At 40.5% G+C, this 70,348-nt stretch overlaps 4 protein-coding genes across 4 annotated transcripts; all 4 read left to right on the top strand.

Annotated features, from left to right (window-relative positions):
* The first annotated feature begins 11,741 nt into the window (after positions 1-11,741).
* On the top strand, positions 11,742-16,109 carry LOC123929449 (keratin, type I cytoskeletal 27). The gene is made up of 8 exons (XM_045985111.1): positions 11,742-12,155; positions 12,621-12,703; positions 13,086-13,242; positions 13,492-13,653; positions 13,746-13,871; positions 15,246-15,463; positions 15,686-15,735; positions 15,850-16,109. Exons 1-8 carry the CDS (start codon positions 11,742-11,744, stop codon positions 15,990-15,992), a joined length of 1,353 nt encoding a protein of 450 aa, XP_045841067.1. The 3' UTR covers positions 15,993-16,109.
* Positions 16,110-24,962: 8,853 nt separating this feature from the next.
* On the top strand, positions 24,963-30,824 carry KRT26 (keratin 26). Its single transcript, XM_045985456.1, has 8 exons — positions 24,963-25,391; positions 26,276-26,358; positions 26,756-26,912; positions 27,271-27,432; positions 27,518-27,643; positions 28,145-28,362; positions 29,806-29,873; positions 30,673-30,824. The coding sequence occupies exons 1-8, from the start codon at positions 24,963-24,965 to the stop codon at positions 30,822-30,824; spliced, it is 1,395 nt and encodes a 464-aa protein (XP_045841412.1).
* Positions 30,825-35,871: 5,047 nt separating this feature from the next.
* Positions 35,872-42,872, top strand: KRT25 (keratin 25). Its single transcript, XM_045985548.1, has 8 exons — positions 35,872-36,300; positions 37,271-37,353; positions 37,782-37,938; positions 39,977-40,138; positions 40,225-40,350; positions 40,702-40,919; positions 41,708-41,775; positions 42,763-42,872. Exons 1-8 carry the CDS (start codon positions 35,872-35,874, stop codon positions 42,870-42,872), a joined length of 1,353 nt encoding a protein of 450 aa, XP_045841504.1.
* Positions 42,873-61,771: 18,899 nt separating this feature from the next.
* KRT24 (keratin 24) lies at positions 61,772-65,954 on the top strand. The gene is made up of 8 exons (XM_045985571.1): positions 61,772-62,452; positions 63,248-63,330; positions 63,833-63,989; positions 64,248-64,409; positions 64,508-64,633; positions 64,953-65,170; positions 65,541-65,653; positions 65,851-65,954. The coding sequence occupies exons 1-8, from the start codon at positions 61,772-61,774 to the stop codon at positions 65,952-65,954; spliced, it is 1,644 nt and encodes a 547-aa protein (XP_045841527.1).
* The last annotated feature ends 4,394 nt before the right edge of the window (positions 65,955-70,348 follow it).

The following is a 70,348-nucleotide window of genomic DNA, read 5'->3' as shown; positions in this document are numbered from 1 at the left end:
GTGGAAAAACTCTCAGGGTTGTCAGAAACCCTACTTGGTCACAGACATACTTAACCTTAAACTTGCTTTCAGATTCAGCAAACTCCACAGGATGGATGCATCAGAAGGCTGTGCACCTCGGCATTTTTTATGCTACAGGCTGCTGAGGCAGGAAGGAAAAACTGCAGACCAGTATTATTAAGAATACCAAGAGGGCAACAGAAGATCATTAAACCAAGTGTGGGGTCCTCCTGAACAGGAGATCTTGTGTCGTGCACCAGTTTCACGCTGATGAAGCCAGCCCTGCTGATCAGGTATGCTCAGGACACATTGACTTTAAAAACACTGTCTTCTTGGTGATCGGCATTTCATAGTGTGATACTGTGATTTATAATAAGAAATATATTTTTGTCCCATTCCTGGCACAGAGCCCCTACAACCCTTGCAAATTCCAAGATGTCCAGAGCTAGCAAGGTTCTTTTGTGATGTTAATGAGGTAACTTTTGGAAAGCCTATAAGGAAACTAAAGATGGAGGCATGGCTGTCAGTTGAGCCAACCGTGTTTGTAGAGGGTTAGAACTTTCAGTCCCACCCCCAACCCCACCTCCTGGGAGGCGAGAAGGGTGTGGAGTTTGAGTTCAATCACTAGAGGCCAATGATTTCATCAACCAGACCAATGTAACGAAGCTTCCATAAAAGCCCAAGAGGACGGGGTTTGCTGGGCTTCCAAATTGATGAACATGTGGAGATTTGGGGATGATGGTACACCTGGAGAGGGCACAGAAGCTCCACACCCTTTCCCCATACCATGTCCTATGCATCTCTTTCCTATGACTGTTCCTTTGATAATAAACCAGTGATCTAGTGAATAAAATGTCTGAGTTCTGTGAACCACTCTAGCAAATTAATCAAACCAAGGAGGGGAGGGGATTGGGGGAAATCTTTGACCGACAGCCAGTGGGTTAGAAGCACAAATGACAACCTAGACTTGAGACTAGGGTCTGAACCAGTTGGAGGCAGAGTGAACAGTCTTATAGGACTAAATCCTTTGCCTATCTCCAGGTAGACAGTGTCAGAATGGAGTGTGGGAGAATTGTTGCTAGTGTCTAAGAACTGTTGGGTGTCGGGGATGGGGGGGGCACCCTCATCCTGGAATTGAAATCAGAGTTGTATCCTGTGGTAGAATGGGGAGCACACATTGTACTTTGTGGTAAGGCTGCTTTAATGTTACAAGCTCAGAAAGAAAAGCAACTATCTCTAAGTCATCATTTTGTTGAAAAAAAAAAAAAAAAAAGGAAAGAAAGAAACTACAAGCCTGTCATGAAGTCATATGTCCCCCACAACAGCAAACCAAGACTTAATTAGATTCAACCTTTTCTAGGAATGTGACCTTTTAACAGTCAATCTGAAATTTCCTGATCATTACTGGTGAGGTCATCTGCATGATAGAAACAACAACAACAAAAAACCCCCCTGCTCTCCTCTTTCCCCCAAAAAGAAGAAGTAACAATCCTTTTGTTTTTTTCTGTTGCTAAAAACCTCTTGCTTTTCTGTTGCTAAAAACCCTCCTTCCTATGCAAGCCTTTCATTTTGTACAAATCCTCAAAGCAGCTCGCTACTTGTAAACTGGGATGGTGTGCATCGCTTTGTAAAACCAATTAGATCTCCAAATTTACTCCACTGAATTTTGTTTTTTAACAATTTCTTGCCAAGGAAACAAACCAGAATTCCCTGTGTATCTATTTAGCTAAGGAACAGATGTAAAATTAAATTCTGGGTGTGTTTCCTTTACATTCTGTTGAGTTCATAGGATCAAAGCAAATACCCCATCCTCAGAACTTAGTCTTAAATCTGTTCTCCCTTTCTTTTTTTCTTCTTTTTCCTTCTTTTTCTTTTTTTTTTTTAAGAGAGAGAAGTCACAAGGAGGCAGAGAGGCAGGCAGAGAGAGAGGGGGAAGTAGGCTCCCTGCCAAGCAGAGAGCCCGATGCGGGGCTCGGCTCGATCCCAGGACCTTGAGATCATGACCTGAGCTGAAGGCAGAGGCTTAACCCACTGAGCCACCCAGGTGCCCCTGTTCTCCCTTTCAAGGTGAGTTATGAATTCACCATGGCCTTTAGACCTATGATTTTCCTTTGCTCTGCAGAATTCTAGGGCTCCTGAGTTCTTCAGGAGTTCTTTTAATAATTACATGTTTTTCTCCAATCTTTGAAGGGTACTTTTTGCTGTGGTGAGCTTCTAAGCAATTGGTTGCCGTCTAAAGGAGGACTTCAGATACATGCTGGGGAGGTTGTTAAAGCAGAAATCACAAACTTATATCGCTTCTTCTAACAGCCAAGGTCTGTGAATTATAAGACATTACAAGAGTGAATTACCATTTGTCGTTGAGTGTTGCAAATGGGTTGCTGTTTCTCTTTCTCTTTTAATATGTTTTTTCATCACATAGAATTTTATAATACATTATAATATATATAGGTCAATTTCCGTCATAGATTCAGAATTTCACATCTACAAAGAAAGGTCTTTGCCATTCCAACAAGATAGGTAAAATTGCCCATGTTTTTCTTTCAGTACTTTTGAGATGATCATGGGATTTTTGTCATAATGACATAATGACATTTTATGCATGTAGTATAACCATCCTCATTCCACTTCCTGGAATAGTAGATGCTATTTAATATACTACTGAATTGGCTAACATTTGACTGAAGAGTGTGTATTCCCAGAATACGTCTTTTCTCTGGGAACTGATTTCCCCTAAACTTCTCATTGCCTGTATTCGAATCTTACTCAGTATAATGATTTTGTTTGCTTTTATTTCTAATCCTTTCCTAGTAAGTTCTGTCTTCTCATTTCTAAGTGTCCTAATTATGGCTTGTGTTGATTGTTTTTTCAACCACCATTTTTTAATGCATTTAAAATCACTTTGAAGTGGTACATTGTATCTTTTTTTTTTTTTAAGATTTCATTTATTTATTTGACAGACAGAGATCACAAGTAGGCAGAGAGGCAGGCAGAGAGAGAGAGGAGGAAGCAGGCTCCCGGCTGAGCAGACAGCCCGATGCGGGGCTCAATTCCAGGACCCTGGGATCATGACCTGAGCCAAAGGCAGAGGCTTTAACCCACTGAGCCACCCAGGTGCCCTGGTACATTGTATCTTAATCTGTTTTGTCGACATGTCTTTCTGGGATATTCTCCTTTTCGATAGAGACGTAATTCAGCTCTACTTTTTTTTATGTGCTAATATTTTGTGGGATTTTACCTCAGTCCTTTTCTTCTGCTCATTTTTATAGGCATTTCACATTCCTTAACCTCTAGAATGAGTATAGTTCCACACGGCTTTTCTAACTGCATATAGATACCCTCTCTCATTTTTCACCTAGAGTTCAAAAGTATATTGGCTTGATTTCAAATTTCTTGTCTCTTTTTCTCTCCTCCACTGTATCCGGACCTTCTCTTCCCTACATCTCTACTGACCCTCTTCTGATCAGTTTCAATTCTTCTTCCTGGGGTTTCTTCTCATGGTGGGGCACTCTCCTGAAAAGGAAACACAGCTGGTCCGTTTTGAGAATTCACAAGGTCTAGACTGTTTCCGTCTGAGCTCATGCGAGACTCTTTTCACTCACCTACTTCTGAATGGGCAAAACTCTCCCAGTTTTGTAGGCAGATAGGGTTAGAGGTCCCCAGAAAAGGAAAGTCAAGTCATAGCTTTCTTAACATAAGAGAAGTCATTGTAGCCCCCAGCCATTCTGTGGTCTGTCCCTGACCAGCATTCCTTGCCCAAGCACACTTCCTGCAAAACTTCCTAGGACACACTGGAATCAAAAAATGCAAAAATCCCAGTAGTTTCGGATTTTAAAGGAATAACGGGAATGTAGAAACTAAGTCTGTACCAGGCCAGGAAATAGCCTAACCATATCAGAGACAACAAATTAATGATAATACTTCCACGACTGTTTCAAAAATAAAGATTGACCTAATGCATATCCTTGAGTCGTTTTTTACAGGATTTAAACCCTTTTGAGCACTCAAACACCAGACTCACTGGAACAGCGAATTGGTGATGCTGACCTCCCCCACCACCCCATTACGTCAGTCAACTAGAACCTGGACTCTGTCCAATTAGGATGATTTTGCCCCAACTCTTTACTGAATTCTCCCTTGCCAAACCCCACATGAATACACATGCACCTTAAAACTTCCCTAATTTTGTTGTTTGGAAATACCCACGGTGTTCTCCTGGCTTGTTACATGTAATTAACCCTTTCTTTTCCTCTTCTTTGGCTTGAATGTGTCCTGGCTCCCACCTACCAAGAGGCAAACCCAGTTTCAGGTTATAGTTTCTACCTGTTCTTCTCCAACACACCTGCAGTCCTTTTCAGTTGGCTTTCCATAATTCTCCAATAATCAGACCTTTCAAATACCTTTCAAATCCCTCTTCTTCCCACAAAAGTCTAGTGGCTAATGGTAATTTGTTCTACCAGCTTACATTTTGAGTTTCATGGTAATACCTTTTCACCTAGACTTATAACAAAAGTTGTATACAAGTCTCTGGTTTTGTGATATAATTGTTCTGTGTGAATTCTTTGTGAGGATTCAAAAATTCTGCAACCATTGCCATGATTTCCTAGAATCCATACCTTATTCTTGAAAGATAGCTTTGCTTGGTGTTCAGTTTTAATGTGGTAAATATTTTTCTTAATATTTTGTAGAGGGGCATCTGGGTGATGCCAGTTAGGCATCCAATTCTTGGTTTCAGCTCAGGTTGTGATATTATGGGATGTAAGATCCAGCCCTGCATCAGGCTCAAGTCTCAGCACAGAGTCAGCTGGAGTTTCTCTCTCCCTCTGCTCCTCCTACCCCGTCTCTAAAATAAATAAATAAATAAATCTTTAAAAAAATAATATATTTTGTAGTGCCGAGTAAGACACTATTGTTGCTAGTGGAAGCTGCTGACAGTCTAATTATGGTTCCTCTGTAGATGATCTCTATTTTCTCTGGCTGCTTTAAGATCTTCTCCTTGTCTTTGGTATTCTTCCACATCACTACAATGTGACTAGAAGTAGACTCTTAAATTCACTTTGCCTCTTGAACTGGAGGACTGTTTCTAATCTATTCTAGAAAATTCTTACCCTCTGCCCCATTCTAGAAAATTCTTACCTTCTACCCCATTAGGATTGTCTCTAGGGATACTCCAAAGAAAAGTATATCAGAGTTTCTCTCCAATCTCCCTCTTTCTCTCTCTCTTTCCCTCCTTCCTTCCTCTGTCCCTCCCTCTATCACATTCTCTTCCATTTAGAACAATAAACTTTTATTTTTCCTACAATTTACTTATTTCCTCCTTAGTTGTGTCTTATCTGTTGCTTAATCCTCAGTTAAAATTCTTTTTTTTTTTTAAGATTTTATTTATTTATTTGAAGGAGAGACACACAGCAAGAGCAGAAGCAGGGGGAATGGGAGAGGGAAAGCCCCCTGAGTGGGGAGCCTAATACGGGTCTCGATCCCAGGACTCTGGGATTATGACCTGAGCCAAAGGCAGACACTTAACAACTAAGCCACCGAGGCACCCCCTCAGTTAAAATTCTTAATTTTAGTTATTGTATTTCCCATTTCTTTTTCTTATTCAAGTATAATTAACACACAGTGTTATGTTAGTTGCAGGTGTACAATATAGTGATTTAACAGTTCCGGGGTGCTCAGTGTTCATCTAGATAAGGGCACGCCTAATCCTCTTCATCCATTTCCTTTCCATTGCCATTTCTATTTGAAATTTACTGAGTCATTTTTAATAGTTATTCATTTGGAACACTTCCAGTTCTCTCTTTCACTTCTCTAAACACAAAAAAACCCACACTTTCTTTGCATACACTTTCTTGCAACCTCATTATCGTTGGTCTTTGATGTTCTATTCTATAGACATAGTTATGTTGGCTCTTAGTCATATGTGTTTGTTTCCTCACATGTTTATTTTATTTTATTATGAGTGTAAATGTGGTTGGAATTTAACTTCGGGAGTCCTGCAGGGCCAGGAATAGGATGATTTCTCCAGGGCACCATGAAGCAGTACCAAACTGAAAATATCTTTTTAAAATAACTTTTAATTTATTTTTTATTTTTAAGTAAGCTCCACACTCAGTATGGAGCCCAACACAGGGCTTGAGCTCTTGAGATAAAAATCTGACCCAATATCAAGAGTTGGACACTTAACCAACTAAGCCACCCAGACACCCCAACCTAAATGTCTTAAACGAATTCTTAGATTGGAGTTCTCAGATTAAGTGGGCATAAATTCAAACTGCAAGACTGTATCGAGTAAGAGTGTAGTGATAAGTCATTATCAAATATCAGTAATAGTCATAGTATTGAATTTTTACTCAGTACCACTGGCAACAGAATGACATGCTTGTTTCTGTGCTTTGCCAGCATGGAAATTTCTCTAACTTCATCCTTTCCCCTGACAACATAGGCTTTGGGGTATATAGTTTTAAGTGGGGTCTCAAGTTTAGCTATGACACTTGGTCAGGTCCAAATCTTATCCCTCACTGGGTCTCTTAACCAGAAAAATCTGTTACTGTTCTGAGCATATTTCTGCGACAGCTCAAACTTCTGTGTCTGCTCACCACTCATGTTTTGACTCTATGTGTTTTCCTTTTTCTTTTTTTAACGACTTCCTTTATTTTCTTTTGAGCTTAGATATGAATTTAAAAGGCATTTTACAGTAATTTATCCAGCATTAGGGTATTTCATCTAGTCTTATTTAACTGCTAGACATGGAGATACCACAGTGTCTATTTTTTTAAACTGCATTCTGTATCAAGTTTATTTGTAAATTTTACAATGAAACTTGCAACATGTATTTGGGATTTTTTTCCTCTTGGTTAGTTTTAAATAATTTTTTACTTTTTATCTAAGTAATGAATGCACATTGTTTTAACAGTTAAATTGTGCTTAAAGTAAAAACAAGGGGTGCCTGGGTGACTCAGCCGTTATGCATTAAGCATCTATGTTTGGCTCAGGTCATGATCCCAGAGTCCTGGAATCTCGCTCCCAGCTCAGTGGGGAGCCTGCTTCTCCCCTGCAACTCCCCCTGCTTGTGTTCCCTCTCTCACTGTCTCTCTCTCTCTCTTTGTGTCAATTAAATAAATAAATAAAATATAAAATAAAATAAAAGTAAAAACAAAAAACAGTGGTATCTTTTTCTCTCTCTTCTTCTACCTCAAGCTCTGCCCTCTACAGGCAAAACCAGTTACAACTCTTTTAGCTTTTCCTTGTCATCTTTATCTCTAGATTTTTAAATAATATGCTTCATTCAATATTTCTTGACTTAAGTTTTACATATTATATATTGTGCTCTTAAAAGAAAGTTGAGAGTTTTGCCTTTACCCCCTTTCTCCTCTTCCTAACATAGCTATACCACAATATTTGGCTAAACCAGTGTTCAGTCTTCTCACCAGTATGACTAAGCGGATATTGTTCATCATTATGCTGGCAGTATATGCCATGTTTTCTTGTACAGCTTTTTGTTCTTCGATCAATATTTTTCTAACATTTTTACTAACTTGGCTTCCTGTATACCTTAATCTCTCATGTCTCTTTCTTACATGAACAAAACCATTTTCAGACAAACAAAATCCATCATTTCCATCTATCCCCACCTATTTTCATCCATCCTTTTCATCTATCATCTAGACATCCAACTCAAGAATCCTCTCCTCTCATATTGGTTTTTCCGACTTGCTACCCAGCTATCTTCAGGGTCATGCATTTGGTGTACTTGTACTGGGACCCCATTTCTCAGATTCTGAGCTTTCTCTTTTCTTGTTCACTTTTCCTTCTAGTGGTTTCCTGACAAAATGTGTGAAGGAAATCAATGTTTTGAGACCTTTCATGTCTGAAAATATTTTTCTCCCTCACTCATGACTAATTGTTGTAGTAGAGAATTTGGGGTTAGACCTCATTTTCAAGGAGAATTTTTTGAAGGCATTCTTCACTGGAATCATGGATTCCAGGGTTGCTGGGAAGTCCAGAGCCATTCTGATTTCCCCATAGCTAGATGGGTGTTGTTTCTTCTTCTGACACTTTGTATTCTCTTTTTCTCCACGGTTCTCTGAAATAAACTGAGCACGTGCTTTGCTGTGATTCTTTTTCCTTTATTACTCATAGTTCTTGGTGGTCTCTTCAATTTAGAAGCTCAGTCCTTTAGTTCTGAGTAGTAGTATAAAATATGCTTATAAAATAATTTCTTCATCATTTCTCCTTTCTCTCTGAAAGATTTACTTAAGGTTGCTCTTCTTGAACTAAGCCTCTAATTTTCTAATCTTTTATTTGTCTTTTTGACCTTTGTTCAACTGCTAGGGAGATTTTTTTAAAAGCTTATTTTTCACAACCCATCTATTGAAGTTATTTTGGAAATTATTTGGGGAGTTATTTTTTTCATTCTGAGAGCCCATTCTTGTGCTCTGCTGTTTAATTTTAATGATACTGTATTCATGTTTCAAATATGTAGTATTTTTGTTACTTCTAAGGGCATTAATGATAGGTAGTTTCATTTTTTTTTGTTTTTTTTTTTTTTAAGTTTTCTTCAGCTTCCTCTATTGTCTGTTTGTCAAAAGTGCCATTTTTTGCTTCTTTCTTTGAGTCTTTGTCTTTCATGCTGGAGTGTTTTTTCAACGGATAGTAATTTTTAAAATTCTGCTCATCTGTAAGAGTAAGGTCCTAAATATTTAGAGGCGATGTGTGTATTTCATTCCAGGGTGGATAGGTAGTAAGCATTCTCTTATGGGAAACACTCAAAGTATCTGCAGGTCTTTTCTCTAAAACTCTTTGGCTACCCCAGAGAAGGACCCAACAATCACAGATGGATACCTAATTTGTAGGGCCTCATGCAAAATGAAAGTATCAGGTCCCTTGTCCAAAAGTCAGGAAAAGATTCAGTTAGAGGCACTAACACATCAATTTCTTTCTTTAAAAATATCTTATTACTGGCCGCCTGTGTGGCTCAGTCGTTAAAGCCTCTGCCTTCAACTCGGGACATGATCCCGGGGTTCTGGGATTGAGCCCCACACCGGGCTCCCTGCTCAGTGAGAAGCCTGCTTCTGCCTCTCCCACTCCCCCTGCTTTTAGTCCCTCTCTCATTGTCTCTCTCTCTCTGTGTCAAATAAATAAAAATCTTTTTAAAAAAATCTTATTACTTAAAACATGAAGTAGAGTGGGGGTACATGGCTGGCTCAGACAGTAGAGCATGTGACTCTTGATCTCAGGGTTAGGAGTTCAGGCCCCACATTGGGCATGTAGCCTACTTAAAAAAAAAATCCTTGTTGGGTGCCTGGGTGGCTCAGTTGGTTAAGCCACTGCCTTTGGCTTGGTTCAGGTCATGATCCTGGAATCCCAGGATCTAGTCCTACATCAGGCTCCCAGCTCCACAGGGAGTCTGCTTCTCCCTCTGACCTTCTCCCCTCTCATGCTCTCTCTCTCTCTCTCAAATAAATAAATAAATAAATAAAATCTAAAAAAATTAAAAAACATGTAGTAGAGGTAGTAGTAATACATAATAATACAATCTTACAAATTGCTAAAAATAACATTTTTCATGTTATGATTTTATGCAATACAATAAATTCTAATGCTTTATTAATATGATTTCCTGATCAACAGATTTTTGTGGCTTGCTTTTCTGCAGATTCACTTATTAGGTCATGAAAATTTATATTTTTAGCAATTTCATTTTCAATCTGTATAATTGAGAGTGATGTCCGTTGTTCTTGGCAAATGCAAGATCTCAAATAGTCTCGACTGGAAAGAACAACAAGAGCAAAGACCAAAAGGAGGGAGGGGAGAAGAACAGTAAACTGAAAGAATGCACAAGCCAGGTAGGTCTGACCTACCTCAAGAAGAAACTACATGTCAGGCGAAACTACATTATCAAGCTTATAGTCCATTGATTTTTAAACTGTAGGAAAGTGGAAAAGGAAAGAAATACTTACTGACTACATATTATCGACAAGCACAATTGCTTTACAAATGTAACTACCATTTAATAGCTTCACAAAACACAAGTCATGTATCCATCCTAGAAACGGAGGCTCAGCAAGAAGGAACTTTGCATTGGTCACACAGCCAGAAAGTTACAGAACTAGGATATGAATGATGATATATTCGATCGAAGAACTTACGTTCTTTCAATGACATGAATGGTTGTGTATTATTATAGGAATGGTATCTTAACTTACTGCTCTGCCTACTGACCAGGGTGGAAAGGAAAAAGACTTGAACCAAAAATCCAATCATGAGCTAAAAAAAATGATAGTGAGAAAAAAAAAATAGAAAAGAGAAAAATGTTTCAAGAGGCACCACAGAAGTAGATTCAGTTGGACCTAGTGACTTACTAGATGTAGGCCTGTAGAAGATGATAGAAATTAAAGATTTCTTAGCAATCATGAGTGTGACTCAGGGTCATTTCACCAATAAGTAATGAAAAAAGAAAAGTTCGAAGTTTGATGACAAGGTGATTGAGTGTTGAGTTAGAATCATCCAGCAGAAATGTCTGGTGGGCATAGTGAGGCATAGGTCTAGAATGGGACACAGGCCAGTGTTAAAGATGTATATTTAGAAACCATTCACTACAGTCAAAGTGACAAGAAGGGATGAAAGCACCAAAGAATAAAGTGTAGAAAACAAGAGTGCCAGGCACAAAATTATAAGGAATGACAAGATATAAAGCACAGATACACCAAATGGAAGAAAGAAGAGGAACAAACATTCCAATAGAAGTATTTTCAGAGGGCATTTGTTCAGAATTCAGTAAGCCTGGTCAGTATCAAATGTGTCCCAGAGGGTCTAGGAGAATAAACATGAGAAACAATGACTGGACTGGATGTGGCATAATTAGCAATCCGAGGTTATTTTCAGTAAAATGCTGGGACCAAAATTCAGGAGTGAAAAGAAGGGAAAGCATGGAGAAAGTAAAAGCAGAAAATCTTTCTAGAAATAACGAAAGGGAAGAAATGTAAAAATACAAGAAATCTAGAAATAGAAAGGGAACATACAGGCCATAGACTGGTCCCTTTGTTTTGCAGATAAGAAAACTGGACCCAGAGAAATTAGTTAATACCTTTATACCTTAGACAGAAAACCAGTAAAGATGAAATGGTAATTCCAGAGGGATAAAGATCAAGGAAGACTTTCTGTCTCCAAAGAAGAGTCCATTTAAATCCTCATTTCTCATTTAAGACCTGGCCTCCTTCCTCTGGTGCCATGAGCCCTTGGTCTTGAAATTATTTTCAAAGAAAGACCATATTATCCACTGAAACCCATGACTGTGACAGCTCACTTGCTGAAGAAAATGTAATGTTATCAGTTTGAGCAAGGAAAGAGAAATCTGTCTAGACACTTTTTTATTCTTAGAGGAATTTTGTAGTCCTGAAACCTGGAAGACAGGAAGGATTGCTCATACTAAATTTGAAATGCATCACTATAATAATCTTGATAACACTCCTCCCTGTCCCATTTTGGAGATAACAAATAACCCCAAGGTAACTATCCACCTACAGAAATGGACACAGTAGGGTAAAGGCACTCATTAAAAAAAAAAATCACCCAATTATGAATAATTCATGATGAGCTGGCAGACACCAGTTTGCTATGGGTAGCTAGGTTCATCGAGAAACACCCTGATAATGTGTATATAAAGACAAACTCAGCTGTTCGAACCGGACATTTGCCATCAGAGCTTCACTCCTGGAACAAGCTCTGCGGGTCTGGACATCATGTCTATGCGCTTTTCTTCTGCATCCAGACGGCTTGGCTCCAGCGGAGGAGCAGGTTTTGGGGCTGGAAATGCATGTGGTGTGCCGGGCATTGGAAGTGGCTTCTCTTGCGCTTTTGGGGGCAGCTCATCTGCAGGAGGCTATGGCGGGGGGCTGGGTGGGGGAAGTGCTTCTTGCGCTGCCTTCACTGGGAATGAACATGGCCTCCTGTCGGGCAACGAGAAGGTGACCATGCAGAACCTCAACGACCGCTTGGCCTCCTACCTGGAAAATGTGCGAGCACTAGAGGAGGCCAATGCTGACCTGGAGCAGAAGATCAAGGGCTGGTATGAGAAATTCGGGCCTGGTTCTTGCCGTGGCCTTGATCATGATTACAGCAGATACTTCCCAATAATTGATGACCTTAGGAACCAGGTAAGAAGCACAATGTTGTGAAGATTAATAACGCTAAGAATATTTAGCCACACAAGCACACACGAATGTGTGAGCTCTCTCACATGCAGCAGGGCTTTGCTCGCAGCTTCTGATTTTCCATAACTCATTATGAATATTAAAAATAATTTCCATTCAAATTCTAATCTTTGAACATGGCTCACCTATACCTGCTATGAGATGTGCATGTTTATACTTTTTGTAATATGAAACTATCAAAAACCGCCCACCATCTCTTGCTATATTATTTATAACTTTTTCCATAGAAAGTGTTTCTTTATGGGGGGGTGGTGAAGGGTGAAGGAGGTCATATTTAGTTTCCCATTTGCAAAAGAATCATCTTATTATTGGAGACAGAATGCCTGAAGATTACTATAATTTCATAGGTGAATTTCTTTCAAGGAAATATGACATTTCCTAACTCCTAACTAACTTTCCATCTATCAGATCATTTCTGCAACTACCAGCAATGCCAATGTTATCCTGCAAAATGATAATGCAAGACTAACAGCTGATGACTTCAGGCTAAAGTAAGTAGAGCTGAAGAGAAACCAAAGAAGTTCTCTCAACATTTCCGCCTTAAAGCTAAGCTATTGGGGGTCAATAGCTTGGCCAAGGTCAATAGTTTGACCTTGTTTGTTTTGAACTAAATGCACGTAAGAATGACCAGCTGAATGATCTGTTTTACCTGGGAAATTTAGGAATCGATACAAATGAATATCGAGATCCTATGAAAGAGAATTTTGAGTGCTCCCATTCTCTTGCTTCAAAGAAATGCTATTGCATTATGGACAGTCTAACTGAAGTTTTAAGCATATTTTAACAGTTTGACCTTGAATCATGGTTGGCGTTTTATGATGACCCAAGAAGTGAAGGGACTAAGGTGATAACAACTGTCAAATGTCTTCTAAGGTTTGAAAATGAACAGGCCCTTCACCAGAGTGTTGATGCGGATGTCAGCGGTTTGCGCAGGGTCCTGGACGAGCTGACTCTGTGCAGAACTGACCTAGAGATCCAGCTGGAAACCCTGAGCGAGGAGCTGGCTTACCTCAAGAAGAATCATGAGGAGGTAGGTCTCTGTCTCCCCCAATTCCACGATCCGCCTTGCTTCCAAAATTTAAAAATGAATTTCAGATGACCAGTATAACGATGTCCGACATCAATATTCCAGAAGGGACTCGTCAGTTCTCTGCGTGGCTGATTGTTTGAAATGTTTCTATCCACCCGCCTCCAAAGAAACAAAGTTTCTCACTTTATGCATCCTGTCGGTCTGGTTCCTTTGAAAATATTAAGCTCCTAACGTGGTCACATTTTTCAGGAAATGAAGGCGCTGCAGTGCGCAGCTGGCGGGAACGTGAACGTGGAAATGAACGCGGCACCCGGGGTGGACCTCACGGTCCTGCTGAACAACATGCGGGCCGAGTACGAAGCCCTGGCGGAGCAGAACCGCAGGGACGCGGAGGCCTGGTTCAACGAGAAGGTAGAACTCTGCCAGCTCGCGCTTGCGTGGCCGTGGGCGCTGATGCAAGGCCGGCAGCACCCTAACCACCCCCTACCTCCCCAACCTTGCAGAGCGCCTCCCTGCAGCAGCAGATCTCCGACGACGCCGGTGCTACCACCTCTGCTCGAAATGAGCTGACCGAGATGAAACGTACTCTGCAAACCCTGGAGATTGAACTCCAGTCCCTCTTGGCAATGGTCAGTAAACAGTACCAAAAAAAGATTGATTTCAGAAGTGGGGAAGAAATGTAAAGAGCGTTTCTTCCACGTGATTTTATTTATTTTCGTTTTTCTCCATTAATTCGCTGGCTTGACGTAATCCGCATTTGCATTTTGCGCAGCAGAATCCTCTTGGCCTAAGAGTAGACCTAGGTGCTCATAATTATGAAACATTGGAAATGAGCAAGGACAATTATTTTGAGGTACTCGAAAAAGAAAATAGTTTTTACCCTGAATCTTCTCTCCCGAGTCCAAAGATTTAAAAAAAAAAAAAAAAATCTCGGTGGAGTGCAAAAATGCGTTGGTATCCGTCCTACCTTCATCTGGCATTCCTTTGGGCCACTTAATTAAGAACCCTTACAAGTTCCTTTTTAAGTGGCATAAACAAGAAGCAAAGTAGAGGCATTCAGGTTGCCTATAAAGCTAAACACCCTTGATAATAATAGTAACCTTTTCATTAAGGGTTTGCCCAGCACTTTCTCCCATTTGAGTCCACAATAACCCTGGGGCTTGGGCAGGGCAGACTTTATAATTCCTGTCATTATTTCCAAAAGAACCATCTGAGATTCAAAGAAGTTAAGCAGTTTTCCCAGAGTCCTGCAGTTGAATACAAAAGAACCTGAGCTTCTCTCCAAATTTCCTAACTCCCACATCTATACTTTTCCCACTATGGCTAGTAACCAAACCTTCAGAGTTTATCCACAAAAGAGAGTATGAATGTATATAAAATTAGGACTTGGCATAAAAATTCTTGCAGCTGAAAGAGGAAGACACTTATATCTTCATTCCATCTAAAAGTACAGCAAGCATCCCTCTTTAGGAAAAACCCTTTATAAACCCTTTGGATTCACAAACGATTTTAAGCTCAGAAAGGTCTTTCTTTTCTTTGGTTCATTCTACTTCAGGAAAGTTTATCCAGTTCACCATGGGGTTGTTAATTATTAATAGAAGAGCTACAATCTCCATGAGACAAGACTGTCACATGATTAGAAACAAAGTAGAAAATTGTAGGGGGACTTTTATTCCTGGGAAATGTGGCAAATTGTACCAGACTCTAGAAGCAGAGGTGGGGGAGAGGGACCTTTAGACTGTGCCCTATGAAGAGACAAGTTTATCTTTGCTAACACTCCTGGACATATGAATGACATCCACCACCAACTGTATCATTCTCAAACAGAAAAACAGCATGACACCTAATAAAGGCAATAATTAATATTGAACAAGGGGGACCCTTTGGGGTAAATATGGTAAAAATTTGTAAGATAACTCTTTTAAATATCTCTTAAGTGCTCTGCCTTATTCTAAAACAACACTATGATATTTTCTACTAAACTATGTCTTACTGATCCATAGAAACACTCCCTGGAGTGCTCCCTGACCGAGACCAAAGGCAACTACTGTGCGCAGCTCGCCCAGATCCAGGCTCAGATCGGGGCCCTGGAGGAGCAGCTGCACCAGGTCAGAACCGAGACGGAGGGCCAGAAGCTGGAGTACGAGCAGCTCCTCGACATCAAGGTCCACCTGGAAAAGGAGATCGAGACCTACTGCCGCCTGATTGATGGAGAGGATGGGTAAATACAGCTCCCACTGAGAAAACACTTTATCCTTTATTTTAAGTTATTAAAGATTTTTTTAAATCAAGTACAAAGTATGTATGACCCACATCATGTATAATTAAACCCCTTCTAGTGTTATTTCAGAATCCAGAGATCTCCTATCTCAAATCCTTGTTTTCCAGTTTTCCCGGCACAATAGAGTAAAATAATTAATGCAAGATCTCTATATTTTTACAGCTCTTGTGTTAAATCAAAAGGCTATGGAGGACCAGGGAATCAGATAAAAGGTAACAAAAGCTGTGTTTAGCATTGAAAATGCACTTGTATAACTTTCAAATGATGAGTTAGTTATCTCCTCTTGATGCATCTGATAAATTCTGACAATTCGTGTGTCATTTTAGAGTCCTCTAAAACCACCATGGTTAAAACAATTGTTGAAGAAATAGATCCTCGTGGCAAAGTTCTCTCCTCCAGAGTTCACACTGTGGAAGAGAAATCCACCAAAGCCAACAACGTGAAGAGTGAACAGAGGGTGCCTTCCTGAACTCCAGAAGAAGAGCCCCTAAATGAAGCCAGGTTCCTAAATAAAAGCTCCCTTACTTTTTTGCTTTTCTTCAGATGAATTAAGACAAGCTATTTGTCAAATGGTAACATTTCTTTGGCTTTCTCTATGGTGGCATGTCAATAAACATTCTTTCTGTTGCAAATCATCTTCACTGGTTCTGGTCAATCTTGGCATTTTTAAACATACCCGCAAGGGGGGCTGAATCTGATTTTTAGCTTCTTTTGTTTAATTCAGTGGCCTTCACAAGTTAGGAGTGAATTTAACAGGTAAACTGGTTGGAGTCTTTTTCACTTCTCTGTAAAATTTTCAATCCTCCTCCTGCCTTCTATAAACACTGGTCAAGCACACTTGCTGGGTGCTACAGTGAGAATAAGACAGTCTGTAAAATCTAACCCCTGAATACAACATGCTCATAGACATGGAAATAAGAAATTTAAGAATCAAAAACATCTTGAAAATAAAGAAAAAATATAAATGGTGATATTTGAAGGTAGACGGGAAGAGAGAAAGATGGGGAACTAGACAGGGCAAGGGGGGAATTCTACAATGTTAGGCCACAAAACACATTGTAACAAACTGAAGAAGACTGAAATCACAAGTATCTTTTCTGGCCTCAATAGTATGAAACTAGAAACCAGTAAGTAACAGGAGGAAAACTGGAAAATTCAAAAATATATAGAAATTAACTAACACACTCCTGAACAATGAATGGGTCAAAGAAGAAACCAAAAGAAAAATTTAAAAAAAAATCTTGAGACAAATGAAAAGGAAAATAAAATCAAACTTATGGACGAAGCAAGAGCAGTACTAAGAGGGAAATACAGAGTGATCATCATATATTAAGAAAGAAGAAAACTCACAAATAATCTAACTTTACATATCAAGGAACTAGAAAAAGGGGAAATTAAGCCAAAAGTCAGCAGAAGGAAAGACATAATAAAGATTAGAACAGAAATAAATGAAATAAAGACAAAAAAGAAATAGATAAGATCAATAAAACTGAGAGTTGGGTTTTTTGAAAAGATAAAATTGACAAATCTTTAGCCAACCAGAGGGAGAGAGAAGGGACTCAAATAAAAATTATATGTGAACGATGGAGTATTATGCCTCCATCAGAAAGCTCGGGTCATGATCTCGGGGTCCTAGGATCGAGTCCCGCGTCAGGCTCTCCGCTCAGCGGGGAGCCTGCTTCTCCCTCTCTCTCTCTGCCTGCCTCTCTTGTGATTTCTCTCTGTCAAATAAATAAATAAAATCTTTAAAAAAAAAAAAAAGAAAAAAAAAAAAGAAAGGATGAATACCCAACTTTTGTGACAACATGGACGGGACTGGTAGAGATTATGCTGAGCGAAATAAGTCAAGCAGAGAGAGTCAAGTATCCTATGGTTTCACTTATTTGTGGAGCATAACAAAGAACATGGAGGACATGGGGAGATGGAGAGGAGAAGGGAGTTGAGGGAAATTGGAAGGGGAGATGAACCATGAGAAACTATGGACTCTGAAAACAACCTGAGGGTTTTGAAGGGGCGGGGGATGGGAGGTTGGGGAACCAGGTGGTGGGTATTAGGGAGGGCACGTATTGCATGGAGCACTGGGTGTGGTGCAAAAACAATGAATACTGTTATGCTGAAAATAAATTTAAAAAAATTATATGTGAAAAAGGAGACATTAAAAGTGATGTCAGAAATAGAAAGGATTATAAGAGAATACTGAAACATTTATATGCCAACAAATTGGATAATCTAAAAGAAACAAATTCCAAGAAACATGCAACCTGCCAGACTAAATCATGAAAAACAGAACATCTAAACAGATCAAAGATGAGTGAGGAGATGGAATCAGTAATCACAAACACTTTCAACAAAGCAAAGCCTAGGACCAGGTGGTTTCAATGGTGAATTCTACTACTTACAGAAGAATTAATGTCAATCCTTCTCAACTCTTCCAAAAAATAAGAGAAGAAAACACTTCCAAATTCATTTTATAAGGCCAGCATTACTCTTCTACCAAAGCCAGACAAAGATGCTACAAGACAGGTCAATTACAGATCAATATCCCTGATGAATATAGATGGAAAAATCTTCAACAAAACTCGAGCAAAACAAACTCAACAATATCTTAAAAGAATCATATACCATGACCAAATGCAATTTATCCCTGGGATGCAAGAATGGTTCAACACATACAAATCAATAAATGTGATATACCACAGTAACAGACAGAAAGGTAAAAATCCTATGGTCATCTCAATAGATACAGAAAAAAGCACTTGACAAAATTTGACACCTTTTCAGGATAAATACGCCCAGCAAATTAGGTATAGAAGGGGGCACCTGGGTGGCCTAGTCAGTTAAGTGGCTGCCTTCGGCTCAGGTCATGATCCCAGGGTCCTGGGATCGAGCCCCGCATCGGGCCCCCTAGTCAGGGGAAAGCCTGCTTCTCCCTCTCCCTCTGCCTGCTGCTCTGCCTACTTTTGCTCTCTCTCCATCTCTCTAATAAATAAATAAAATCTTCAGAAGAAAAAAAAATAGGTATAGAAGGAATGTAGCTCAACATAAAAGGCCATTTATGACAATACCACAGTTAATATCATACTCAGTGGTGAAAAAATGACAGCTTTTCCTCTTACCAGGAATAAGACAAGGACGTCCACTCACCACTTTTATTCAATACTGGAATTCCTAGCCAGAGCATTTAGGCAAGAAAAAGAAATAAAAGTCACCCAAATTGGAAGAGAAGAAGTAAAATTGTCTCTGCAGATAGCATGCTCTTATATAGAAAACCCTAAAAACTTCACCCCAAAACTGTTAGAACTAATAAATAAATTCAGCAAAGTTGCAGGATACAAGATCAACATAAAAATCAGTTACATTTTTATACACTTGCAATAAGTTATCCAAAAAGAAAATTAAGAAAACAATCTCATTTATAATAGCATGAAAAAGAATAAAATACTTTGGAACAAACTTAACTAAGTTTATGACAGACTTGTACACTGAAAATTACAAAACAGTAATGAAAGAAATTAAAACAGATACAAATAAATCAAAAGACATCCCATGTTCACGAATCAGAGGTTTAATAATGTTTAAAAGGCCATACTACCAAAGCAATCTACAGATTTAATGCAAACCCTGTCAAAATACCAAAGACATTTTTTATCATAAATAAAAAAAACAATTCTAAAATTCATATAGATACAAAAAAGACCCTCAATAGCTAAAGCAATTTTGAGAAAGGATAAATCACACTTTCTGATTTCAAAATACATTACAAAGCTACAGTAAATAAAACAGCACGGAAGACATAGAAACATGGAGAAATTAGAACGCTCGTGCGCTATTGATAGGAACGCAAACTGGTGCGGCCACTATGAAAAACAGTATGGCAGCTCCTCAAAAAATTGGAAATAGAATTACCATGTTCCAGCAATTCTGCTTCCTGGTATATACCCAAAAGAATTGAAAGCAGGATCTTGAAAAGGTATTTGTACACCCATGTTCAGAGCAGCATCATTCACAACTAAAATGTAGACACACCCCAAGTGATCATCAACAATGAATGAATACCCAAAATGTGGTGTAGGCATACAATGGAATATTATTCATCCTTTAAAAGGAAGGAAATTCTGACACATGCTACTCCATGGATGAAACTTTGAAGTCACTACATTAAGTAAAGAAGCCAGTCACAAAAAAGGTGAATAGTCTATGATTCTACTTATATAAGGTACCTGGAGTTGACCAGTTCAGAGAGAGAAGTAGTAGAATGGTGATTGCTGGGGAGAAGAGAATGGGGAGTTATTGTTTAATGGGTGGGTTTAAGGTTTACAAGATGAAAACAGTATGGAGATGTATGTTGGTTGTACAACATTATGAACATATTATGAACAATACCACTGAATTGTACACTTAAAAATAGATAAGGTAATATTTTTGTGTTCTGTGTATTTTATCACAGTGAAAAGAATAGAGAGCCAGAAATAAATCCACCTATCTACAGTCAACTTACCTTCGACAAAGGGACCAAGGATATGAACAAGGAGAGGATAGTCTCTTCGAGAAAAGGTGCTGGGAAAACTGAATATCCACATGTAAAAAGGACCCCACGTGAAATTGGGCCCCCAGACACACTATACACAGAAATCAACTTAGAATGGATTAAAGACCTAAACATGATACCCAAAATAGTACAACTCCTCAAAGAAGACATGAAAGATGAGATCACATGTGTTCAGGGTGGTATGGCCATAGACAAAGGGGAAAACTCCTTGACATTGGTCTTGGCAATGATTTCTTGGCTGTGACACCAAAGTAAGAGCAACAAAACCAAAGTATATACAGGACTTTTAATATAACTTCCAGGGGAGAATCAATAATCATGATAACCAGCACTTTGAACTCTATTCTAACCATCATTTTAATTCTCAGAACAACCCTATGAGATAGATACTATTATCATCCTTTTTTTATACCTAAGGAAACCAAGGCAGAGAGCAGTTGAGTAACTACCCCAAGGTCACACAGCTAATAACCAGAGTTGCTGGAATGCTAACCCAGCCAGTCTGGCTCATAGTCTGTACTTGACTGCAACATAATACCATGCTATTGAGAACCTCATGATCTCACCTTCCTTCTAGCAAGAGAAAGGAGGGAAAAACTAAGCACATTCTAAACTCCAGTCAATCTAAGATTAAGCCATTATCAGAGTCGGGGACTCTGCAAGGTGGCTTCGGATATTATCTGATTTCATTCCTCAGGTCCTCTGCCCCCTTCAGTGCAGAGTGAGAGTGTCAAAACCAGGGAAGCCATTTTGCAGAAAGAATTAGCACCCCAGATTCTTATTCTCAGAAAAACTCGGTATCTCATGACAAAACAAACCTCATTCACGTCTGAGAAAAATATCATTTCAACTTGGATAACAGAAATGTAAAACGTAAATTTTAAACAACAGCAAGAAGGTATTGAAAGACCTAACTGTGAGATAGGATTCCATCAAAATCCTAGAAGAGAGCACAGGGAGCAACCTCTGTGACCTCGACCACAACAACTTCTGGCTAGACACATCTCCAAAGGCAAGGGAAACAAAAGCGAAAATGAACTATTGGGACTTCAACAACATATAAATCTTTTTGCACAGCAAAGGAAACAACCAACACAATTAAAAAGCAAACTGTGGGATGGGAGAAGATATTTGCAAATGACATATTGGATAAAGGGCTAATATCCAAAATCTGTAAAGAACTCATCACACTTAACAGTCAAAGAACAAATAATCCAAACAAGAAATGGGCAGAAGACGTGGAACAGATGAGAAAGAAGATACACAAATGGCCAATAAACACATGGGAAAATGCTCAACATCACTATCAGGGAAATACAAGTCAAAACCACAATGAGATACCACCTCACGCCCGTCAGAATGGCTAAAATTAACAAGTCAGGAAATGAAAGAAGTTGGCGAAGATGCAGAGAAAGGGGAACCCTCTTACACTGGTGGGAATGCAAGCTGGAGCAGCCACTCTGGAAAACAGTATGGAGGTTCCTCAAAAAATTAAAAATAGAGCTACCTTATGACCCAGCAATTGCACTACTAGGTGTTTATCCAAAGGATACAAAAATAGTGATACAAGGCACGTGTATCACAATGTTTATAGCAGCAATGTCCACAATAGCCAAAATATGGAAAGAACCCTGATGTTCTTCGACAGACGATAAAAAAGATGTGGTATTTATATACAATGGAATATTACTCAAGCATCAAAAAGAATGAAATTTTACCATTTACAATGACATGAATGGAACTACTAAGCAAAACAACTTGGTCAGAGAAAGACGAATACCATAAATTTCACTTATATATGGAATTTAAGAAACAGATGAACAAAGGGAAGGAAAAGGAAAATCAAATATGACAAAAACAGAGACAGAGACAAACTGTAAGAGACTCTTCACTCTAGGAAACAAACTGAAGGTTGCTGGAGGGGAGGTGGGTGAGGGCATGGGATAACTGGGTGATGGGGATTAAGGTGGACACTTGATGTAATGACCACTGAGTGTTACATGCCACTAATGAATTGCTAAATTCTACCCCTGAAATTAATAATACAGTATAGGTTAACTGAATTGAATATATTTTTTCTAAAGATTTTATTTATTTATTTGACAGACATAGATCACAAGTAGGCAGAGAGGCAGGCAGAGAGAGAAAGGAGGAAGCAGACTCCCTGCTGAGCAGAGAGCCGGATGTAGGGCTCGATCCCAGAACCCTGGGATTATGACCTGAACCGAAAGGAGAGGCTTTAACCCACTGAGCCACCCAGGCACCCCAGCTAAATTGAATTTAAATAAAAAGTTTTTTAAGAAGGTATTGAAGCATGTTTGAAACCAAACACAAAATTTATCGGGGGGAAATTAGCCTATTATTGTTAGAATAGGATACTATGATGAGTGTCTTTATCCTGAGGTGAGCAAACATTTATACCACATAACTTACAGTTTAACTCAATTATTTCTGAGGACCTAGAATATGCACATTATATAATGAATGTTCTAATACCTAATAGAGTTTCAAGAAAGGATAATGATGTGTGGCTGAATATGTGTTTCTTACTATGAATAAAATAGTCACTCTCAAGGAAGAAATGTACGGATAGAGATATATGGATAGAAATCATTGTCTGTCTCCCACTTCTGGAAAGAACTAACGTATACCTAAACTTCTGTGGCAAGTATTAGCATAGAGGAAATCTATGAGTAAGAAAAGTTAAGAGATCTGTCTTGATGAGTAAACAGATGACAGTGTTTTCCGAAGGAGCTAAGCATCACTCATTCCAGTCCTCCTTGGATATAAAAATGCTTTGTGATCTGTATTGTTCCTTAGCCTCACAGCCAACTCATCCCCAAAATGGTTCTAATAATATATGCTTAACCTGTTCCCCAAAAGATTACAAGTTAATTAGTATTTATAAAATATCTGGAGATAAATAGATAATGTTAATAATACTTTGCAGCCTCATAATACCTTTTATCCAAGAGACTCAAGACTTATAAACTATTACACTGACCCCATACTCTGTTTTTCTTGTTTCATTCATGGGAAGTTTGGACAAAAGATTAAAATTATGACCAGGTCACAACAAAATCAATAGCGAACCTCTGAATACAAGCTACAACTCTTATCACACATTATTCTAAACCTTAATTACAGTTTTATATTAATTATCTTAAGATATTTCAGTAAACAAAAAAAAAAATCCTGGCGTTCTGGCCCACCAGATATTACCTATCTTTTAGGAGCAGTAACATTTCCAAAGTATGGGATACACACAGCATTGAAAATCTCATTCAGAAAAAATTACCGTTTCGAAACAATCTAACCCCATAATCAGTAACCAATCAATTTGTACCATTATAAGTCATAGAGACCTGACCCTGTCTGACATGTTCACTCTATTATAACCACTTAAATAATTAACATTTACAAAATGTTTGTGCCCTTCAGACTGCTTTATAGTCATTAATTATTGAAACTGCTCAGCATTCAGTGTTATTATTTTCATTTGCCCAGCAGGGAAATGAAGCACAACCAAATGGGATAACTTCCCATGGGTGTCAAGGAAAGAGAATGAAGAAGCTGGTTACCTGTTAACAACTAATCTACCATCTTGAGTACTATAATTATTGGTTTTCTAGGTAGGGATGAAAGCACATGTCTCCTTTATATATCTTACTCCTTAATTATCAATAATAAGTTCAGTTCTCAAAATAATTCCTAATACCATAAATACATAAATTTAAACTAAAAAAAAAAAAGAACAATATTTTTGAGGTAGAGAAATGAACAATGTGGAGACTCAGAAGTTTGTTAAAAGGATATTTTGCTCCTGGACTAAATCAAGAAATCTCAATAGAAATAATTTCCTGTCCCTGACACATACTCATTAATTTTAGTTATAAACTGATAAGCAAAATATTTCAGGACTTCTGTTACTTTCCGTTTTCAACTTAAGAAATCAATTTAAAAATTCCCACCACCAATAGATCACTGTATTTTTTTTTTAAGATTTTATTTATTCACTTGAGAGAGAGAGAGACCGAGAGAGCACAGTATGGGGAGAAGCAGAGGGAGAAGGAGAAGCAGGCTCCCCCCCCCCCCCTTGAGTTGGGAGCCTGATGTGGAGCTCGATCCCAAGACCTGGAGATCATGACCTGAGCTGAAGTCAGACACTTAACCATCTGAGCCACCCAGGTACCCCAACAGATCACTGTATTTTGAGCGTATCTGATATTAATAAGAAAGGAAACGCCTGGGGTGCCTGGGTGGCTCAGTGGGTTAAGCCACTGCCTTCGGCTCAGGTCATGATCTCCAGGTCCTGGGATCGAGTCCCGCATCGGGCTTTCTGCTCAGCAGGGAGCCTGCTTCCCTCTCTCTCTCTCTGCCTGCCTCTCTATCTACTTGTGATCTCTCTCTGTCAAATAAATAAATAAAATCTTAAAAAAAAAAAAAGGAAATGCCTAGTAAAGCATGCATAATAGAAATACTCCATAAACATTTGTAGGACAAAAGCAGTGGACATTTCTCATGTAAATTATTAATTCTTTATTGTTTTGGAGGTGAGGAGGACTAGACTCTCTTCCAGAAGTCAAAAAGATGCATGTTTACTCATATTTAATTTTGACCTTTGAAACTATGATTTACTATTACTCGACCAGGCACGTTTTCAACCAAGATACCTTTGGGGCACCTATCCACCTACGGACTGGACACTATTAAAAATCACTCAATTGTGAAAAACAACAATTAGGGAGCGAGTAATATTTTATTACAGATTGAAAGTCAAGACTGAAATGACCTACTGAGCCCTATAAAAGGCCCACGGAGATCACCTCTACGGACGGTGTGCTTTTGCTTCGCTCCTCGCTGAGAAGGTGGCTCTGGGGTACTGTCGTCATGTCTTTTCAACTTTCTAGTGCATCCAGGCACGTCTGCTCGCGAGCTGGCCCGGGGCGACTGTCTGGTGGAGGTCCAGGCTTCGGGGCTGGGAATGTGTACCGTGGATCCGGAGCAGGAAGCAGCTTTTCTTGTACTCTTGGGAGCATTTCTTCTGGAGGAGGTTTCTGTAATGGTGGTGGGGGTGTCTGTGCTGGTTTTCTTGGAAATGAACATGGCCTGCTTTCTGGGAATGAGAAGGTGACCATGCAGAACCTCAATGACCGCCTGGCATGCTACCTAGACCAGGTGCGAGCTCTGGAAGAGGCCAACGTGGACCTGGAGCAGAAAATCAAGGCCTGGTATGAGAAATACGGGCCTGGTTCTTGCCGGGGACTAGACCATGACTACACGAGATATTTCTCGGTCATTGAGGACCTTAAAAGGCAGGTAAGAAATATGGATTTGCCTACTTTTACTATACAATTTTGGGTGTATGTAACCTAAAAAAGACAAAATGTAAAATGTGCTTAAAATTTTGACATGATGTAGAATCTGCTCACTCTCCATTCCCAGGGCTTAAAGCAGTGTCTGCCCCCCCCACCAAAAAAAAATTGTGGGCATTAAAGGCAAATAGTTTCAAAACAGATATAATTGGCTTGCTGATCATGTATTTAGCTCATATATATATATTAAAGATTTTATTTATTTATTTGACAGACGGAGATCACAAGTAGGCAGAGAGGCAGGCAGAGAGAGAGGGAGAGCAGAGAGCCTGATGCAGGGCTCGATCCCACAACCCTGGGATCATGGCCTGAGTTGAAGGTCGAGCTTTAACCCACTGAGTCACCCAGGGGCCCCTAGCTCATATATGTTGATCAAGAATAATAAAAGTATCTGTGATTGTAAAAGCTTACACTTTGACTCAAGCTCTGGATGTTTGCTGTCTGAAGAAAAAAAAAAAAGTCCAGATTCTTTTCATGTAGAAAAAGTGATACTAAAGTAGACACTTGATGGGTTGAGAAGATAAGAATCACACTGAAGGCACGCCTGGGTAGCTCAGTGGGTTAAGCCTCTGCCTTCCGCTCAGGTCATGATCTCAGGGTCCTGGGATCCAGCCCTGCATTGGGCTCTCTGCTCAGCAAGGAGCCTGCTTCCCCCCTCCCCACACCCCACCCCCCACTCTGCTCTGCCTGCTTCTCTGCCTACTTGTGATCTCTCTCTCTGTCAAATAAATTAATAAAATCTTTTAAAAAAAAAAAGAATCACACTGAAATCTGGACTCTCCCTTGACTTTGAGCACCTAAATGTTTTGCACAATCTACCCTATTTAGATCATTTCTGCGACCACCTGTAACTCCAGCATTGCTCTACAAAATGACAATGCCAGACTGACTGCTGATGACTTCAGGCTGAAGTAGGTGAAAATAACATAATTAACTATAATAAAGGTAAATACTACAGTTGGAGTAAAAAACGGTCCTTTTGCTGTAAAAAGCAACATGTTTTTATGAAGTCAGACTAAATCACTGAAGAAATTAAATGTGCCCTTATAAAAAGAGCTATCATAAATTTTAAACTACATTTTGATTGAACTATGAAGCACAATGGATGATGAAAATTCTGAAGGAACAACTCCTCCAAAATAATCGTCCTAAATCAGTAGGTATTCCAAAGGGGGTCCTCTCTTTGCCAAAGCATTAAGCTTTAGAAGCCTGGATCGATATCCCATCTTTTCTTACCAGATGTCGGAGGAAGTTATGCTTTGCACCTGCCCACAGTCACAAGTCTCAAGCATTTTATTAACCTTTCAGGTATGAAAATGAACTTGCTCTCCACCAGAGCGTAGAGGCCGACATCAATGGTCTTCACAGGGTCATGGATGAGCTGACCCTTTGTACAGCCGACCTGGAGATACAGTTTGAAACACTCAGTGAGGAACTGGCATGCCTCAAAAAAAATCACGAGGAGGTAAGGGACCCCGCAGCATAGCTTCGGATAGTACCTGATTTCGTTCCTCAGGCCCACTGTCCACTTCAGAGCAGAGTGGGAAGATCAGTCAAAACTCAGCCTTGGGACGCCTGGGTGGCTCAGTCGGTTGCTGCTGCCTTCGGCTCGGGTCATGATCCCAGGATGCTGGGAACGAGCCCCACATGGGGCTCCTTGCTCAGCAGGGAGCCTGCTTCTCTCTCCCCCTCTGCCTGCTTATGCGCTCTCTCTCATTCTCTCACTTTCTCTTTCTCTCTCTGACAAATAAATAAATAAATAAATAAAATCTTAAAAAAAAAAAAATCTCAGCCTTGAGGGTTCATACTGATCCTTTTTCCAGGAAATGAAAGTTCTGCAGTGCGCGGCAGGGGGGGATGTGAACGTGGAGGTGAACGCAGCTCCCGGCGTGGACCTGACTGTCCTGTTGAACAACATGAGGGCCGAGTACGAGGACTTGGCCGAGCAGAACCGCAGGGACGTGGAGGCTTGGTTTAACGAGAAGGTACATCTGCGGCAAATCCCACACCAAGGGCTGGGTCAGTAGACCACTGAGAGGGTCGCTAAACCTTCTGATGATTACACGGCAGAGTGCTTCGCTGCAGCAGCAGATTTCTGATGACGCAGGAGCGGCCACCACAGCCAGAAATGAGCTGACGGAGCTGAAACGCAGTCTGCAGACCTTGGAAATAGAACTTCAGTCCGTCGTGGCCATGGTTCGTAGCAGTCACCACTGATTGTCATGCGTGTGTGTTTATAAGTAAATGCACATCTAATCTATGTAATACAACGAATTACGTAGAGCTGAAAGTATAAAATGTGATAAATACTAAGAACGCCGTCCATAGACATTCCTTCTGACTCACCAATCCCAATACTTAATTACTTTTTTTAGTATTTTTTTTAAGATTTTATTGATTTATTTGACAGACAGAGATCACAAGTAGGCAGAGAGGCAGACAGAGAGAGGAGGAAGCAGGCTCTCTGCGGAGCAGAGAGTCTGATGCGGGGCTCGATCCCGCATCAATCAAACTTTTCTCAATGGAAACAAAAATGGTTGTTTTGTTTCATTTTTAAAGAAACCTGGCTTATGCGGATTTTCAACAGAAAAGATTTAGACCTTGTACAAATGCTTCTTTCCACCTTGAGAATATTTCGAATATGAACGTGTTGTTTTATCTGTTACTCATGCAAGCCTTGCTCTATTCTTCCTTCAGAAACATTCCTATGAATGCTCCCTGGCCGAGACGGAGGGCAATTACTGCCTCCAGCTCCAGCAAATCCAGGACCAGATTGGGGGAATGGAAGAAGAACTCCAACAGATTCGCACTGAAACAGAAGGCCAGAAGCTGGAGTATGAACAGCTTCTAGATATCAAAATATTTTTAGAGAAAGAAATAGAAACGTACTGCAAATTAATAGATGGAGAAGAAAGGTAAATATTTTTTAAAAAATCATCTCCCATCAACTAGGTTTTCTCTGTAGCCACATGTACCAACATCCTATGCTAGAATTTCCTACTCTCAGGATCATATTCATCTGTGGTCTTGGGAATTTATTATTGCATCCACATGAAATGAAAACAGGCAGCCAAATCAAATGTCCAAGTATATGAAGTGTGTGTATCTATAATAACATAAAGGACATTTAAATACCAAATGCTAAATAATTCCTGCACACCAGGGGGAGAAATCCCTTTCTGTGATTTAATGTTGAAGCACACGTCCTGTAACAACACACTCTGTTTTACTGGTACTTCATTAGTGACCACGCATGCACCCTGCATTGGGTGGGTGATGACATTTTCATCTGAAAGATGAACAATGGTGGTTTCCTTGGGGAAGTCACCATGGCTTCTTAGCCAAGAGCAACAGCCCTGGAATTGTAGCCCTGAGCACAGATCACACCACTGGGTGATTTCGAACGCATGGTTTAACCTCTTTAAATCCCGTTTTTCTGGTTGGTAAGATTGTGAGAACACCAAAACCACACTGTTTACCTGGGACCATCGTGTGTCACTATGGAGGTGGAGTGCTCATGAGAGTGGCTTGCATCAGAAGGTACTCGGTAATCAGTGACAGTTACTAAATGTTTGCCGATGGTCACACCACGAGTCCGTACCATCTCATGCATCTTCCAAGGCTACTCTTCAACCCTCTACAACCTATTCTCATAGAAACTCAACTGTGATGTTCCCTCCTTCGAACAAAGCGCTCATTACAGCCCTCATTAGTCCCTTCTTTCATTGCACCTTTCATGCTGTGTTCCAGCTAAATTCTTTTTTTTTTTTTGAAGATTGTATTTATTTATTCGACAGACAGAGATCACAAGCAGGCAGAGAGGCAGGCAGAGAGAGAGAGGAAGGGGGAAGCAGGCTCCCTGCTGAACAGAGAGCCGGACGCGAGGCTTGATCCCAGGACACTGGGATCATGACCTGACCTGAAGGCAGAGGCTTTAACCCACTGAGCCACCCAGGTGCCCCATGTATTCCTGCTAAATTCTAACATGCATATACTTTATTTTCAATGGCATAAACTGCTTGTGTCATCATTCTATATTTTCTACAGCACCTTCTGCACTGTGGCGCCATGAACTTGTTCATTGGCCAGGTGATTGACTACAAGGTCAGAAACTGGAGTCCCCAGATAACAAGACAGAAGAGATGATAGCCGGTTACGAGGGAATTTCTGATCCTAAACACTCATTTAATCTCTCCCTTCAGCACACTGAAGTCACAAAAGGTTTACTTATAATATCTCTTAAGCATAACAGGAATTTAATCTTGAGGAAACCAAAACTTTTATTCCCAACTCATAGTTATTCTTGAGCTTCCTCATGAAAGGGAAAACAATGCAACAATTTACTCTTCTTTTCACAGAAAAAGCAAGCCTGTGTGTTCCAGATCCAAAAGACGTGGGCCCATACATTCTGAAAATCAAGTCCAAGGTACAGAAGGTTTTTTGGCTTGGCATAAATCTTTTCAACTTGAGCAATTTATTAAATAAGTCACTTATTTGTAAACTAAATCAAATTGTTTTAAGGTTAATTCTAGCAAATGAAGGAATCAGGGGTCATGATGGCAGCTTCTTTTTTTTTAAAGATTTTATTTATTTATTTATTTGACAGAGAGACAGATCACAAGTAGGCAGAGAGGCAGACAGAGAGAGAGGAGGAAGCAGGCTCCCCGCTGAGCAGAGAGCCCGATGCGGGGCTCCATCCCAGGACCCTGGGATCATGACCTGAGCCAAAGGCAGAGGCTTTAACCCACTGAGCCACCCAGGCACCCCATGATGGCAGCTTCTTAATGTATTTTATACTCTTGTAAAATAGACGTGGTCAAATCGTAAAATTTCTGAAATGGGGACTCAATCTCCAAACATTTTTCTTACCTAAAACTCATTATTTTCCCAATTCCAATGCTTTGGTGAAGGAACTACTATATTTTAAGCCACAAAAATAGGGCAAGTTGGCATTTAAAAGAGGACAACTCTGCCTGTTCCAGGCCAATACTGCCTGATACTTAGGTTGTCTTAATCTATGTTTTACTTACACCTTCAAACACCCATTGTTCTAAAAACAATTGGTAAGTATAAGATAGTCCTGGGCCTTGCTAAGCATAGTCTTCAAACACAAGTTTTGTATCTCAGGTTATTGCAAACATTATTTCTAAGAAGCCTACCGTTATGACTAAGTACTTTCCAGCCTGTTAAGAATGAGCACTAAATTTGCATTTATTTTATTTTAGACTCAAAAGAAGAAATTCTTGTCAAAACAGTGGTTGAGGAACTAGACCAACTTGGTAATGTCCTTTCATTGAGGGTCCATTCAGTTGAAGAAAAATCCTCGAAAATAAGCAACATTACGATGGAACAACGAATACCTTCTAAAGCACCATAGTGAGAAAAGAAGTTATTGTTAAAAGAAGAAGAAGAAGAAGAAGACTGCCTTTGCAAAATCCCACTGGCCAAATAACCCAAGGAAATCATTCATGTCTGCTCTTAAAAATGCAAGGGCAAGAGTTTGTTTTCCTCTCTTCTCTTTCTCATGTTCTTTCCATGTAATCCTTTTCAGGAGTAGGAAAAATCTTGTTCTGTCTCATTGTTTTGTTTCTATTTCAGGGACTTTTTGGTCATTCATTAAAAATTTTTCTGTTGCAAATTCTTTCTGATGAATCTGGTGCTTTTGAGTTTGTACCATTGGTCCCAGCGTGTCAGTACTAAGGACAGCTCGTAAAACAAAGTGCCTCACACAGTTACATTTACTTCAATTCATGATAAGTTGGAAGGAGTACCAGACCTCATCTCTGGTCCCAAATCTGTGCCCAGTCAACCATGTAAATGACTAGATCTCCTGGGGTTTGGGCTTCTGTGGATAGAAAGAGTATCCCCATTGATCCCTAGGATTTATTCACTCTTATAATGGTGAGCCTGCATGGGTGATCAGTTAATGTGAGTTTGTTGAATCTGAATCTGCACAGTTGTTTTTCCATTTTGCAGTACATTCATCCCTCTACCCCTACCGCAGTGGGGAAAGCCTGTTGGTTCAGAATGGTGGAAGAATCCTCAACAACAAAAACAATACATGTTCAAGGAACTGACTGACCCCATAGAATCCAGGAGAGAGTCAGGACTTAGAAGAACCAAGTCTGGTGATGAACCAGGCTAAGGGATAAAGCTGAGGGGCAGGGTGATTGACAGGTGAATTTACCATGACGCTAATGATGCATTAAGCTTCAGGTCCCTCATTAGCACCGGAGGGCCCTTGCTTTTTTTTTTTTTTTTTTTTTCTGCATAGCCGTTTTTGCAAAACTAAGATAATTTTGGCACCATTGGTTAAGTCTCCTTTCTCTTTCCATTCCAATTTCTCCTCCATCACTCTTTCCCTCATGTCTGGGGGTGATCTATCACATCTAAGATGGGTGACCATACAATTTATTATCCAAATGTAACATTTGAGGGAGAGTAAAGGATGCTGTTAACCAGGCATATTAGCAGACATAAACTGACCTATTGTAGGCATATGGATATAAAGTCACCCTAAGTCAAGAGGATTTGAAATGAAAGTAACGGGATATTTAATGAGGTTCTCAGCATTTCCATGGGAAGCTTCTAGGAATATTCTCACCGCCCATTGTGCTCATCAGTATCATACCATAAAGGTACAAGGTTGCAAATTGTGATATGAACAAATCTTATAACACACAGCACCAGAAATAAATATGTAGATAACAGAAGAGATACCTGGGGCGCCTGGGTGGCTCAGTGGTTTAAGCCGCTGCCTTCGGCTCAGGTCATGATCTCAGGGTCCTGGGATCGAGTCCCGCATCGGGCTCTCTGCTCGGCGGGGAGCCTGCTTCCCTCTCACTCTCTCTGCCTGCCTCTCTGCCTACTTGTATCTCCCTCTGTCAAATAAATAAATAAAATCTTTAAAAAAAAAAAAAAAACAGAAGAGATACCAAGTATGAAGTGTGTCCAGAAGCTAATCTATGGAAAAATCTTTTAAGTCATCAAATGTGTAAAATTGTGGAGAATTCGTTTTCACTAATGCCTACAAAATACAAAAATCTCCTCCTGTCAGGAATAGATGGGTAATGCAACATATTCATTATTTTTAGTACTACTGTATGCTCTTTATACACAAGAATTTTTATAAATTTTAGTTTTCGTGCAATTCCTATAAAAAATATTGACATATGACAAGTCCATGGTTATGAAACTTGCATTCTCCTGGGAGTAAGCACAAGGCATATGGCTCATTTTTAATGCCCTCTACAGAACAACTACCCCAGAGAAACTATGTGGACAAGCTGATTCATCTTGTGGAGGTCAGCCAACCTCCCTCTTCACCACCTCAATGCTTACACAATGAGCCCATTGTCAAAGTGGCCATTGTGACAGATATGAAGTCCATACTTCCGACTCCATCTCCCCAAGCCTGGTCAAACCACTGACCGGCCACTGACAGACATAGAAACTGAGCCCTTGAGATGGTACCATTTTTTTTAGAAGGAAAACTGACCACATGCTCTCAGGATAATTCCACTGAAACCCTTTATCCTGGAGGGATAAAGTAACAGAAGTAACACTTATTTCATTCAAATACAGTTTTGCCTTTCAGTTCAGTTCCTGCCTCTGCCAGCACTACTAGCTGAGGACCAAACATCAAATAAGCTTCAGGCCCTCAGAACAGGCACTGCATCTACCCCAGGCAATTGGTTTAAAGTCAGAATCGAGAAAGCAAACGCTTTCTGGCTTCCAGAAGGATAAAACAATTGGAGTAAGGCAATATCTGAAGAGATAAAAAGCTGAAATTTTTCCAGAACTGATGAAAGACACCAGTGCACAGATTAAGGAAGTCCTACACATCAAAATAAAATGAAATGCACATGGACCAGATCATACTAAAGCTGAAGACAAGATAAAAAGATCCACATAGAAATAAATCATAGTGAAACCACAAGACAATGAAGATAATAGAATATCTTTAAAATCAGACAAATGGGGGGGGAATTATTACCTTCAAATGAATGTCAACAAGAATGAACACCAACTTCTCAACAGCAGCAATGGAATCCAAAGGACAGTAGAAGGATATCTTCAATGTGCCAGGAGAAATCTTAAATGGCCAATAAATGTATGAAAATGTTCAACCTCACTAGCAATCAGAGAAATAGAAACTCATGCACATATATGCTATCTACAAAAGTTTCACTTCAAACATAAATACAGGTAGATTTCATCTTTTTTTTAAAGATTTACTTATTTGTCAGAGAGAGATAGAGAATGCAAGCAGGCAGAGTGGCAGGCAGAGGCAGAGAGAGAAGCAGGCTCCCCGCTGAGAAAGGAGCCCAAAGTGGGACTCAACCCCAGGACCCTAGTATCATGACTTGAGCCGAAGGCAGACGCTTAACTGACTGAGCGACCCATGAGCCCCTAGATTTCAATTTTTAAATGAAATTTGATTCTGTATCAAATAACTTTAAAAAAGAATACTTAAAAATTATTCCAAACTACCAAAGCCTTAAATGTAAAACGCAAAATGATTAAATGTTTAGAAAGCAATATAGGAAGATATGTGTATGACCTCTAGAATTAGTCATTTCTCAAATAAAAGAAACACAGTCCAAAAATAAAAAGAGTGATAAAGTCAACCTGTTTAGCAATGAAATGATAATGGGTTAATATCCAGAATATATAACAAACTCCTACAACTCAACAACAAAAAAACAAACATGATTCTAAAAATGGACAGAGGACTTGAATGAACATTTCTCCGGGTAAGATACTCCAGTGGCCAACAAGCACATGAAAAGATGCTCAACATCACACATTATTAAGGAAATGCAAATCAAAACCACCAAGGGATACCACCTGCTGTGCATCAGGATGGCCACTATCAAGAAAACAAATAAAAAGAAAAGAACAAATGTTGGTGATGTTTTGGAGAAATTGAAATCTTTGTGCACTATTGATGGGGACATAAAACAGTGCAGCTACTATGGAAAGCAGTAGTGGTTTCCTGCTGTCCTCAAAAGGTGGTTCCTCAAAAAATTAAAAACAGAATCACCATATGATCTATTCATCCCACCCTGGTGTATATTTCCATGAGAAAAGAAAGCAGGGACTCAGATATTTGTACCCCCGTGTTTGTAGTAACATTATTCACAACAGCCAAAAAGCAATACAACCCTAATGTCCATTGGCTGATGAGTGGGTAAACCAAAAATGGTATACACGTGCAATGGAACATCTTAGCCTTAGAAAAAAAAGAAATTCTGACACATGCTACAACGTGGTTCAACCTTGAAGACATTGTGCTCAATAAAATAAGCCAGTCACCAAAAGACAAATAATGTATGAAGCTACTTACCCCAAGTGCCCAGAACTGTAACTGGCACATAATAGGTGTTTAATAAATATTTGTTAAGTGAATGAATGAATGAATGAATCTGTTAAGTGAATGAATGAATAAATATTTGTTAAGTGAATGAAGGAATGAACCTCACACCCATAACAAATATTCAAGGAAATTTTGTCCACAAGCCAATTTCCAGATGTCTCAGAAACTTCCAAAATTTTCAGGGTTTTCAATGAATATCCAGGAACCCACACCCAATAAATAGTCTACTGATGACTTTCACCTAAGCCAACCCACCATGAAATAAAAACAGATGAAATATTTCCTTCCAGTTTTGCTTCAGATTTTGCAGGGTCAGGAAATATGTTAATGTCCTTCGGAAGTCCCACAACACATAACAGCAATTAGGGGTGTGTTCCTAATTGCCAAAATGGATAAGAGAAGACAACTATCCCCAAACATAAGCAAGTGTCAACAGAAGATGATGGCATGTCAGCCAAAATGGAAGTTAACTTCCCATTAGGACAGTGCCAAGAGGGAGGTGGAAACCAGGGATTGAAGGACCATTTGGGGCCTTGGGGGGTTGGGGGGAGTTAACCATTACAGGTCTGTTCTCTACTTCCATGGAAAAGAACTGTGAAAATAAAAGTAGAAAAAGTCTCAGAAACGTCCATATCTATTAGCATAATAGCCCAAAACCATGACGCCAGGTTTTTATTGTGTGGTGGACTGATGAGTTTTATCTTCTGAGGATGGAAGTCAAGAATGACTCACCGGCAATTTAAGAAGGCAGTAAGGAAACTGACATCGCTCCACCCAGACCCATTTCTCAGATAACCACCAACCTGAGGGCAACTGCCCTCCTACAGAAAGCAGCCCAGCTAAGTTAGTTACTAATTAGGAAAAATCATCCAATTATGCTAACTTGCTGAGGCTGGCAAGCCATGTTTTACTGTATGTAGGCAGAATTTCATCCAGAACACACTTGAGAATTGTCTATAAAAAGGCAAACAAAACAGTTGAGACGAGGAGGCACTCTGCTCTGACTCTCTCCAAGACAGCTGTGCAACGCGCCTGCCCTGATACCATGTCTCTTCGGCTTTCCAGTGGGTCCCGGAGGGCCTGTCCCCGTGCTACTGCGGGATCGCTGAGGCTCTCCAGTGGGGGGACCGGCTTTGGAGCTGGCAATGCTTGCAGCATGCCTGGGATTGGAAGTGGTTTCTCATGCGCCTTCGGGGGCAGCTCATCAGGAGGAAATGCAGGGGGAAGCAATCTCTGCGCGGGCTTTACCCTAAATGAGGGGGGCCTCCTGTCGGGCAACGAGAAGGTGACCATGCAGAACCTCAACGACCGGCTGGCCTCCTACCTGGAGAATGTGCGAGCTCTGGAGGAGGCCAACGCCGACCTGGAGCAGAAGATTAAGGGCTGGTACGAGAAATTTGGCCCTGGTTCTTGCCGTGGTCTTGATCATGACTATAGTAGATATTTCCCGATAATTGATGATCTGAAAAATCAGGTAAGAAAGAAGCTACACTTCACGATCATGTTTACATAGTTTTATTTCTGAATGTTCTTTTCCTTTCTTCACTGAATACTAAAAACATGCATCATCCCTATGTGTTATTTCTTTTTTTTTTTAAGATTTTTATTTATTTATTTGAGAGAGAGAGAGTGATGGAGCACGAGCAGGGTGAGGGGCAAAGGGACAGGGAGAAGCAGACTCTTCTCTGAGCAGAGAGTCCCACTCGGGGCTCAATCCCAGGACCCCAAGATCACAACCAAAGCTGAATGCTGATGCTTAACTGACTGAGCCATCCAGGCGCCTCCGCATATGTAATTTCTTAAAGGGAATTTCAAGGGGCGCCTGGGTGGCTCAGTGGGTTAAGCCGCTGCCTTCGGCCCAGGTCATGATCTCAGGGTCCTGGGATCGAGCCCCACATTGGGCTCTCTGCTCAGCGGTGAGCCTGTTTCCCTCTCTCTCTTCCTGCCTCTCTGTCTACTTGTGATCTCTCTTTCTGGCAAATAAAAAAAAAATTAAAAAAAAAAAAAAGGGAATTTCAATTTGGCATTGGAAATAAGCATTAAGTAGATTCAGTTGGTGAATCTCATGATAACTAGTCATTATCTAGTAACTCGTAAACTATCTAGTAACTATATTAATTTTTATTATTCCGACTCTGTAATCTTTTTTTTTTTTGAAGATTTTATTTATTTATTTGTTTGACAGACAGAGATCACAAGTAGACAGAGAGGCAGGCAGAGAGAGAGGAGGAAGCAGGCTCCCTGCTGAGCAGAGAGCCTGATGCAGGGCTTGATCCCAGGACCCTGGGATCATGACCCTAGCCAAAGGCAGAGGCTTTAACCCACTGAGCCACCCAGGTGCCCCTCCGACTCAGTAATCTTAAAAAAAAAAAAAAAAACAACAACTTATTTTTTTTATTGGTTGTGCTAAATTGCCTTTTAACTGTCAAACTCCCCATTTCCAGATCATTGCTTCCACCACCAGCAACGCTCATGCTGTTCTGCAGATCGACAATGCCAGGCTGACAGCGGATGATTTTAGACTCAAGTAAGTCGACTCAGGGAGTGAAAAAGATACATGGAAATTAACACAAAGCCTTAGATTGAATTTATTTTTTGAGCCCTCCATTAACTATGACAAACTCTCATTCCAACCCTGGTAAAACACTTAGATTTAAAATAAACAGAATATAAAAATGAAATGAAATGAAATAAATGCTACTCTTTAAAAATATTTTGGCTATAAAACATAAATATAAACTGCAATAAAAGCAGTGTCCAACCCCCTACTTCATTTTCTGCCAAAGAAATGCCTCAAATTAAAGAAAGTAAGTATTCTTATGCAGTAGAATTTGAAAATGTCTCTTGTGGCCAAATCTGCCATTTCAAAATTCCAGAATTCTAGCTCTTGATCATTGATTGGTGACTACTTCTTTCACCATACGACATACTGGAAAATCATTCATATTCCTTAAGGTATGAAAATGAGCTGGCTCTTCACCAGAGTGTGGAGAGTGATGTCAATGGGCTACGCAGAGTTCTGGATGAAATCACCTTGTGCAGAACGGACTTGGAGATTCAATATGAAACCCTCAGTGAGGAGATGACGTACCTGAAAAAGAACCATAAGGAGGTAAGAACTGCTGATGTGCATTTTGCTATCCCTCTGCAGACAGCATCCATCTGGTGGAAGATAATGGGTTTGACTTCTTAGATAGAAATTGGTACTAGACACCTACTGTCAGATAGGCAATGAGGCATGAGTTGTCTTGAGAAATGGCAAAGTATTTGCACAGATTCACCCTTGCTCTCTCATCAGGTTTCCCATGGGAAAAAAAGAAAAAAGAATCCTGTTTTCAGATCAATCAGGTTTACAAGAGCAGTATTTGGCTAGATAATTATAGCTAAGTTAAAATGGGACAGTTAAGAGATTACATCTAATTACATAAAATAAATATACTTACCGTAAGGACATCCTAAGAAAACTAGATCTAAATTCCTATATAATAGTGGCAGATTCAAAACAGTTAAACATTTACTTTGCACATACATTAAATATACACACTTAATATTAATGCAGATTCTTAATAGGTGCATCTATAAAAATAGTGAGACTGAAAATAAATTGTTACATCAAAATCTTGTCTTCCAAATAAAGAGTATACTTCAAAGCAGTCACTGTTGGAAGCTAGATCCTAAAATCGGATCCTCCTGCCACTATGCCAGACACATCTTTGGAACTGGGGGGGGGGGGGGGGGATCTTTATTCTTTGAAAATGAACTTGATCTTTTTTCTTTGAAAATGAACTTGATCTTTTTAAACAGCCGAAAGGCTTCTACAGTCAAGCCAAATACTTAAAGCAGGAGACCAGGCTAAAAATGCCACTTGATTAGTCATGAGCCTATCTTATAAAAATAACTACTCAAAGAACAACATTTCTATGGTTCAAGCATGGATATAGCCCATGGTAATTACTCAATAAAGTTTTGATAAATTGAACGCCACTGATTTTTTTTTTTTTAATGCCTCACTTACAGGCAAACCCACATGTATCTCTTTTATCTTTTTCTGCTTGAACGGGGGAAGTGAAGTCCTCTGAAGTAAAAACCACATCTGAGGGTAGAGCAGATCTGGGGCTACAGGGAGGAAAGAATGCTAGAATCCCTCGAGGGACTTGGGGCAGGAAGGAAAGAAAACCTCATTATTGATCGTCATAAGGACCAATGCAAACCCAGGACGTGGGTGGGGAGGAGAGCTTTCTGCAGTAGAGACAGAAGCCGACCCGTAGGATTTCAGTGCACACAGTGTTAGCAGTGAGGTCTGCCAACCACAGTCTGAGAGAACCGCCTCACGCCATCCCAGCAGCACACCCCGCAGATGGACCTGTGTGTGGACCTGGACGGCAAGACCGATTCCAACTTCTACGGTGATGACAATGATCATAATAACGAGCATTTATTTAGCATTTATATACCAGTATATTGTTGGTCATGTTACTAATAGTTCTTTGACCCCTTTCAACCACCCAGAGAAGGGTTTTTATCCTCAACTTTCAGATAACAATTTTGAGATTCAAAGAAGTGAAGCAACTTTCTCCAGTTCACCCAACCACTCTGAGGCAGAACCAGAATTCACATAGAGCTGTGCCTGACACCAGCTGTCCCTGTGTAAGGGTCACGGGTTCTTAAACAGCTAGGAATCCTTAGAGGATGGTGTCCTTCCTTTATTACTGGTGAATAAATATATTAGCTGTGCTCAGGCTCTAGCTGAGGCAAGAACACATCAAAGCTGCTTGCTAAGTGGATTCGAAGACCAGTCCACCAAGGGGGACACATTTCGGCTGCAAATGGCTAGAATAAGAGATGGTGGATAATTCATTTTAAGTATCTTAAGGATTTTCATTCAGAAAGGGAATTAAGACTTTCTGTGCAACAGAACTAGAACCAGTGAATGGAGGTCTAAAAACGGGATTTGGGTTCGCGGCATGGGAGAGCTCTGCAGCAACTGAAAAGCTCTCAGGATGAAGCAGGCTGCTTCGTGAGAAGGGAAATCTAAGAAGCAGAGGAGGGTTGGCACATCTGGGGCTGAGCTCTAAGAACCCTCTCAAAGGGGAGCCTCTTGACTTTCCGGGATCCCTGCATACCTGAGCTGCACACTTTTCTGCCTCTAGGAAATGCAGGTCCTGCAGTGCGCGGCCGGCGGGAACGTGAACGTGGAGATGAACGCGGCGCCCGGGGTGGACCTCACGGTCCTGCTGAACAACATGCGGGCCGAGTACGAAGCCCTGGCCGAGCAGAACCGCAGGGACGCGGAGGCCTGGTTCAATGAGAAGGTGAGTCCTGTCGAAAAAAAATGACCCCTCTGCGTCTTAGGGATGGTCACGGAACTAAGACTCCTTCCTCACGCCTACCTTTTCAGAGTGCTTCACTGCAACAGCAGATCTCTGAGGACGTTGGGGCCACGACCTCAGCCCGGAACGAACTGACCGAAATGAAGCGTAACCTCCAAACATTGGAAATTGAACTTCAATCTCTTTTAGCCACGGTATGAAAAGGCCGATTTCTTACCATCTCCCAGAGTATCATTTTAAATACGTGCCAGTTGGTTTTAAAGCCCTTCACGCTGGTGAGCGTATATCCACAGGTATATTTACGCAATTAACCTAGAACATAAGAACAGAACAACTAAAACAGCAACATTAATGTCCCTGGCTTATTCCACCCAAAAAGAGAGATGTGCTCCTTTTTAAGAACGCTGGAGCCTTTTTCACCATGTGTCCATGGGAAATCGAACACAGTTGGAGACAAAACTAAGAAGAGAAGAAAGTCACCTATCGGAGCAAATTTCTGCATATCTCAGGTTCTCCATCTCTGGTTCATTCTTGTTTCCTGACAGAAACACTCCCTGGAGTGCTCCCTGACCGAGACCGAAGGCAACTACTGTGCGCAGCTTGCCCAGATCCAGGCTCAGATCGGGGCCCTGGAGGAGCAGCTGCACCAGGTCAGAACCGAGACAGAGGGCCAGAAGCTGGAGTACGAGCAGCTCCTCGACATCAAGGTCCACCTGGAAAAGGAGATCGAGACCTACTGCCTCCTCATCGGTGGAGAGGATGGGTAGGTCAAATAATCTACAGGAAAGATGTCCTGAGGTCCCTGGATCTGGGCTTAGATCCCTGGAAAGTGAGCATAAACTGACATGACTGCATTCATTATCATGAATGCTAAACATGAAACATAATACATGACCACCAAGATACAAATTAGCAACATCTTACAAAACCAAAATGGGACAAGCCCTATGTTCAAGGTATGACAATTAAAATTATCACCTCTTGGGACACCTGGGTGGCTCAGTGGGTTAAGCATCTGCCCTCAGCTCAGGTCATGATCCCAGCATCCTGGGATCAAGCCCTGCATCAGGATCCTTGCTGGGTGGGAGGCCTGCTTCTCCCTCTGCCTTTTGCTCCCCCTGCTTGTCCTCTCTCTCTCTCTTTAAAAAAATTTTTAAAAATCACCCCTTGATGCTAAAGCAGAATAGTTCCAGCTATGTAACCCACTGCAACTGTTCTCACCAAACAGCTAAAGAAAATGCAAGAGTGCTTCCAGAATTGGAAAGGTTTTCTCTAGGCGGGGCTTGAGTGGCTCAGTTGGTTGGGCATCCAGCTATTGATGTCAGCTCAGGGTCATGGGATCAAGCCCCACATGGGGCTCTGTGCTGAGTGTGGAGCCTGCTTGAGATTCTCTCTCCCAGTCTCTCTCCCCCCACCCCCCATCCATGCATTTGTACTCTCTCTAAAATAAATAAATACAATCTTTAAAAAGAAGAAAGAAAGAAAGAAAGAAAGAAAGCGTTCTCTCTAAATCATTTTCTTTCATGAGTTTCCCACAATATGTGTTCACAGGGCTTGCAAGTCTGGAGGTTACAAGTCTAAAGATTATGGATCTGGAAACATGGGAAATCAAGTCAGAGGTAATTAAGATGTTATTATGCTGAACTATTTCATTTGCAATGTCCAGCTTGGTTGTTTTTATATTCCCAGGGCTTAGTAAGAATAGATAACAATAAAGATTTATAGTACACATATCAGCATGTGCCGGATGTCTAACTTTAGTGACATGTGCTAATTCTAAACAAAGTAATATGTCACCAGGCTTTTAGCTAACCAAGAAATCAAAATTCACCCAAAATTCATCTATTTGTGCTTACTGCCTAGTCCTTCCTATTAAAAATGCTGTTATTCCTTTAATTGATATAATTTCTTATTCATCTTTTTTTTTCCAATTTTTTCATTGTGGTAAAATACACAGAACATAAACTTTACTGTTTTAGGCGCCAAGGTGGCTCAGCTGTTAAGCATCTGCCTTCGGCTCAGGTCATGATCCTGGAGTCCTGGGATCAAGTTCTGTGTTGGGCTCCCTGCTCAGCGGGGAGTCTGCTTCTCCCTCTGACCCTCACCCCATTGTGGGCTCTCTCCCTCTCAAATAACTTTACTGTCTTAACCATTTTCAGGGGACAGTTCAGTGGCATTAAGTACATTCATATGGTGGTGAAACCAGCAACACCATCCATCTCTAGAAATCTTTTCATCTTGCTCTCTAACTAGTAGACAATAGCTCCCCATTCCTTCCTCCTCCCAGCCCCTGGCAAACACCATTCTACCTCTCTCTCTCCACATTTGACTACTCCTGGTCCCTGGTAGAAGTAGACTCACACAGCATTTGTCTTTTTTCTGATAACTTCTTTCAGTGAGCATCATGTCTTCAAGATTCATCCATGTGTAGCATGTCAGAGTATTCTTTCCTTTTGAAGGCTGAATAATATTCCATTAAATTATATGCCATATTTTATCTGTTCATCCTTTGGTGGACACTTGGGCTGCTTCCACATTTTAGCTAAGAGGATCTTATTCATCTTTTTTCAACTCTCTAAAATCTCCTTTTAAATTTCAATTCTTAGATCTGGCCAAAGCCATAGTGGTTAAGAAAGTTCTTGAGGAAGTGGACCAACGCAGCAAAATACTTACCACCAGGCTCCACTCCCTGGAAGAGAAATCTCAAAACAATTAATTTATGACACAAGAGAGAGCACATGCCAAATACTCTCTAAGAAGAGAGAGCATTATGTCTGGAAAAGTGAGCAAGCCTAAGAAAAAATGCCTGTCCTGTTTTCTTTCTGTTACTGAAATATAAGCGCTGTGTGGGCAATCAATGGAGGTATCTCCCCCATTCATCCGACAGAATGTCACACGCAAATTTGATGAGTCATTTGATTGCCCTACAGAAAATGTTGTCAGTCCTTTGTATTCAATAAACCTTCTTCCTTTAGCAAGTTACCACTGGTGGTCTTGTCTTTTTTTTTTTTTTTTTTTTTTTTTTTTAAAGATTTTATTTATTTATTTGACAGACAGATCACAAGCAGGCAGAGAGGCAGGCAGAGAGAGAGAGGAGGAAGCAGGCTCCCCGCTGAGCAGAGAGCCCGACGCGGGGCTTGATCCCAGGATCCTGGAATCATGACCCGAGCCGAAGGCAGAGGCTCTAACCCACTGAGCCACCCAGGCGCCCCTGGTGGTCTTGTCTTATCTTCAAACTGCTCATGTCTGTGGTACAGATGTATGAACACCTAACAACATTTAATTTATATGAAAATTTTTATAGAAAGTTGACAGGCTTCCACCTAGATTTTCATGAGGCTTTCCCAATAACTCAAAATAAGATAAACTCAGAAGGAATAAAAATATTTCCAATTAAATCTCCAGTCTGCCTTGCTGTGATTTAATAACAAGCCTCTTCTCTTTCATAATAGCTACAATGTATACAATTCAGGTTCATCTGTAAAATAATAATGTTACTTCTCTCCAGTGGTTATGGTAAAGATTAAACAAGTAAATTATTGGATATGATCTTAAGGAGCAAGCATTCAATAAATGCTAACTCAGTTTTTCATAGTTGATATTTGTAATGATGAATTTTCAAATCTCATTTCCTTTTTGAATATGTATTTAAGCAATATTTCAAGTACAGGGAGGTTAAGCAAAAGTTCTGGTTTAGAATTCAAGTTCTATTAATGGAGTCGTTCACTTGTATTACAACGTATGCTTGATGCTTACAACTCTCTTGACCAATGGATTCATCTCTAGTGAAAGGACATAAACCAGATGAACTGAAAACGTGATTTTCTCAGATCAAATATTGCCCCTAGATACTCTGTTGACTCTCAGTCCTCTATGGATGGATTGTCCATATTATAATCCATCCATGAAAATTTGATTTCAGGCTTCATCTGAAAATTAAGGAGAAAAGACACTGGGATTCTTCAAAGACACTAGAAGTATCCTTGAATTACTTTTATTATTTTCTTCTAGTGAATCTTAGCCAGAGGCCACTACAGTCAAAATGCCTAACATTATCCTCCATCAGATTATGTGAAACAAAACATTATAGTCTAAGAAAAAATTCCACTTAGAAAAGATATCTCGTAATTACTTAAATGCTGAAGGAACTTATACCGCCTTTCCCACCTATCATCAAATCGCACCTCATTAAAGTGACACTGACAAATGTAAATTCTGACAACAACGATATAATTTGTCAAAATTTATAGCTCCATACCCATAAAAAGGCGAATTTTAAAATCTCTGTCAATTACACCTATGGAGCTGTTTGTCCATCTCAGGAGATTCAGTTCTGTACATCTCTTCCCAACTCCCCACCTAGTGATGTCACCTTGGCAGCTTGAAATCAGCCATGGAGAACATATTTACACAAGAGAAATCACCTAACACTACAAATCAGGACTTCTTCCTCCCTTGAGAGTTGGTTATTAAATATTTACCAGCACATCACTGGTTGCTCCTCAATAAAAACTGACCTAAAAAAAAACAAAACCCACAATGTTCTACTGAGCATGGAGCCCAAAATGGGGATCGATCTCACAACCCTGAGATCACAACCTGAGCCAAAATCAAAAGTCAGAAGTTTAACCGACTGAGCCACGCAGGCGCCCCAACACAAAGATTAATGCTTTAGTGTGTGACCTCTATGACCTGGCCCTGCTTATCCTTCCACTCTTATCTTATACTCTGACCCTCAACCTCAGTTCTAACCATATTGTCCTTTATTTTATCCCGTAAATACAAGTTCATCCTGACTCAGAGCCTTTGTACGAACTGTTCCCTCTGCCTGAAATGCACTTCCCCCCGAACTCCCTATGCCTGGTTCCTTTTAATCATTCCCATCAAAAGAGCTGCTTCTCACCACTCTAGCCAAAGTCTCTAATATATAGCCCTGTCTTATCTCCTTGAGAACATTCATCACCATACAAATTATCTTGTTTGCTGTTCCTTCCTCTGAACTAGAACGTGAGCTCGATAATGACAGGGAGGTCATCCATTTTGCTCAAGATCATATTTCTAGCACCTAGAACAGTATTTAGCATGTGGTGGGTACACATTAAATATTTGCTGAATGAGTGCATTTTTTAAAAATTTTTTATTATTTGAGAGAGAGTACATGCAAAAGAGCAAAAGCTGGGGGAGGGGCAAAGAGAGAGAGAGAAGCAGACTCCCCACTGAGCAGGGAACCTGACATGGGGCTCAGGCCCAGGACCCTGAGATCATGACCTGAGCTAAAATCTTAACTTAAGCTAAAACTTAACTCACTGAGCCAGGCACCCCTGAACGAATGCATTTAAAACCAGAGGTAATTTTTTTTTTAAGTAAAATTTTCATTTAACATACACAGAAAAAAATGCAAGATCATAGGCGTACTGCTCAACAAGTTTTATTAAACGTACAAACCCATGTAACCACTGTCTGGATCAGGAAGTGGAAAATTAAGCCCCTAGGACCACCCTTTCCTGCCTTGTCCCAAACACTGTCCATAGTCCCCTCCCCAAAGATAACCACTCTCCTGATTTCTCATGGTCTACAGGTCAGTGGCACCTGTCATAGGACCTCATATCCATGTAATAATGCAGTATGTACTCCTTTGTGCCTGGCTTAGTTCACTCAATGTATTTTTGAGATTCATTCACGTTGTTGCAATAGCTAAAGTGTGTTAATTTTCAGTGCTGTGTAGTATTTCATTTTATAAATGAACTGCTGCTTATGTGCTCTGCATTAACAATGGAACTCTGCTGTTCATGGGCACTTGTGTCCAGTTTTAGCCTGTGATGAGTGATGTAGTGGTAAGACATTTGTACGTATTTCTTTGGCTGAAAAGCCAGGAGGAATTATTTTTAGATCAGAAACATACATCAGACTAAAGTCGGTTATTGAAACTATAAAAGGTCACATCTGTGATAAGTTCAGGTTTTTCTTCCTGAACTCATCTGGCAGCTTTCAAAGGGAGGAGAGCTTATAAGACACATTTTTTACCATCTCTAACGGCTGCAAAGCTCATATCTTGTACAAGCTTGGTGCCCAGGAAGTGTTCCAGCAGTGAGTTTTTGTAGAGTGACCACCTTTGCCTCAAGGAGGGGACTCGGCCCCCTGAGAATGGGAGCATAGATGTCCACTAGAAGGACCAAGGCCCTCCACTCCTATGTCCTCCAGGATGATGGGCCGAGGATGTCTTGCCAGAGCCAGGCTCCCATTCGAGATGAAATACCAGGTATCTGCATCAAGGACAGAGAGTTAATAAGCTTTGGTGAAAGAAAATTCATATTAAAGGGATAAGGAGAGAGCTGAGAGTGTAAATATAGCATGGTTTAGTTTGCATACAAAAGCTGAGTACTCTGCTACCTCTAAGAGTTGGCCAGCCCTGGGCCAGCAAGCTGTTTAAGATGTCAAAACATCTGGGCACCTGGGTGGCTCAGTTGGTTAAGCATCTGCCTTTGGCTCAGGACATGATCCCGGGGTCCTGGAATGGTGAAGGTGTGGCCCGGTTGGAAAGATCCTACTCATCCTTCTGGGAGAAGCCCTTCTCCAAACACCCACTCCGTGGCACTTAGGTCCATATCCTTGCTCTGTGTTATAATTGCCTGTTTCCCATCTAACTCATGATTTGGCCAACTGTAAGGAAGGTCTTGAGAGCAGGAGCTATTTAAGTCATCCCTGAATCCTTAGCACATAGCACGGGACCAAACTCAAGAGCTGAATGAATGAATAACATGACTCGGATCTGTACCAAAACAATTCGAATTTGCATCTAAGGCCTAAAAGGAATTTAAATAATTAGTCACTGGTATTGTTAAGTGCCAAAATAAACTCAGATCATTTCAACCTGTACCACACTTAACATAATACATAACCAAAAGGCGTCTATGAAAACGAATTTGGTTTTTGTGCAAGAGAATCAAGTCGTCGGTTTGGGGAATGGAGGTTGTACAAGAGTTTTCCCGAGATCATTTAAGCAAAACATGTGCCCAGGACCTGTATTGTAACAAGATACCATTCTATAATAACATAGAATGATGATCGCCCAGGTAATGTAATAAAGCAGTGATCCTTGACTCTGGTCAGTGTATGTCCTCTTGAATGAGCATGAAAACAACATGCCAGCCCCACGGAAGTGCTGATATGCATACTCCTCCCCCACTCCCCGTTAAGATTGTTATTAGGAAATGTTGCTTGTAGGGCTTCTGCAGGCTATGCCCTGCACCAGGGGTCCAGCCCATGCTCCACCACCCAAGCTGCTTGCCCAAGAGAGGAAGCACATTTTCTGGGTTGTACAAATTTACCAGGAGTAGAGTAGTGATGGTGCATGTCATGAAAATACCAAAATATTTCATAGGACTGTAAGAAGCTACTACCCAGAGACCTCCCCCCGCCCCGCCAACTGCCTTCAACTACGGCCCCAGTTCTTTCTGCATGAGTCACTCCCCAACACCCAGTGACTAAGCTTGTCATGGCGGCAGGGCCTCTAGGACCCCACTCCAGACTCGCTCCAGACTCGGTGCCCATTCTGTGTCTTCAGTGCCCGTGCCATAATGATTGTTAAGTATTTTAATTTTTTTTTTTTTTTGACACACAGAGAGAGATCACAAGTAGGCAGAGAGGCAGGCAGAGAGAGAGAGAGAGGAGGAAGCAGGCTTCCTGCTGAGCAGAGAGCCCGATGTGGGACTCAATCCCAGGACCCTGAGATCATGACCTGAGCTGAAGGCAGCGGCTTAACCCACTGAGCCACCCAGGCGCCCGATTGTTAAGTATTTTAAATAGCACACCTGGTTTTAGCCCTTTTCCTCTGCCTGTTTCTTCGTTTCTTTGTGTATATTCATAGAGAAGCCCTCGGGAGCCATTTATAGGCTCAGGAATGATCTGTTGTATCATATAAAACCATATTCCACAATTCCGGGTGGTCAGTTTCCAGGGCACAAAAAAGTGACCAGATCAAGAGCTCTGTGACAACTCAGACCAGATCTGAGTGGTCCTGGCAGGTCAGAGCAGCCTGGCTTATACCTTTTCCTTCTATTCATCTCATCCAACGAACATATCAAACTAAAGACACACAGGCTCTAACTTGCTGGTTTGAGAAGCCAGCATCAAAGCACAGTTAAAGGGTCACACCCTGAACTGTCTGAATGCAAAATAATTTCTACCGATTTCTAGCTGTGTGGGGCTTTTTAAAGATATTTATTTGTTTGTTTATTTATTTGAGAGAGAGAGCACAAGCATGGGGAGCAGCAGGCAGAAAGAGGAGCAGGCTTCCTGCTGAGCAGGGAGCTGGATGCTGGACTCAATCCCAGGACCCTGGGATCATGACCTGAATCAAAGGCAGATGTTCAACTGACTGAGCCATCCAGGCGCCCCCCAGCTGTGTGTTTTTGACAAAGTTATCTACCTGCCCTATCCCTCCATTTCCTTACTGTAAAATGGTGATAATAATAATAACAATTCCTCCAGAGGGTTGTTGCAAGGAGTAAATATATATATACACATATATATAATATATATATATACACACACACACATATTTTCAACCTATATATTATATAGGTTGAAAAGTGTTTGGTTCATATTAAGCCCACAATAAATGTGGCTAATATAAGGAAGAAATAAAGATCTAAAAATTAAATTCATGATATCCAAGAACTTTAATGATGTAGGAAAACATAGAGATGATCAAGTCCATGTTTCCCCCAAAGGCTTCAGAGTCCCCACCGGGATTCCGAGTCACCCACAGTACTCAGAATGAGAGAGAGAATATTATCAGTCCTTTCAAAGGTGAACAATAATTCTCCCTACTTTTCAATAAGACAATGAAATTTAATAAATCAGCCAACTAAAACAAAAGCATTCAGGAAAAAAATGACCTAATTCCAATGAGTGCATTGGCAAAATGGCAAGTCTGTAAAGAAAACACAGGGCACAGCTCCCAATCCTATCCTTTGTGAGGCTCATGCCTGCAGGAACACGGCACCCAGCGGGGCCAAGATGTTCCTGTTCAGGTGGGAGGTACAACCTAGCACGGTGGGTAACATGCTAGAACACATGTCTCAGGCAAGAAGCAGCTGAAAGCTCTCCAGAAAGGAAAAAAGAACATCACTGCCTTGGTTCATTAGAGCTCTCTCACTGCCTGACATAAAAAGGGGCTTATTTATACACAGTACTGAGAGAACATAGCTATAGACCTGTAATTGTCCAGGAGATTTAATAACTTTGAAGCATAAAAAATACATATAGGTATCAGAGAAGTCTCCTTAACACTTACACACTAATTTTTCTAATTCTTTAACCCCTACCTCTGAAACCACATACAGACCTTATCCACCGTAATTTAATGCTCTGCATTAGGCTGCACATAATCTCAAGTCTCAAGATGCTACAAGACTTGGAAGTTGTATGGGAAAATGAAAAATGAAACAAACACCCTTTCCTCTCTTCCTGGAGCTCTGCTCTCTGTAGGTGTGTTGGGGGCCCCAAAGCCATCCTCAGGTTCAATGATTCCCCACAAGGACTCGCAGAACTCAGAAAAGCTGTTATATTCATGGTTACTTTTTTTTTTTTAATAGTGAACGGATACAGATTAAAATCCAGGTATAGAGGAGATGAAGCACAGTAGAATCATATAAACTGGGACTTACTTCTCCCAGAAATGACTTGTGACAACATATCGTTTTTCCAGTAAGAGAAACTCACAAAACCTTGATGTCCAGTGTTTTTACTGAAATGTCAGTTATGTTGCCGGGGGGACTCATGTGACACACCTTAGTTACTCAATTTCCAGCCCCTTCAGAGGCCACCCTGATATAGGGTAGCCCAAGGACCCCCGCCCCCAAGAAATCCCATTGTTACATAAACTCTCTGGCATCTAGAAAGGCCTTCTAATCAGGCAGGATCTTCCAAGGCTTAGAGGTAATCTCTCAGACTCTGGGTAAGGGCTAGTTCCTTTTTTGGAATGTGCAGGGTTTGGGCATCCTAAGCCTGCTGAGTTAACCCTTCACTGCCTATGGGATCCCACAGCAGAGCCCCAAGACATTCCAGCATTCATCTCAGAGCAATCACTCCCTACAACTCTTACCCCTGACCTGCCAGAATGAATGAGTGAGCAGTCCACACTCAAGACCTCCATGCTCCTTGGGATATCCAGCCTCTGCAGTCAAGTGTAGCTGATGGTAGAAGCCATCTTTTCTTTTCTTTTTATTTTTTTAAAAGATATTATTTATTTATTTGAGAAAGAGAGAGTGAGAGAGGGCATCAGAGGGGAGAAGGTCAGAGGGAGAAGCAGACTCCCCATTGAGCTAGGAGCCAGATGGGGGACTCGATCCGGGGACTCCGGGATCATGACCTGAGCCGAAGGCAATCACTCAACCAGCTGAGCCACCCAGATGCCCTGAAGCCATCTTTTCTTAAAGTGAGTTCTATCTTAGAGACTTTCTTTCATATTTAACACCTGTCAGGTCCGCACTGACCTGCACTGTCTTATAACCAACACGTTAGCCACAGAGAAGACGTGCTACACATTCACAGAAGGCCCCTTGGTTCCCACATAAAGCAGAAGATGGAAATAATTACCCCCGGGCATGGACCTAAATCTCCACCAGGATCAGAGGGATTTAATAGTGTTTGGGAGCATTGACTATATTAGAGGGATAGGGGTGTGTGTGTATGTGTGTGTGAGAGAGAGAATACTTGAAATAAGGCAACCTTAATAAAAATTTACATGCACTGAAACCATTTTCCAGGCCATTAAAGCAAAAACAGGAAATTCAGTCAATACAGATAATCATGTCTCTGAAATATCAGAAAAAGAGCATTTTTTAACCTTTGCCACAGTTTAGTTTCTAGGTCTAGAAACCCAAAGAAAAAGAAGATGCGAGTAGGTATTTACTTAACTCTGATATTAAAAACTCATCCTCCAGAGGCGCCTGGGTGGCTCACTGGGTTAAAGCCTCTGCTTTCAGCTCAGGTCATGATCTCAGGGTCCTGGGATCAAGCCCCACATTGGGCTCTCTGCGTGGCGGGGAGCCTGCTTCCCTCTCTCTCTCTCTGCATACTTGTTATCTCTGTCTGTCAAATGGATAAATAAAATCTTTAAAAAAAAAACCCAAACTCATCCTCCAGACATAAAACTCACTCCTCCATCCCTCCTCACCTTGAATATCAGTTTTTCTTAAAACCTGGAAATAGAATTCAAGGAACAAACACTAGCATCTTAATTAATTAAATGGTGATTGTACATTATGTTTATAGGTCACTTTAGAATTGTAATATATTGATACAAGATATTTTAATGTATAGATACAAGATACAAGATAACAAGAATTTGATCTTCATGAAACCCTAGAAGATAAGAAGCGTGATGCCCATTTACAGACCAAGAGTCTGACTCAGAGGTGTTACTCATCTTGTCCTCCGTCTCAAAGTAATTAAGGGGCAGTATGGTCTTGGACTCAGGTCTCCAAATTGCCAGTCCAATTCTTTCCACACCCAACACACTACCTTATTAATTTGGCAAGGACTTCAAAAACCTCAATCCCTTGAAACTTATTCCACAAAAGGTGATTTTATGCAAAAGGTCTTAAAATATATGGGGAGACACAAAAACTAACAGAAACTTTTCTTCAATATGGACTTAAGATGTTTCATTTTATGCCACCAATCAATAGGAAATGAACAGAAAGTAAATTATATTCATTTCATTAAGAAGAATTCACTAGGGGCACCTGGGTAGCTCAGCTAGTTAAGCTTCAGACTCTTGGTTTCTGTGCAGGCCATGATCTCAGGGTCATGAGATCCAGCCTCGGGGGGTGACTCTGGGCTCATTGTGGAGTCTGCTTGAGATTCTCGCTCCCTCTCCCTCTGCCCCTCCCACCCTGCTCTCTCTCAAATAAATAAATAAATCTTTTTAAAAAAGGAAAAGAATTCACTAAAGCAAAAACCGAATGCTTCTAGATTAATGATACAAGTGTGGTTGTCCATGAGTCACAGGAATATTGGTAGATTTCATGGGAAGTTTTGCTTAACTGTAACTTTCAGCAAACTTGTTTCACAGTAAATATCTCAAAGCTGACAGAATTAGGGTTAATGATAAGAAAATATTGGTCATTAAAAGGTTTAAAATTTAAAAAAAATAAAATTAAAATTAAAGGTTTAAAATTTTAATTTTAAAAAACTGCTTTAACACACCTCTCTCCTTCTCTCCCTCTCTCAGGTTCTTTCTTTCTCAAAGAAAGAAAACATTATAAAATATAAAAATATTTTATAAAAATACCCAATGATAATTTTTAAACTGCTCCAAAGGGACGGAATTTAAGGTGGGAACACTGAATTTCACATTAAGGGTTGCTAGAAATGAGGAGATTCGTGGGTTTTTTTTTCCTCATAAACTTCATTCCCTTCAGGTGTGACCCTTTTTAGCCTGGGATCTCTTCGAGGTAAATGTATGTCAGGGACACACAGTGAAGGTGACAACCATGAGGAGAGCAGGTCGACAAAGAACATTCGATATAATGAAACAAGTGTTGGGCAGAATCAAGAGACCCAGGTTCCAACCCTGGAAATTCTACAATTTGCACCAACAAATTGTATTACGTAAAGGAAAACATAAATTTTTAACTCTTACTAAGTTTTTAATTTTAATCCCAGTGTAGTTAGCATACAGTGCTATATTAGTTTTAGGTGTGTGATACAGTGATTCAACAGTTCCACGTATGACGCAGTGCTCATCACAACAAATGCACTCCTAATCCCCTCAACCTATTTCTCCCATCTCCCACCCCATCCCCTTGGTAACCCCCAGTTTGTTCTCTATAGTTAAGAGTCTGTTTCTTAGTTTGTCTCTCTCTTTCTTTTTTTTTTTTTTTTTAATTTGTGCATTTGTTTTGGGAAAACATAACTTTCAAGCTTCAGTTTCCTTCTTTGTGGAATGTCCTGACTGCCTCTAACAACTCTGATAATTATTACTTAGATTTCATTGACATGTAAAAGTGTGGTTGAAAACTGCAAAAATGATGTGGAAATGCCAGAAGGAATAGCAGGAGAGATTAGACAAGAAAATGATGTCTTATTTAAAGGAGCAAAAGGCCTTGAACATGATGAATCATTAGAACAAACTTTTGAGAAATGATACTTAGCACAGATTGGAGATAGTGGTGTAGGTGTAAGTATAGGTTTCCATGGTGATAAACACACCTACAGTTAAGGCAGGTGTCATGATAGAAAGACTGGAGGCTGCAATGGTGGGCTTTTCCCATGTGAAAAGTATACCATCTGGAACCTCAGTTCCCAGGATACAGCATCAACAAGCTGCTGATTTGAAAATCAAAATCAATAGGGATTTGGTCCAGCCAAAGACTACAGCAAATATTATCCAACAATTAAAGAATGGATGAGTCAAGCAAGAAACCCACACTCCTCAACCTTTCTCATAGGTATTTGTTTTATGGGACTTTTAAAGTAAAAAATAATGCATTGCCACATACACATAATCTTGCTTTCTATTTTTTAGGTAACTAGTCCCAGGGTTAAAATCCCAGGACTTTTTTTAAGGGGCACCTGGGTGGCTCAGTGGGTTAAACCTCTGCCTTCAGCTCAGGTCATGATCTCAGGGCTCCGCATCAGGTTTTCTGCTCAGCAGGGAGCCTGCCTCCCCTTCTCTCTCTCTCTGCCTGCCTCTCTGCCTACTTGTGGTCTCTCTCTCTGTCAAATAAATAAGTAAAATCTTTTTTTAAAAAATCCCAGGACTTTTTTTTAAATGAACGAAGACATAATGGTTATTAATTACATTAATGTGTTGTTAAAAACAAAAGCAGTCTTCAATTCAAAAAACAAAAGCAGTCTTCAAGAGGGCCTTGAATTCCAAAAGGTTTTTTTTTAAACATTTTTTTTAAGATTTTATTTATTTATTTATTTGACAGAGAGAGATCACAAGTAGGCAGAGAGGCAGGCAGAGAGAGAGAGGAGGAAGCAGGCTCCCCGCGGAGCAGAGAGCCCGATGTGGGGCTCGATCCCAGGACCCTGAGATCATGACCCGAGCCGAAGGCAGCGGCTTAATCCACTGAGCCACCCAGGTGCCCCCCAAAAGGTTTTTTAATACATTTTTCTATTTGACTAAAACATTTCATATTTGCCATATGCCAAGTATTATTCCTGGTTCTTTACAACTATACCTTCTCCAGTCCTCACGGTAACTCTATGATGTAGGAGCCATTGTCTTCATTTTACACATGTGAAAACCATCGTACAAAGATTTAAGTAATTTTCTCAGCATCCTACAGCTGGTACACAGCCAGATAGTGACTGGGGAGCTGGAAGTACAAAAAATGTGGCTCTTGAGGCAACACTCCATGCAGACCTTTTGGACCTTGAATACATTTTCCTATGGAAACAAGGTCATAAATAGTTACATAAAGTTCCACCACAGCCAATTTTAACCACATGTAGCTGAGCAGATATTCTGTAGATTGACAAACACAAAGCCCTGTTTCCCAGCCCAGTATCTGTCAAAGAATAAGGGCTCAATAAAAATTTGTTGGATTTAATACAGAACAGATAGCCCTACTTACAACATTAGTGCTCTAGGACAACTTGAAGGCCCGACAGCAGGAACACGATGTTCTCCTTTCCAGCAGCTCCTACATCAGTCCCAACAGTTGGTGGTTAAAAGAAATTTAGGCAATTGGACATGATGATGGGCGATTGGGCGACTGGACATATGGAAATGGCACAGGTATTTGGAGGCAGAGAACCTATGGGGTCATGGTCTGCGCAGGGGACTGCAACAGAGAACTTCAGCAGCAAAACTAGGAGAGAATCAGTTTCTGTCACTGGGTAGGAGGATATGGCTACAAGTCTGTGACAGAAGGTGGTGTGAGCTTCTAGGACCAAGCTACATGGAAACAGGGTTTCTAACTAGGGCAACGGTCTGTAAACAAGGGAAGATGATAAATCAGCCAGCAGCAACCAAGTGTCTACAACTAGGTCAACCACTGGGACAGCAAATAAGCTCTATTGTTTCGCAGTAGGAAAAAAAAAGTAAATTATTTTTCTGACACTTTCTTAACATTGTGAAAATTACATAAGAGAAGATTTGCTGTGATCATATAAAATACAACAAAAATTATACATAAGTTCTCTAAAATCAGAGACTACAACTTGTCAATTTTATGCCCTAAGATCTGGCAGAGTGGTTTTTTGCAAGATGTTCAAATAATAACTGATAAAAATTGACTTATTACTGGTATGTAAAATATAAACTAACAAGATAATAAAAGAACAATAAAATAAATGACAGAATAGAATAATAAAATAAGACAGTAAAAGGATGATAATTTATAGAATCATAAAAAGAAAACAATATAATAATTGGCAAATGAATATAATAATAAATTGAATAATAAATAATAGAATCATAAGTGAAAACAAGTTTCCCCTTTTCAAAAACTCACGGTTATACCACTTCCCTTTTATGGAGGACATATATTTGTACCTGATTTTGCTAACCAAAAGAAATCTAAAGAGGATTTCTCTTTTACGAAAGCATGAAGGGAAAGAGAGATCCGTATAAAGAAAAGCAATATACAGTGAGAAACACAAAATTAAAAGAAAACATTTTAAACCTTGGTAAAACGTGGTCAAAATCCATTCCAACCCCCCCGCCCCGCCAGGGGAATCTGCCCCAGCCAGCCAAGGGACACCAGATTTGGGCTACACGGTTTCAATCTTGTCTTAGCTGCAGTTTGGCGCCACCTGCTGGCAGATGTCTTCTCTGTCCAAAATTAAGAGAGGATTCTGGAACCAGCCAACTCCCAAGAAATTGGTAGTTCCAAGAATCCACAACCTGGTTTGCTGGCCCAACTCATCCTCAGCCTCCTATTCGCCAAACTTCCCTTCCCTAACCACTGCCCCCAACGCTGCCTGTCTACCTGCCACATCCCCCATCCACCCAAGAAGATAAGAACTTTATTTAGCCCACATTCTTGGAGTCTGGATGCAGAAAGGAGCCAACAGCCAACCATTTTACGCCTAAATTTTCAGCAATGCCACAAAGTACCAGGGGTTTTCACTGTCCTTGTCATATATGACATATATGACTGATATCCCAGTCTATAAATTCATGAACAGATGCTTAAGTAAAAGGTAACCATCGTGTGATACACATAAGCGATTCATAAAATATAAATGGCCAACAAACAAAAAAGTGCCCCATGCCCAAGATCTCTCATATTCAAAGAAGGACATCACAACAGTTCTGTTTTGTTTAGTGGTAATACCTATTTTAGCGAGGGTGTAGAGAAAAGGCACAAATGTATTGTTAGAGTGAGATTGGCAACAATTCAGCAATAGAATCAAAGGCCCTTCAGAAAAGAGCATGTTCTTAGAACCTGGAGTTCCATTCCTAGGACAGTTATTTATTATATGCCCATCCTTCTGTGTCTTATCATAGTGAAAAACCAGACATAATAAAATATCCCACAACAAAGAATCAATAGACTGTTACCAAACGCACATCAAGGTCCACTGAAGGCATGTTATGCAGCTAGTAAGAATGTTCGAGTTGGTGTATTGGCCTGAAAAGATGTCAGTCATCTCTTGAGAAATGAAAAATTAGAGTTTCAAGGCAATGAATGCAGGATCATCTACTTTCGTAAGAAAATAATTATTCACAAATTACATACATGCTTACTAAAAATCTGGAAGGATGTACAACAAAATGTGAACAGTGGCTGTTTGTGGGTAGTGGAAACGTGAGTGATCTTTATTTTCTGCTGCATGTTCATGTGAATTTTCCAATTTTTCTGAAAAAATGTACTACTTGTACCATTTTAAAATCTTTAAAGAAAAACTATGTTTAAGTGCTTTTGCAATGAATATGTTCCTTTTGTTTTTGTTTTTGTTTTTAGAGAGAGCATGCATGCCAAGGAGGGATAGCAGGGGGAGGGGCAGAGGGAGAGAGAGAATCTTAAGCAGGCTCCACCCTGAGGGTAGAGCTCAATGTGGGACTTGAGTTCATGACCCTGAGATCATGACCTGAGCTAAAATCAAGAGTCAGATGTTTAACCAACCGAGCCACCCAGGTACCCTCCCATTTTTTTTTAATTTTAAGGAAAAATAAAAGAATAGCTAAGTGGCAAGTAATGTGGTAGAAAGTGTAAGAACAAAAGAAAAGGATGTGGAGAGGTAGGGAAGCTGGTAAATTAGGAGTTGGTAGGTGGGGCAAGAAAAGTGTTCAAAAAGAGGCAGGTCTTGAAAGGTAGTAAAATTTGGATGCACAGGGGCACCTGGGCAGCTCAGTCCATTAAGCATCTGCCTTCGGCTCAGGTCATGATCCCAAAGTCCTGGGATCAAGTCCCCCATCAGGCTCCTTGCTCAGCGAGGAGTCTGCTTCTCCCTCGGCCTGCCGCTCCCCCGCTTGTGGTATCTTTCTCTGAAAAATAAATAAATAAAATATTTATTTAAATAAAAATAAATACTAGTAATCTATCTGACAAAAAATGTCATGGTTATTATTTGCACATCATCCTGCACTCATTGCAAAGGTTTTATTCTATAATGAACCATCATTTACATGATTCTTTACAAGTAAAATGAACTGCTAACAAGAAACTATTCAAAGCACTATATAACTAAGGGCAGCATTGAACCGGGAGCCTGGTCATCAGGGGTTCACTTTATTTCTTTGAAAGGATCTTATATTGAACAACTCCAGGACGCCAGGCACTGAAGCTGGCATCTCTGAACATTATGTTTCACTGGAAACTCACCAGATTCTTGAAGCTTTCATTTTACAAATGAAAGAAATGGCAAGAATTAATTTGTGAGCTTTGGCAAGTCATTATTTCAAATAAAAAGAGTAAGTATTAAATTTGGAGGAGGTCTTAAAACATTGGGGACCAGTATTTACTAAAGAATTCTAGGACGCCTGGGTGGCTCAGTCAGTTGGACGTCTGCCTTCAGCTCAGGTCGTGATCCCGGGGTGCTGGGATAGAGCTCCTTGTCGGGCTCCCTACTCAGTGGGGAGACTGTTTCTCCCTCACCATCTGCCGCTCCCCCTGCTTGTACTCTCTCACTCTCACTCCCTGTCAAATAAATAAAATCTTAAAACAAAAAAAAGAATTCTAACACCTCAAGCAAGAACAGAATTATATTTACACATGTGATTAAAACCCTTCAATCCACTAAACACCAGTGTTCTAGAGTTTGTGAATCATAGAATTAAGAATTTTCATAGAATTTCTAATCATAGAATTAAGATGAGTCTGTTTGATAGGTCTACCCATTTAAAAGGAAATGCATAGATCCACAGAAAGAAAGCATTAAAAATGCATGTAAATTAATAATAATGAATAGAAGAAAATCCTGTGAGTTCATACACTGCCTCATTAGGCAAGGAATTTGAGGTAGTAATGGTTGTTTTATTTATTACATACCCTTCCCAGCAGTAACTCTAGAGTATCAGAGAAGCATCTTAGACCTTAATTTTGGGGGCACCTGGGTGGCTCATGGGGTTAAGCCTCTGCTTTAGCTCAGGTCATGGTCTCAGGGTCCTGGGATTGAGTGTTGCATCGGGCTCTCTGCTCAGCATTGAGCCTGCTTCCCCCTCTCTCTCTGCCTGCCTCTCTGCCTACTTGTGATATCTCTCTCTCTGTGTCAAATAAATAAATAAAATCTTTTTTTAAATTTTTATTAAAAATTTTTTTAAAAAGAACTTAATTTTGAATCTCAATTTTAAAAACAAAAAAGAAATGTGTCAGCATTAAAAGCTATATCAAGAAGAAAGCTAAAAAAAAAAAATAGGTCAGAAGATGGAATACCTTAGTCATCACAAGCTTCTTCAGTGGACACCAGAACAATCCAGATATCCCCAAATAGAAGGTTAGTAAAGCCACCAAAATGAAAAAGATACAACTCACATGACAACTAAAAACACAAGTCTCAAGCAAATTTCGGAGATCAGAGATGCTGCTGAATGTTGGTTTTTCTCATTCTTTCCACATAAAGCTCTTTCTACCCAGGCTCTGAAATTTCCCCATTTCAATTAGCTTTCTTTCATTTAGCTATTGTCCCTTTCTTTAGACCTTCCTTTAGGCAAATGCTAGCCTCTGTGAACGTGGAAAGATTACATTTCATACATTTATGAAAGGGAAGAAAAGCCCAGTGGTTTTTTTCTTATCTCCAGCATTTACCATCACACCATTAATCACTAGTGCTTAGGCTTCCCTGGTTTCCCAGCTCTGGGGAGGAGTGAGGCAAGATGACCAACATTCCTTAACGCTGGTGCATTTTTTACCTACCTTTAAAAGGGTGTGATGAGAATTACTCCCAGCTTAACAATTTAAAGTTTATAAAGCACCTCCTTGGCCTTAGAGAGATGGTACCCTCCACAGAAGAATGGTAACACACCACTGCTGTGAAAATAAGGCATAGGGGCGCCTGGGTGGCTCAGTGGGTTAAGCAACTGCCTTTGGCTCAGGTCATGATCCCAGGGTCCTGGGATCAAGCCCCAGGTTGGGCTCCTTACTCGGCAGGGAGCCTGTGTCTCCCTCTCCCTCTGCCTGCTACTCCCCCACTTGTGTTCTCTCTCTCTCTGTCAGATAGAAAGATAGAAAGAAAGAGAGAGAAGAGAAAGAAGATAGGGCAGGCAAGTGTAAAAACTAATTCCTGAAGAGCTACACAGCAAAGGGAATTATCACCTATTTAATAGTGTGTCCCAATCAAAGGCAGTCCAAGGAGAAATGAACAGAAGGCAGAATGCAGGATGACAAAGGCTTGATGGTGATGAAAGCACACATACAGTTTAAAGAGACTGCCAAGATAAAAACTGGTTTAAATAAGCAAAAGTCAGCTACCTGAGCATAAAGCTGAGGCCAAGAAAGGTTTTAAAAGCATCTACGCTTTTGTTGTTGTTGTTGTTGTTGTTACTTTTTAGGGGGGCCTGGGTGGCTCAGTCATTAAGCATCTGCTTTCGGCTTGGTTCTGGTGGAGATCCCAAGGTCCTGGGATTGAGCCCCGCCTCCCAGGCAGCCCACTTCTCCCTCCCCCACTCTCCCTGCTGTGTTCCCTCTCTTGCTGTCTCTTTCTGTCAAATAAATAAATAAAATCTTTTTTTTTTAAAAGATGCTTTTTAAAAATTGTGGTTAAGTGAACATAACAAAATTTACCATCTTCACATTTGTGTCTGCTCAGTATTGTTAAGTACATTCATATTGCTCTGCAACCAACCTCCAGAACTCTTTTCATCTTGCAAAACTGAAACTCTATATCCATTAACCAACTCTCCATTTCCCCTTCACCCAGCCACTGGCAACTCAGTTGTGTTTACTGTCTCTGAAATTGACAACACCAGGTACTTCATGTAAGGGGAATCATATAGGAACGTCTTAACAAAACAAACAAAAAACCCAAAAAACAAAAACCAAAACTTTTAAACCAGAGAAACTACTAGCAGAGGCAAACGGAAGTAATGTAAAGTACAAAGGGACAGAAAAACAGGAAGCAGAAAGTGAACTGGGGAGGATTCTAGATTTTGGTATCTGTAAAATGATCCCAGTCATAACATTAGTTATCGTATCTTTACTAAATATCTTTTCAACCAAAACAGAAAAAATATGAGCAGAAAGCAGACGGGGGGGAATTCCACATTTTAGTATCTGCAAAATGACTCTAGGCATAACATTGGTTAGCAGAAGTGGATTCAGATCCCCTTCTCCAAACACCTTTAAAACAAAGATAAAATCAGCATCATCTTAGTTTCTTAAGATTTGACTCCAAAAAAGGAAGTTGCTATCACCATCTCAGGCTCGAATTTAATCAGAAAGAAAAGCATCTTGGTACCATCATGTCAGTGACAATGAACCCCCATCTAAAACTGTTTCTAGTCTTTCCAGGATATTCTCTGCTCAAGTAAGCATGATGCTGAGACCTAATAGTACATGCAGGAAAAACTATTATATTTAATTCTTTCTTTTTAACAGTGAAAATACCTAATCTGATCTCAGAACACAAAGAAAACTTCAATACAAACATACCCTTAGAAATATGGGGATTGAAATGATCATAGAGAAGGACAATAGTAAACCTAAAACGAATGCTGATGCTAGAGCTAATTTCAACTTTAAGAAGATAATATGAACAAAAGTTAGAAGTTTGTTGGGAAATTTCCATTCTCATTGTATTAAGTATTTTAATTGCATTTGCTAATCTGGGGATGTGTTCTCCAGTTGGGAAATCATGAAGCAAAGTGAATAGAATTACACTTTCAGGAAAGAATTCTAAGTCATCGAAACCTCTGAAAGATTAAAACTGTAATTCTGGAGGGAAAAAAAAAAAGTTTTTGGTTTTGCTCCACCTCATTTTTTTTTCTTGATAGAGTAAATGCCCTAAGGCTCTGACCTCGCTTCAGAAAAAGAGCCAGTAGAGTGGGTTCCAGCTGCGGATTAGCAAAACTGTAATAGGGATTAAGAAGTGACACAGAAAAGCAACACCCTGAAAGTGTGTATATAAGGGCCAAAAAGACAGCTTGCAAATACGGGCTTCAGCATCACCTCTCCTCTTCCGCAGAACGAGCTAAACATTTGCAGGAGTACCATGTCTTGCTCTTCTCGAGTCTCCTCTTCCAGGGCTGGAAGCAGTGGCTTGGTCAGGGTGTCTGCTGGTGGGAGCAGCTTCAGCAGTGGAAGCAGATGTGGTCTGGGGGGTGGCTCTGCCCGGGGCTTCCGAGGAGGAACCGGCAGCTGTGGCCTGAGTGGGGGATCGACCAGTGGCTTTGGAGGTAGCTTTGGTGGGGGGGTTGGTAGCTGCTCAGGAGGGGGTGGTTTGGGAGGAACTCCAGGCTCTGGGGCTGGCTTTGGAGGAGGTTCTGGCTTTGGTGGGGGTTCTGGCTTTGGTAGGGGTTCTGGCTTCGGTGGGGGTTCTGGCTTCGGTGGGGGGTCTGGCTTTGGTGGGGGTTCTGGCTTTGGTGGGGGGTCTGGAATTGGTGGCGGTGCTAGCGGAGGATTCTACAGCTATGGCGGTGGAATGGGCGGTGGTATGGGAGGTGGTGTTGGCGATGGGGGCCTTTTCTCGGGAGGTGAAAAGCAAACCATGCAGAACCTCAATGACCGCCTGGCCAGTTATCTAGACAAGGTCAGAGCCCTGGAAGAGGCCAATACTGATCTGGAGAACAAAATCAGGGAGTGGTATGAGAAATTTGGGCCTGGATCTGGAGATGGTGGATCTGGAAAAGATTACAGCAAGTACTATCCAGTCATTGAAGATCTCCGGAACCAGGTGAGCCACTATCCACTACCGGGTTTCTATTATTTCTGTATCTTTTGCTCTTATTCAGACCGTATACCGTAATGAAGATTTCAAGTCAAGGAATTATTTAAAGACATATTTGCTTCTTGTACATGTAAAATGGGACTTGGTACGTTTTAACTATGACAGTACTGTATATGACATCCAACCATACTAATTATCTGTTTGCATCTCGAATTTGAGTATTTCTACATAACAGCAAAATTTATATAATGCAAGACAGCAAATTAACAGGTACATATAAGAATGGTGGCAATGAGTCAACACTAGCTTTATCTAATGTTTTCGGATTAATTCTGGCAAGTTGACATATTTTGGTGTCTTGCTATATTTAAATCATCTTTACAACTATTTTTCTTCCTAGAAAATCTGGTGCAAATACTGTGTGAGCAGAATCTGAAATGTTTAGCCACCATTGTATGGGAAATATTTTTTAAAGACTTTTTAGAAGTAAAATTCATTTTTTGTACTATTTTCTGAAAGAATTTATAGATTAACTGATTCTCCAAAGCAACAGAAATAAGCAGAGGGCTGTGCTCTATAAAACAATGTTTCATACCTATTCCAGTGAATGTGAAAACTCTTACCTTTTTGTAGAAAGATGTGCAACAACACCAGATTATCAATAAAGATGTCATTACTAAGCAAGTTTTCAGAGCAATTTACTTTTAAAAGCCAATGCAAAGGACATCTACCCTCACAGAGGGGCATGCAGACACAGGTAAAAAGTATCCATGATGCATTCACTATTATTGCCTTTTCCAGATCATTACTGCGACTATTGAAAATGCTGGGATCGTTCTGCAGATCGACAATGCCAGATTGGCTGCTGATGACTTCAGAATGAAGTAAGAAAAGAGAAGACTTGCAAATGTTGTAGGAGAAATAAAAAGCAATCTGTTTCACTTATTCTAAATTTAAAGAACTATGTTTTAGGGGATCAAGACCTAAATTTACAAACATTCCAAGAGCAAATTTTAAAAACCAACACTCCTCTCCGACAAGGAAACAAAAAGAGAGGCAAATTAAGGATGAAATTTTTGTTCTAAAAAATATTAGCCGTCAATAGAATTAATACTCAGTTCACAATTTTCGTTCCAGGGATATAATTCCTAAGAGAAAACTTAGTAGCTTTTTTGCATCAAATAGCTCAGAAGTGGGTGTGTGGCTGATTCAGTCAGAGAAAAATGGAGCTCTTGATCTCGGTCAGAGTCGTGCGTTCAAGCCCTGCGTTAGGTGTAGAGCTTACATAAATAAACCAACAGTTCAGAGGAAAAATCTTTTTCTTCACTATGCAAGAATTGATGGACTTTGAAATGCTCTGTCCTGTCCTACTGTTGTCCTTTCCAGGTATGAGAATGAGCTATATCTCCGGCAAGCCGTGGAGGCTGATATCAATGGCCTGCGGAAAGTTCTGGATGACCTGACCATGACACGCTCTGATCTGGAGATGCAGATCGAGAGCCTCACCGAGGAGCTGGCCTACCTGAAGAAGAACCACGAGGAGGTAGGGACACATTCCATGTTATTAAAAGACGCTGGCCTACCCCACATCATTCTGTAAAAATAAAATAAGTTTTCTCTAAATGGATTTCCAACACCTATGATGGAGGAGAAAAGGAGTCATGAGCAAATTATATCTGAATTTAGTGGGAAGTGGGGGTAGCCTTTAGTGTCCTAGTTTCAATTTTTTGGTTGGCTATGCACATTTTAAGAAGTCTTTGCTTTCCTCTTTTTATCACCTTGGTGTTTCTCTTCACGCTAGGAAATGAAGAGTATGCAAGGAAGTTCCGGAGGGGATGTGACCGTGGAAATGAATGCTGCCCCAGGGACTGACCTGACCAAGTTACTGAATGACATGAGGGCGCAGTATGAGGAGCTGGCTGAGCAAAACCGCCGCGAGGCTGAGGAGCAGTTCAACAAACAGGTAGATTATCACTGCTGGATGCCCGAGCCCGCGGTCACATGCAAGCCACCTCCTCCCAGTCCTTCAGCCTGCCCTGACAGCATTTGCTTTTTCTCTAGAGTGCATCGCTGCAAGCACAAATTTCTACAGATGCTGGGGCAGCCAGTTCCGCCAAGAATGAGATAACAGAACTGAAACGTACTCTGCAAGCTCTGGAAATTGAGCTTCAGTCCCAAATGGCCATGGTAAGTGCAAAGAGGTTTGCAACATCTCCAACGGGCAGTTAAGCGATCCCGTGTTCTTTCTTTGCCAAGATGTTCCACTTGGCACATAATGAAAGCAGCATTAGGAGAGCTCGCTTGTGGTTATAGAAAGCATAAACATTCCAGTTCAAGATCATATACTTCCGTAGAAGATTCAGCTTAAAGAAAAACAGTTACGCCAACAAAAAATAAGGAACCAATGATAGAACACCGTAAGTTGTCACTTGAAGGTGTACTTCTTTTAGCACCTTATAAAAAGGGAATTTTGCATCACGAGGCTTTGATTTGCTTTTTCTCTTAGAAAAGCTCCCTGGAGGGAACCCTGGCTGACACAGAAGCTGGCTATATGGCTCAGCTGTCAGAAATCCAGATGAAGATCAGCGGACTGGAGGAGCAGATCTGCCAGATCCGGGGCGAGACGGAATGTCAGAACGCAGAGTACGAGCAACTTCTGGACATCAAGACCCGCCTAGAGATGGAGATTGAGACCTACCGCCGCCTGCTCGATGGGGAGGGAGGGTGAGTGAAAGTTATGAACCCACTCAGTGCATTCCTTGGTGTACTTCTGTTATGAAACCAGAAAGGGGTCTGGGGGCTGGACTTGGTTTAAAAAGTCACAATGGGGCACCTGGGTGGCTCAGTTGGTTACGCATCTGACTCTTGATCCTAGCTCAGGTCTTGATCTCAGGGTCATGCATTGAAGCCCTGTGTTGGGCTCCATGCCCATCTTAATAATAATGATGATGATGATGATGATGATGATGATACAAAGTCACAGAGACTCAGTCCAATCCAAAAATATTTACCTTCATCATGGAGAGCCCCCTGCATGGTGGGTTTCTCCCACCTTCGCAAACTACAAAGGAAAACAATTCTTTTTTTCCTCTAGGGGTTGTGGTTCTGGAGGATCTGATTTTAGAAGCTCGGGATCCAGAAGTACAGGATCCAGAAACATGGGATCTGGTGACTCAAGATCTGGAAGTTGTTCTGGCCAAGGAAGAGGTAAACACTCCTTAATGTTCATGATCATCTTATAATTTAAAAGTAAAGGCATGCTTCTCTTGTCTTATAAAAAGCATATACTACTGTTTACAAAATCTTAACCCGAGAGGACTTACTTAAAGAATGCATTCTAATGTCTCTTGATCTGGGTTTCTGTGATCGTTTCCAGACTGACATTGTGATTCTGTGACTTTCAGATCCAAACAAGACCAGGGTGACAAAGACCATCGTGGAGGAGATGGTGGATGGCAAAGTCATCTCATCTCAAGTGAGCAACGTGTCTGAGGTGAAAGTGAAATAAGCAATTTCCAGATCAGCAAGAGTGTCTTTCAGAGAAAAATGGAAGGACACGAATGAAGAAATCACATCAATCCTGCCATCTTTCTGGATAACTTCAGGAAGAGTTTCCATCCAGAAATAGCAATTTTTTCGCATCCTCTTTTCTTTTCTTACTAGAACACTCTTGAAAAAGTTGAAATAACAACTTTGCTCTAATTGTTTTCATGCTTCAATAAACTTACTTTTGCAAGTTAACTAAATGCTTCCTGAAATTTTTAAAGAAGTTCAATATTTTACCTAGACTTGAAGCTATCAGTTACAATCTCTCCTCACGATTATGTTACTAATATTAGTTCATTATTTCTATAATACCCTCTTCATAAAAATCAAGATTGGAGCTATATGGTATGTGGGCATTTCTAGCAACATCCCACTGGAACCCAGTGATAGCTAAAATTAGACTTTAGCATCCCTAAGAAACATTGTGGGAAATAAGATGGGATATGTAATAGGGTGCCAGATTTCTGAAAACCTTGAAAGCCCCAAAGAGAAAAGATCTCAGATACTTGTACCCTTACAAAATCTAGCCACACCTCTAGCCAGAAACTCACTTAGCCAAGCAGATGTCTCCTTTTTCTACTCTTCATTGTTGAAGTTCTTACCCCCGGGTCATCCACATGGCTCCATCTTGTCTTACTTGGGATAATGAAGCCTGTTAAAGTAGGTCAGGAGGTGGTACAGGGTCAGTCCCAGGAAGAACCAGACACAGGACAAAGCTAAACTGGTTAAGGTCTTTCCCATAAGGAATTTAATAGGACAAGATCACAAATGAGAGAATCAACCCCACAAGCCAGTCCTCGAGAAAAGAACTTGAAACTTGGCACGAAAAGCCAAATTTAAAATTGCAAAGGATAAACCTGAACATAATTTATGCAAATCACACCTTCAAATACAAAATCAATAAGAGCTGTATGAGAGTATTGAGCTTTAATAATCAAAAACAATCCAGAAAATGTAGTTTTTCATTTGCTAGGCTTATTGAATAAAACCTAAAAATGGGGGCACCTGGGTGGCTCAGTGGGTTAAAGCCTCTGCCTTCAACTCAGGTCATGATCCCAGGATCAGGTCATGATCCCAGGACCACCAGCCCTGCATCAGCCTCTCTGCTCAGCGGGGGGCCTGCTTCCTCCTCTCTCTGCCTGCCTCTCTGCCTACTTGCAATCTCTGTCTGTCAAATAAATAAAATCTTAAAAAAAAAAAAAAAACCTAAAAATGAACCTGCAGGCACACTAAGACTTCAACTTAAACAGATAACCAGAGAACAAAGCTAATAGCTAAATACAAAACCACTACTCAAAAAGAGCAACATCGTCTTGAGTTAAACATATGTTTCCCATCAAGCCATTACAGTAAATTCAACCTTGGATGTTTTTCCTCTACTGAAAAGTTCAGAAATGTGAAGCAGCTGATCAATGTGGGGAGGACACAAATGGAAACCAGTCGTGTGCAATCTCCAGCCCCAGGTCATCGTGGCCACATCAGGGAAGCCTCTCTCCATGAGTCTTCCCAGATGTAGTGTTCTAGTCCTGTACCACCTGGCACCTATGTTGATGGCTGGTATTACCCTCATGTCAAAGCAACAATACGCAGCTACTCTGAAAACCCTCATTCTGTGTTTCCTTGGCATGTGCTAAGATGTTGTGTTTGTACTAAATGATCATTTGTAGAAAAGGCCAGAACATACTGAGATGCAGTAGGGTCTGTTTCAAGCATTTCAATTTTTAAACCTGAAATTACTGAACCATTTGGATTATGAAATTTACTCAGAGTACTGAATAAAATGTTCAGGATAGGGTATTCACACATTATGACCTGCTCTAAAATCACTTCAAAACCACGACATAAAACTGCATGTTTTACTCTGGAACTCTAAAGTTAATAATCCATCAACTTTTAAATGAGAGTGGACTTACTCATGATGAGAAGGAGAGTCAGTGCCTAGTAGCATATGGATTTCATCTGTTGACTTTTGATCCAGAAATTCATGTGGTTGTTCTTGTCATTCTGACCTCAAGGGACAATGGTCATGGCATCCATCCTCACAAAGATCAGAAGCAAGAAACAAGGTTTGTAGTAGGCAGAGAAGAGGAAACAGCCAAAAGATTTGAGAGTCTATGGAACGTAGCCTAAACTTGCTTAATGACTTCATGGAATTAGATGCTGTTCAAAAGACCTACAAAAGAAGACAAAGTGATGAATATAAATCACCCAGAACATAGCTCATAGGTAATATTTTCCAAATAACCTCCTCAATTAACAAAATGCTACTGCATGTAATGTACTTTTAAAAATTATCAGTGGCTCAAATGGGACACTTGGAAAATATTGGTCAAGCCCCTTTTTTTTTTGGGTCAAGCCCTTTTAAAAACGATTTACTCCTTTGTAGTATCAATGGCAATATGAAATGGTAAGGTGGAAAGGAGCAAACGCTGAGATAACACTTCAACCAATTGTTTTTATATTTGCATTTAAAGCCATTTAAATATAGAGGACAAGCCCAGAATGTATCACTGATCGATCACATGTAAAGTACATGAATTCCTGGGGAGTGGACGCGGGGTGGGGAGGGGGGCGGGAGACGGGTGTTGTTTATTTCATTAACCAAATCACAACAAACATGAAAGCATACAGTAGGAGCTCATTAAAACTGCAATACGACTGCCTCCCCCGGCTCCAGCTTGCTTCTTACCAACACTGCAGAGCTGGGGAGTGTTTCACAACATGACAACCTCTGCCGATTCATTCTAACACCCTAACCTTAGAAACATGCCCTGCATCTAGCTTTACTCACTGCTTGTAGCTAGCTGTAAAATAAATGACTTTTGTATTAGTTTGCCTAAGACCAAGAAGTCAGATTTCTAAGTCTGCATGATGGTTTTTATGCAAACAATGGCTTTGTGTCACTGTTTCAAGACAAGGTCACTGTGCTTTCCCTACTGAGTGGAATTCCACACCCAAAAGTTTCCAGGAAGTTTCAATATCACTGCTGGTGATATCTATCACAATAATAACAACATAAAAATCATAATTCTTTCCAAACTTTTATATTTAAGATTTTATTTTTAAGTAATCTCTACACCCAATATGGGACTCAAACTTACAAGAGATCAAGAGTCACATGCTCTACTGACTGAGCCAGCCAGGCACCCCTGCAGAGTTTTATTTATTTTTTTGTTTTTTTTTTAACTTTATTATTTTAACTCAATTAATTAACACACATTGCATCATTAGTTTCAGAGATAGAGTTCAGTGGTTCATCAGTTATATAACACCCAGTGCTCATTACATCATGCGCCCTCCTTAATGCCCATCACCTAGTTACCCCAGCCTCCAGTCCCTCCCCTCCAGCAACCCTCAGTTTGTTTCCTGTGTTTAAGAGTCTCTTATGGTTTGTCTCCCTCTCTGATTTCATCTTGTTTTATTTTTTCCTCCTTCCCCCTATGATCCTGTTTTGTTTCTTAAATTTCACATATGCGTGAGATCATGATAGTCTTTCTCTGACTGACTTATTTCGCTTAACATAATACCCTCTACTTCCATCCATGTTGTTGCAAATAGCAAAATTTCATTTTTCTTGATGGCTGAGTAATATTCTATTATGTATACACCACATCTTCTTTATTCATTCATCTTTCTATAGATATCTGGGCTCTTTCCACAGTTTGGCTATTGTGGACATTGCTGCTATAAACATTCAGGTGCACATGCCCCTTTGGATCACTACATTTGTATCTTTGGGGTAAATAGCCAGTAGTGCAATTGCTGGGTAATAGGATAGCTCTATTTTCAACTTTTTGAGGAAATTCCACACTGTTTTCCAGAGTGGCTATACCAGCTTGCATTTCCACCAACAGTCTAAGACGGTTCCCCTTTCTCTGCATCCTCTGTTGTTTCCTGACTTAATTACTTTTAGCCATTCTGACCAATGTTAAGTAGTATCTCTTCCCTTAGCGGTTTTGATTTGCATTTCCCTGATACTGAGCAATGTTGAGCATTTTTTCATGTGTCTGTTGGCTATCTGGATGTCTTCTTTGCAGAAATGTCTGTTCATGTCTTCTGCCCATTTCTTGATTGGATTATTTGTTCTTTGGGTGTTGAATTTGATAAATTCTTTCTAGATTTTGGAGACTAGCCCTTTATCTGATAAAACATTTGTAAATCTCTTCTCCCATTCTGTCAGTTGGTTTTGTTGACTGTTTCCTTTGCTCTGCAAAACCTTTTTATCTTGATGAAGTCCCAATAGCTCATTTTTGCCTTTGTTTCCTTCGTCTTTGGAGACGTGTCTAGCCAGAAGTTGTTGCCTCCAAGATCAAAGAGGTTGCTGCCTATGTTCTCTTCTAGGATTCTGATGGATTC

Source organism: Meles meles, chromosome 18 (assembly GCF_922984935.1).
Source record: "Meles meles chromosome 18, mMelMel3.1 paternal haplotype, whole genome shotgun sequence".
NCBI classification, from domain to species: domain Eukaryota; kingdom Metazoa; phylum Chordata; class Mammalia; order Carnivora; family Mustelidae; genus Meles; species Meles meles.
This window is presented reverse-complemented; position numbering and strand designations above follow the sequence as displayed.

What these genes read in the sequence shown, in the direction of transcription:
- LOC123929449 (XM_045985111.1), top strand. Translation starts at nt 11,742, where the DNA reads ATGTCTATGCGCTTTTCTTCTGCATCCAGACGGCTTGGCTCCAGCGGA. An exon ending in TTGATGACCTTAGGAACCAG is followed by an intron (nt 12,156 to 12,620) that starts GTAAGAAGCACA and finishes TCCATCTATCAG; the next exon opens with ATCATTTCTGCAACTACCAG. An exon ending in TCAAGAAGAATCATGAGGAG is followed by an intron (nt 13,243 to 13,491) that starts GTAGGTCTCTGT and finishes CACATTTTTCAG; the next exon opens with GAAATGAAGGCGCTGCAGTG.
- KRT26 (XM_045985456.1), top strand. Translation starts at nt 24,963, where the DNA reads ATGTCTTTTCAACTTTCTAGTGCATCCAGGCACGTCTGCTCGCGAGCT. An exon ending in TCAAAAAAAATCACGAGGAG is followed by an intron (nt 26,913 to 27,270) that starts GTAAGGGACCCC and finishes TCCTTTTTCCAG; the next exon opens with GAAATGAAAGTTCTGCAGTG. An exon ending in TTCAGTCCGTCGTGGCCATG is followed by an intron (nt 27,644 to 28,144) that starts GTTCGTAGCAGT and finishes TTCTTCCTTCAG; the next exon opens with AAACATTCCTATGAATGCTC.
- KRT25 (XM_045985548.1), top strand. Translation starts at nt 35,872, where the DNA reads ATGTCTCTTCGGCTTTCCAGTGGGTCCCGGAGGGCCTGTCCCCGTGCT. An exon ending in GCGGATGATTTTAGACTCAA is followed by an intron (nt 37,354 to 37,781) that starts GTAAGTCGACTC and finishes ATATTCCTTAAG; the next exon opens with GTATGAAAATGAGCTGGCTC. An exon ending in CTCATCGGTGGAGAGGATGG is followed by an intron (nt 40,920 to 41,707) that starts GTAGGTCAAATA and finishes ATGTGTTCACAG; the next exon opens with GGCTTGCAAGTCTGGAGGTT.
- KRT24 (XM_045985571.1), top strand. Translation starts at nt 61,772, where the DNA reads ATGTCTTGCTCTTCTCGAGTCTCCTCTTCCAGGGCTGGAAGCAGTGGC. An exon ending in GCTGATGACTTCAGAATGAA is followed by an intron (nt 63,331 to 63,832) that starts GTAAGAAAAGAG and finishes TGTCCTTTCCAG; the next exon opens with GTATGAGAATGAGCTATATC. An exon ending in AGGAGCAGTTCAACAAACAG is followed by an intron (nt 64,410 to 64,507) that starts GTAGATTATCAC and finishes CTTTTTCTCTAG; the next exon opens with AGTGCATCGCTGCAAGCACA.